This window comes from Pelecanus crispus, chromosome 23, assembly GCF_030463565.1.
Source record: "Pelecanus crispus isolate bPelCri1 chromosome 23, bPelCri1.pri, whole genome shotgun sequence".
NCBI classification, from domain to species: domain Eukaryota; kingdom Metazoa; phylum Chordata; class Aves; order Pelecaniformes; family Pelecanidae; genus Pelecanus; species Pelecanus crispus.
In genome coordinates, this window is record NC_134665.1 from 240,336 (window position 1) to 310,357 (window position 70,022).

Sequence of the window (70,022 nt, forward strand, 5' to 3'; positions counted from 1 at the left end):
GCCAGAGCAATGTTCTTGCAGGTAGGGTGAACTTCTTAGCCTGAGCTCTCAATTCTGAAATGTTCGTAATCTTACCAGCACAATGGAAAGAGTGAGTGAACTTCTCTCCCGTTCCATTGTCAAGGTGGGCTCTTGAGGAAGCAGGCTCAGAAGGAGAGGTATCCATCAGAGGTGCTTGTGAAGGGTCTAGAGCACAAGTCCTGTGAGGAGTGGCTGAGGGAAGCGGGGCTGTTTAGCGTGGAGAAAAGGAGGCTCAGGGGAGACCACAGCTCTCCACAGCTACCTGAAAGGAGGTTGTAGTGAGGTGGGTGTCGGTCTCCTTTCCCAAGTAACAAGTGATAGGAACCATTTCTTCACTGAAAGGCTTATGGAGCATTGGAGCAGGCTGCCCAGGGAAGTGGTTGAGTCACCAACCCTGGAGGTATTTAAAAGAGGTCTAGATGTGGCACTTAGGGACATGGCTTAGTGGTGGACGCGGCAGTGTTGGGTTTGCGGTTGGACTCAATGATCTTAAAGGTCTTTTCCAACCTAGATGATTCTATGATTCTATGGTCTTCAGCCCCAGAAAATTGATGTAGTTCCATTTGTGTTTTAGCACAACCCAACCAAACGGTGACAGATGTTAATGTTGCAGGGAGCTATGCAAACTTTCAATTTACACTGCAAGGAAAATTCCATTTAAAATCATCTTTTCATCCCTAATCAGCATGAGGAGTCAAAACAGCATTCTTTTTTCCTGAAATGAAAATTTCTGAGAAAAATGAATTTTAAAATGTGGACATGTTTCATTCCATCTTGGTCAGACAGTTTCTCCTCTTGGGCACGTCACAGTTAGAGCCCTTGGCATCCTAGTCTTCCGTATGGAACAGCTATTGTGAGTTTTTCTTCCATGTTGTTTTAACAAGAAGAGAGATGCAGCCAGCGCAGCTAAGACCATACCACACCTAGACCACAAAGGCCAACAGAAGCATGGGAACCCAGGCCCGCCTTCCACGAGGCATTTCATCAGGTCACGCAAAATGGATCATTGCAAACTGCCTAAGAAGCCACAGTGCCTTAACTCAGGCTGTTCTAATCCAGCATTAAATATCTTCTGGAGAGACAATTTAAAAATGGAAGAAAAATTAAAATGTTCCTTAAGGAAAGCCTCAATGGGTGAAAAGTGCCCTGCCCATTGAAAACAACAATGACAGGAAATTCCTAAAGACGTCAATTATAGAAGATGATTGTCACCAATATGCAGCTAACTGTACTTTACAAAGGCTGGGAGATGCTGTGAGCACCAGTGTTTAGGTTTATTTTAACAAACGTGCATGAATAATTCCTGTTCATACTGCTGTACTAACATAAAAGAAGAAACTGAGACACTATGGCATGCTGAGAGGAAAGGTTTAATCCACTTGGGTTTATAACATGTCCTTGGGTTTGAGGGAAAATTAGACTGGTAGGGCTTGTTCAAATGGCTTAAACTACCATTTTTATTTGCATCTAATCACGTTGGGTTTATGTGGTATGTTTAATGAAAGAATACCTGTTTGGGTAAGTCAGAAACGATACAGCATGCGATAGCTCAGTCAAGCCATAGCTCCCATGAATGGCTTACTGTTAAGTAGCACTAATGGAAGGATATCAGTATCCAATATTTCCAAGCACAATCAACAAACAACGTACTCTGCGAACACCATCCATCCAATCATGCAACAGACATCCCTTGGTCAACAACACAACTAGGTAAAAGCACACTTGGTAAGTTCTTGCATTTAGTTCCAGTTTCTTAGACATTCAGCACCCATTAGTAACTTGTCAATCATTGGCTCAACAAGTAGCTCCCCTTACCTAGAATCTCATCAAAGATTTTGTATAAGCCAGGCACAAAGGTCACAGCTCGGCAGTTCAGGCCCACGTCCTCATCAAAAACCCACACCTGCTAAAATAAGAAGGCAAGAAACACATCAGGTCCCCGGTACACCTCCTCTTCTGGGCCATCAGTTTGTAAAGCAGATGTTTGGTCCCTTATAAACAGACGTTAATGACTCCTCACCTGCACCCAGGAGTTCAGGCGGCTTAGCCCCACAACCCTCCCTTGCCCCGGGCCCCCCGCACCTGGGGCACCAGCTCCACGGAGCCGATGTAGGTGTCGGGATGGAGCAGGATGTGCTCCAGCTGCGTCTTCTTCTGGTACGTGTGCTCCACCGAGATCCGCTTCTGGGTGCCATCGCCCCTGGGCACCCGGGGGTTCCCGTCCGCGGGCTGCTCGGGGGGAGAGGCAGTGGCAGTGAGGGACAGCGGGATGCGGGAGGGGAATTGGGGGGGATCAGGTCGGGGGGGAGTTGGAGTGGGCCCAGATGGCGGGGGACCCCGACACGGTACCAGGGGAGAGGGGGAGGATGCCGGGAGGGGCCCGAGGAGAACGTGGATGGGGGAGATCTCAGAGGAATGGGGGATCTGAGGAGAGCGGGGGCACTGGGGGAAGAGGCTGTGAGGGGGGCCCGGCGGGAGCTGACGGAGGCCCTGGACACCCAGGGGACGGGGCGGCGGGGGAACCCCAAGCCCTGCGGGGACAGTGGGGCGGGAGAGAGTGGCGGGGGCCGCATGCCCTGGGAGGGGCGACAGGGACTGCTGGGGCTCCGCTCGGAAGGGACAGTGGAGGGACGGACAGCGGGATCCACCAAGAGAAGAGCGAGGGGAGGGCACTGTGCGGCAGGGCCCAGCGCCTGCACGCTTGCCCTTGGTGCTGGGATGCACTGGGACGCACTGGGCACCTTCTGGGGACGCGCAGGGACCTACTGGACAGGCCCTGGGCACCCACTGGGCTGGCCCTCGTGTCACACTGGGGCATACTGGGCAGGCACCGGCACTGTATTGGGCAGGCCTGGGCACACACTGGCACCCACCGGGCAGGTCCCGGGGACATACTGGGAGGCACTGGGCAGGCCCTGGGGGAACACTGGGGACACTGGGGCACAGGACTGGCTCTTCAACAGGCGCCGGGCCCCAGAGCGTGCCCCCCCGTGCCCACCCCACCGCCACCGACCGGGGGGCTGCCGCCACGTGCAGGCAGACACCCAAACCTCTCTGCTGCTGCCAAACCCCCCGCCCCAGCCCTGCCCGCGCACCCTTGCCTTCCTCCTCCTCTGCGGAGAGCCTGACGCTGCCTGCTTCTTGGCCATTCTGCCTCCTCCCGCTGCCCGCACTCCCGCAGAGGCAAAGCCTGCTGCCCGCACCCTGGCAGAGGCTGCTCTGCTCACGCAGCACCCAGCAACACCCACATTACTGCAAATGGAACCCTGTGACTTCACCAGCCCTCTGGCATCCCCTCCCTGCCCACACCCCCCATTTCTGCTCATCCCAACGGGGATGAAGCCCATGCGTGGCTCCAGACCCTCTCCCCATTCCCCGGGATGGCTGCAGTGTGGCCCCCCCATGCCCCTCGCCCATGCCCTTCACCCTTTGCCACAGGCTCTGGTGTCCCGGAGGAGAAAAAGGAGCAGCGCTGCTCGTCACTTAGGAGGAGCACAGTGAGTAGAGCCTTTCTGACCTCCAGTTCTCCCACGACCTCGTCCATGAAATCTCCTGAATTCTGGTTGGAAGCAACTGCCAGCTGGATAGCATCACTGAGGGGCTGATGAGAAGGAGAATGCTTGTCACCCCAAGTGAGGGGCACTGCCTTTCTGTAACACAAGGAAACGGTTCCCACATCCCAAGGAAAGAGAAAAAAACCCAAACCTCTGCAACTCCCTACAGCTACCAGAACCTCACAAGTAGCCCAACAGATGTCCTGGGCCATTTTCTGCTCTCTGTGCCTACAGCAGCCTCCATGTCCTTGCGCTGCAGAGGGGTCTCATGGATGCTGAGCCAAACAGCCAGGTTCTACCTTCACTACCTTGGTGCCATCTGCAGCAGACACAAAGTCAAAGGGCAAACTGAACTTCCAGGCAAAGTGGAAGCTTTTCTGGGTCCCTTCCATAGCCGCTGGGGGCAAAAATATAAGGAGAAAAAGAAAAAGGAGCAGCGGTCAGTAAGACACCACTGCAGGCAGAATGCCAACATATGCAGGAGTGGTGGAGCAGATGGAGACCAGAGCCTGATTTAGCTGGCAAGGCCTCCTCACTGGAGGGCAAGGCCAGGAGAGTCCTCCCCTAGGGTTTGAAAAGCAACAGCAGCAGCAAAGCGTTGACAAGAAGACACAAAAAGACAAGACTTCTTGTTGCTTTATCCACAGTGCTTGACTAAATTACAGAGGGATTCTGGTATGTTCTAAACGAATAATGCTTTGCGGCTTAGAACATGTCAGTTCACTTGCTGTGCGGCAACCAGGAATGTTTCCCAGGCACAGCCCTACGATTTTTGCTGTGTGTCCACGTGACCTGGACACCATTGCCAGTACAGCCATGCCTCTCCCTCCACTTTGGCCTTTTTAACCAGAACTCCCCACGGCCCTTATGCCATGGCACCTACCTGCCTGTGAGGCAAGGGCACGCTCACAGTCTACACAGGACTCAACTGCTGGATATCTTTAACAGGCAGTCGGGTCCAGCTACCCCAGCCTCAGCAGGCCAGAGGCTTCCTTTCAGCTTTGGAACAAATCTCCTGCATGCTTACAGGATGTGCTGACACAGCAGTGACGGCTCAGTTTTGATAGAGAGGCAGCCTGTGTGCCAGCACAGGAGGATGACTCCAGCTGATCCGCCTTTGCTCACAGAAGCCACAGCTGACGTCGTTCACACTCCAAACGCTCGCCAGCGAGCACTGCCCAGGCAGCCACTCCCCACCTCTTTGCAGGAAGCTGCAGCCACTCTTCTGCAGGCTGGGCCTGTGTTAAGAGCTGTGGGCTGATCATTTCCTACTCTGGGTGCAATACAACAAATGAAGGCAAGGCCCAGCACTCTCTCGGAGCAGCGTCTGCTCACACAAGAACACTAAGAGCAGCATTCATCTAGACAGAGCTTCTGTCGACAGTAGGGCTACCAACACCAAGTCCGTTTGCCTCGCACTTCCCATACAGCCCATGCAATCGGTGGATTCAAGGCGGGCTTGGCACATCCTGTAGGAAAGGCTTCTATTAGGTGAGATCAATCATGCCCTAAACCGAGACCCTAAGCGGGTTAGGAGTCAGGAAACAAGACTCATCTGAGCTAAGAAATGGGAAGCGCAAAGTATAGGAAAGCAGAAAGGGCAGAGGACCAGAGAAGAATGTCTCATGTAGCACCCCTGCAGAACATGTCAGAACAGGGTTGTACTACATCATGCAATAGTCACATCACAGAACAAGAAAGGAATGCCCTCTTCCCTCACATCACCTCTGACAGGACTGCTTCTAAATAACCACGTACAATTCCGCTGTACGTACCACCTTACTGGAAACACAGTGACAAAAGGAAGGCAATTTAGAAGACAGCAAAGCCGCGGAATATAGTAAGAGTGCTATCAGGAAAGACAGGAGAGAGCTAAACATACCCAACTACACTGGTTTTATCTGGCGAGGGAAGAAAGAACAGTGTAGCAAAGTTTTTTAAACCACGGGAAGAGACAAGAAATAGAAGGCGGCGTAACCATAAAAAGTAACATATGGGCCAAGTGTCTGCTGGGACTGTTATCAGTCAAAGTTCCACCAGATCACAGCTCAGACGCTACCCTTACCATAAGACAAGCAGGAGCCTGATGGTAATAGGATGCGTGCGTGCTCGGGAACCTCTCCTGTCCAGCTGTGTCCCACAAGGCTGTAAGACACAAAAAACCAAGCTGAGAATGACACAACTTTCCCAGTTCTCTTTTCCTCACAACTTAAACCCAGGATGCAAAGCCCAGTCCATCTACTCAGGGTCACAAATTAGGTTTCACCACACTAATCCAAAACATTCCAGGGCTAAGAGATTATGCAAAACTAGGGAGAACCTTCTCTTAGCTAGGCTTAGCTAGGAGTTGTGCTGACACTGAACTTGGCTGTAAATGCAGTAACAAAAGAGAAGTCAGATGTGATTATCACTACGGCGTCCAGATCCAGTGTTCTAACGCAGTTCAGCAATATCTTTCTTGTCTTCACTTGACCAACCTAATGATGTGATCCCCAGACAGATTATGCTATAGAAATAACTTAGGAACAATGAAAAACAGGCAGACATGAGAAACACCCAGAAAAGACTGAGCAAAAAATTACTGATCATGCCAGAAAGCTTGCTTACTTGCACTCCTTCTCTCAATGTTTATCTTTCAACTTCTTTTTCTTCTTGACCTTCTTGTATTTTTTTCATTCCTTGGACACCTATCTTGCAGCATTTCTTTTCTCTATTTCATTTCCGCTTCCTTCTGTGTGGGTGTCTTTTCTTTTGCCATTTCTTAGTTTTTCATTTTCCCAGGAAAGGTCCTCAAAATGTGAACGAGCTGACACAGGAGGAAGTGCATGCCTTTCACAAGAATATTTTTCAGATTGCTGCTGAGGTACTGAACAATGACGTAAGTTTGCTCTGTGCCTGCTGAAGTGATGCACATCTTCCTCTCTAGAGAGGCCACCTGCTTTCGCAATGCTAATCCTTATGCGACCTGTTGTTGTAAGCCTGACTCCATTTGTCAAAGCCGTTATCGCACTGAGAGGACTTTCTCTCTCTACCATCTCTATTCCATGAGAGGAATAATAATCATTGTAGTGTCTGCATTTGCCCCATCTCCGTGGTTCATCTTGATACTATCTTTCTCTGCTCCAAGTCCTCTCTCCTTTGCAATGATAATACCTATTCCTGTCTTGTTCTGTTCTTTCTCTGCTTCGGGATCTAGAATGAGAATATTTTCCCGAGCTTCTGACATTATTTGGACTGTTTCTTTCGTTATGGGAAGAGCTGTACTTGCTTTCCTTGCGACAGTCCTGCTTATGACAATTCTGCTTATTTCTTTCCACACTGCGAGAGTACCTCCTCTTGTGGGAATGATCATCTGCTCTGCTTCTGGTTTGCTTCTCCTTCTCCCTCTCTTCAGTGTCTGAGTTTTCTCTTTTCTTGCCGTCGTGGTTCTTGTCCATTTTTTGAGAGTTGTGTATTTTTTTCTTATCTTTTTTTCCTATGTTTATCTCCTTCCCATTTTTTATTACTCATATTACTCGCAGTCCCTCATTTTCTCTAGAAAATGGACTCACCAAAACGTTATCCAGCTTTGTAATAGAAGAGTCATTAACAGGTGGTACCTCTACATAGCTATTAGAAATGTCCTTTGCATCTTGGCATTTATCTCTAATATCTAGAGATGCAAGTTTGTTAGAAATACATTCACTGTCAGACTTTATGGAGGAAGTTTGCTCTGATTTCTCTTCGCTCTCAGGAGACCCTTGCATGTACAAAGGATTTTCTTTTGAAATTCGTTCAGGTTCTTTTGATCTTCTTTCTTTGTCTTTGTCTCTACTGTCTTCAGACTCACACCGCCCAAGGAATTCCCCTTCAGCGTCCAAGGATTTTTTTCCTGACTTTGTGCTGACCATTGATACTGGGATGCACATTATCAGCTTTTGTGATAATCCCTTCAGCAACTTCTTCTGTGGTAGAAATGGTTTCAGTAACGGTTTTGAGTAAGAAGATTCTCAACCTCACAGCTAAAGTTGAAAGGAATCTTCCTGGATTCTTCAGGGGCAAACAGTGCTTCCATCACTGCAGTTTCTAGAAGAGCGTCATTCTCAGAAGATTTCTGAGGCCCAGGGGCACTACGCAAGATAAAAACATGTTTTTCACCTGAAAAAGGCCATCTAAAAGATGAATGTTAGGAGTAAAATCCCCCTAGGTAAAAAAATTGGTGGCTACTGGAAAACTCTGAAAGACATTCCCTTTAGAAACCTAATGATGACACCTTCCTCAGCTCCAGGAGAAGGTGGGTTTTCTTCCTCTTGATTCTGCAAGTATTGCATTAAAAACCCCACACCCAACACATCTGTCTCCCTTCACTTGCTGCTCTGAATCACATCAACAGCCAAAGCCACTGGATTTGCTCTCCCCACAACTAGAAAAAAGTAAAGACATGGCTTTCCCTCTCTCTCCCAAATGGCAGAGCAGGTGGTGGGAACTTACATTCACACAGCCTAGGATGGAAAAAGGTGAGAGAGGAATAGAAAGAGTATTCCAGACAATGGGGAAAAAATGGAAGAACATTCTATGAAGAAACAAAAGTTTTCCAGGAGGCATCCGCCTGTATTTAAGATCAGCATGATAAATGCTCAGTGCTGAGGTTTGCAACACTAGATGTACAGCGTGGAATTCTCTGGGCTGATTTAAATCTTTCTATTCAATAGTATTAGGAGACAGGTAAAACAGTGATAATCCTGTGTGAAACCTTGTTTTAGTCAGAGTGTTCTCATTTTACCTTATTTCCTCTGACAAGCTCTTCAACTGGCTCTATGTGAGAGATTCTAAGATTATTACTTGAGGAGCCGGCAACAAAGCTATAGGCATCTACAATTAAAACATAGAAGTTAACAGACAGAAAAAAATACTCTCCTTAGTAGAAAACTACTGTTTGCAATGTTTCTACACTGGAAGTTAAACCAGGTCACCTTGAGTTATATGCGCTGTCCCCGTTTTACACATCACCCCACTCACCCCCCCAAATATACTTTATGAAACTTAGCAAGTATTATCTCAGAGGAACTTCTCTTAAGGTGACGTGTTCTCGTATGTCAGCTCAGCTCTGCAAATTCTAATGGGATAACAGCACAAGGTGTTGTGATGACATTTGCTGCTGCGTGTTTTCTCGGTATTTCACATCAATTAGGAACATTATAATGCTCCTGAACACCGAATACATCCCAGGGGAGAAATTCCAGATGCAACAAACATAACTCGCCGTTTCAAGCAATCCGTTTGTTCTAGAAAAGAAAATCTCAGAAGGTTTAACAGGTTGGACTTGGCAAGTGGAATCATCACGTCTCAGTCCATTTTCTTTAGATTCATGATCTAAACTTCTACTTAAATTGTCTCAAGAGCATAGTCTTCAGTGCTTTAGGAAGCTGAGTTGGAAGTATAAAGTAATGAAGAAGCACGGCTGCACAATTTAGGATTAGCCACTCTTTGAATAACTCTGGCTGTAGCATGAGGGCTGTGAAGAAAGCTGCAGTGCAGAAGGAAAAAAAACCCTCAGATACTAAAAAAACAACAAAAAAACCCCACATCAAAACCAACACCCACTATCAATTTGGTGCCATTATCTGCCCCCCTCAAATTACCTTAATCGTATGAGGAGAAAGGCGTGCTCCCAGAAATGCAGCCTGCTCACTATTAGCCCACGGCTGACCAAGCAATGAACAGGGGTAAGACGGAGCTGGTAAGTAAGAAGCACGTTCTCCGAGCGTCAAATCACAGTGCCTGGGGAAAAGAGCAGGGATCTTAGTTTAGAGTTTTTCTTTCAGCCTATTCTTGGACTAAACCCCATCCTATAATTTTATAGGAACAGTTCATATGACACACAAGACATATACGGAAGACTTAGCCAAAACTGAAAATTAGATAATGGTCTTCCTACAATGACTATCCTTTTCAGAGCCATAACTCACCCTTACACCATCTATGGCCTTCATTTCTCCTCTTTTCTAAATTAGCCACCTACAGAGAGCAAATCTATAGCAATGTACACAAGCGCAGCAGCTGAAGCCCAAGCAATGAAAGATAATAACGGCACGGGCAATTTCAGGTTTGACAGAACCGAATTATACAAGTAGTAATCTCCTCCTAGGACAGAAAGAAAAACACTTGAAAGGAAGAAAAAGATCAGTAACAGGAAAGTAAATATATTCTCAACACATTTAGTATTTGTTATTACCTGATATAAAAAAGTACAGAAGCCTGCTGATTGAGAACTGCTTTGATATCAGAAAGGTCTACCGAGGCATCGTTCATTCCATACCAAAGTCCGTTACTGGCCTGCAAATAGAGACAATGATTCCTTTAGATGAACTGCATGGCTTCCAAATGGCATCACAGTTAGAACACTACAGAACAAAACACAGCAAAACAAATCAGACAAAACATAGAATGCAACCTTTCCCCCTAAAAACAGTGGTTACCAGTAAGGTTTGAATTTCTTTGTCAGCACTAGAAATCAAGCTGATAGCTGCCTTTATGAAGCAGAGAGAGTGTCCTGTGGTACAGCTGAAACCCCTCTGTACAAGAACTGCATATCAAGCATAGATGAGTGGTTCTCCAGCTGATTGGGACATACACACATGCTTGAAGATCCAGGACATTTTACATTCTAAAGAGAGACCAAGAAGATTCAAAAATTATCCTGAAATACTCCATGGAATGGCCTGAGAAAAACACTTCTAAAAACACAGACTAGGATTATATGAATATATTTTTTGATTCATTTAAAAATACCTGTTCTCATAAGCAACATCTAATAACTTAAGTTGCAGAGAAATGTTTTCTGCAGAATTAGCTCTTTAAGAGTCAGGTATGTTCTTATGGCCACACAGGGACTTTATCATACCTTGTCGATCTTTCCACCTGTAAAATTTACAAATCTCCTCAGTGCTATTGGGAGAATCTTGGGAGAACGATGTATCGTATACCTCCTTGATACAGCAACCATCTTTTTACACTTTAAAAACAAGCACAGACAAATGTTTAAAAGCATATTTCCCCACCACCACCCCAAAGTCAAACAAGGTTTCATCTCTTCACACACGCTTATGCTATTTGAGTGATAGTTACCTGCATAATAGGTTTTTTCTTTTCAGAAATCCATACACTGCATTTCAGGTTTGTGAATCCAGAGAAGGTAGCAGGATATAAGAGGACAGCTCTACAGAACAAAGAAGAAAGGATTTAGAACATTATCTTTTCATAGCCAAACAAATGTCTGGACATGCATCTTTGTTACGCCAAAAAGGTCAGGCTTCCCAACAACTCGGCACGAAGCAGGACCAGGAATCTCTCACTACAGCACATCACCAGAACGTCAGGCAAGGGCACCATTTCTTGTTATACCAAAGCGGCGGCTATTTTAAACACATGTCCTGGATACACTCCTTCAGCTTTCTGCTAGAATGCAAATCTTAAAAGTGCAACAAGAGAGTCTGGGTCCTCAGGACTAGAAACTGCAAGTAATTTCCAAAATGGATCATAGATCAATGTAAAAAATATAGTGGAAGGAAACAGGCATTCTGCAGGAGGGAGACATTGGACAGTAATAAGTCTTCATGTACTGAGTTGCCTGGAAAGACACCGAAACCATCTGCACCCCTTCGTAACAAAATTGTTGCACTGCGCACTCAAAGGGAGGGCCTGCAGAGTGAGCTGTGAAATTCAACCGCTAGCACAGACAAAGACTGGAACACGTCAGTTCACACCATCAAGAAAAACACTGTTGAGAGTTAACAAATAGAAAGAATTAAATAGTCTCTTTCAAACTCTGATGTCAAAATGCAAGGCACATAATTCCAAACTGATGGGGAAGTAATACCAGCTTCCATACGAGCAATGGAAAAGATACTGTACATATGCTAAACCTTTCTCTTTAAACTCACAAAAAGACTGAAACTTCTGGGTTTATGTGAGACTCAACTGATCACAGCCCACATTAATGAAGGAACGCGCAATCCAGATGTGAGGTGCTTATCAGAGTTATCTTACTCTTCCTCCGCCAGAATCTGTAAACTATGAGAATCCTTCATACGTTACACGGTGCTTGCTAGGATACACAGGCTGAAATGAACCTGGGATTAAACTGTTGTAATAGCCTATTGGATGCTCTTTATGCAGCATCTGCATTCAAATGTACTAATTAACTTCTAGTTTTCCAACAACAAAAAGCAGGTATTCCTGTAGAATAAAGTGCCGGAAAATGAGAAGCAGTTCACTGATGGGTCCTGTCGTCTTGTGGGCAAGCATCGGAGGTGGAAAGCTGCTGCACGGAGTCCTATACGACAAGTCGCAGAAACTGCTGAAGGCATGGAGTCGAGTCAGTTTGCAGAGGTGAAAGCCATCCAGCTGGCTTCAGATATTGCTGAAGGAGAAATGTGGCCAGTGCTTTATCTCTGTACTGACCATGGGTGGTGGCAAATGCCCTGTGGGGTGCTTGCAGCAATGGAAGCAGAGCAACTGGCAGCGCAGGGGCAAACCCACCTGCAAAATCTGGTGCTGGAACAGCAGAGCATCCACAGCAGACAAGTTGTCTTCCCTAAGGTCGACCTCTGTCTGCTCTAAGCACATAGTGGGCATCACCTTCAGGTCCATTTTCAAAAACCAAAGCAGCCTTGAGTGCACTCTGCTCAGGTGCTGGAGCCTACAGAAGCTTTTCTAGGAAGGGGTCATGAGCCTGTATGGTCCGGCTCTCCCTCATCCCTGCACAGGGACCCTGGATGTGTGGAAGAGGGGTGTTCCAGGGTTGGGATCTGGACCCAGGGGCTGCCAAGAGCACTGGATGGGCTTTCTGGGCAATCATCTCACCATCCTAGAAAGCAGCAGCTTTATGATTTAATTACAAAGTGAGCCTTACCCTGCCACTAGATATTTACATACATATTATCCCTATTCACATAAACCACTGACCAAGCCTGAGACTAAGATTGGACCCAGCCGCACCTCGACTCCTCTCTGAAAAGGAGTTTAGAAAGCAAGGGGGTCTGTTCTGAACCTCGGGACTCAACGGGAGGGTCCCCCTTATCCCCTGCACACTCGATCTCTCTGTGAATCATTCCAGCTCAGTGTAACTCAATTTCCCTTTATGCACTTCTTCCATCTAGTAATAGAGTGAACCTTGCCATCTTCGAATCTGTAACTAAAGTCACTCTTTTGATCAGTTTTGTCTGATCACTTTGTTAATCACTGAGGACTGAGTGTTATTAAAATATCACAGTCAAATCCTGCCATTTGCCACAAGTAAATTCTCAACTGCTACTAAATCAAACTGTGTAAAGTCACTCATTCATAACAAGTTAACATAATCAGCAGGATTCACAAACCTGCGTTCGCGACAGTTTGGCGTAGTCGGCAGGATGGTAAGCAGTAGCTCTGATTACTTAAAAACAAAGGGAGTAAGTCCGAGTCCTAAATTCTCAGAAGAATGGGCTTGTGATAACTGGCATGATAGGGAAGCTGTGGAAGAACAGCTAAAAGTTACCAGGGGAAATATTAAAAATGGGAAAGGAAAGGGAGTCGTTTGCAAAATGCTAGGCACCTGCTTAGAAGCTGCCTGCAAAGACTGAGAAAGGTTTCATAGAAGGGAGCAGGATCTAAAGGACGAACTAGAAGGCAGGAAGGCAGCGGAATTAATACTGTCCCTACAAATTGAACAACTACAGAAACAGTTACAGAAAGAAAAGGAGGAAAACCAAAAATTGGCAGAGAAGGTTGAGATGATGCTTGTGCAAGCTCCCAATCCCCTTGACATTGTACAAATTAGGAAATTCATTGTATCCCCTGAAGAATGGGATGGAAACATCTGCGCTGACCCCGATGATAACGAAACGGTGTAAGATGATGATTCTTTATCTCCAAATGTCACTACATATGTAGCGAGGCCCATTATAAAAACAGAAGAAACTACTGGGCCTCGGGGTGGAGCAGGAAATAACCCCATGTGATCCAATCCAAATGGCTGACCTACAAGAACGCTATGGCCCTAAGCCAGGTGAAACTGAAACTGAGTATTTCTGGAGAGAACGTTTAACTGGCGGAGACAGAATTTTACTAAACGGCGAGGAAACCAATGGATTCTGGGGCCCTGGTGTCTTTTCAAATGCTGCCTCCAGGCCTCCAGGTGATCCCCACTCCATAACCAGCAGAGTGGCATACTGGGCCGATGGAATGGATATAGGGGAGAGAGGAGAACCTCTAGTAATGCCTATTAAATCCCTAAATGAACTTTCCACAGCTGTTACAAAAGCTGCCGGTATCCAGGCCATGCATGATCGCAGCCCTCTTGACGTTCCCATATCAGCAATCGTGGATCATGAGAGGCTAAAGCCCTTAATTAAGGGAGCCCCTGCTATGCTCAAACCCTACCTCGTTGCAAAACGAGATGAAATTAGGAGGGATGCAGAGTTCAGTGCCCTGTTAGACATGAGGGAGGTTGCCAACAAACAGGAAGGGGCCCTAGTGCGCAGACATCTCCCCACATGGGCAACACTGATGCACAACATCATCAATCATGGACGAGAAATGGGATGGGGTAATCCATCTGTTGAAACCCAAAATCCTAGTGATAACATCAGACAAATTAAACAAACACCCCAAAAGAGTTCCCAGGAACCAAAATCCATTAATCGTCAACCTAGGGGTCAGAGGTGGAGAGAACTACAGAATCAAGCACTGACATTAGGCATTCCGAGAGCTGTAATTCAGAAACAACCTGCCAGCATTATCCAAGATCTAATTCATGCAGTTCAAAGACACAATCGGAGAGAAAACATTTCCAACACTCAGATACCATCACCAGCTCCGAGAGGGGGTGATGACCCTTTCCTTCCCCAAAATCCAAGACCAAAAAACAAGTAGTGCCTGGATGACAATTGGGTCTCTCCATCTGGCAAGTGGACTCCTACCAATGGATAGATAATAATGGCCTATGTATTTTAATCCCAGTTGGTCCTCAAAAACAATTCATCAAATTCCTAATAGACACCAGTGCACAAAATTCAATATTGACACAACAAGATGCTGAGAAGCTGAGTATATGACCCAGATGGCAAAGAGTTAAAATTACTGGCGTGAACGGAGCAAGTGCTGTTTGTCAGACTGCAAAGGTTCATTTATGGCTCCCGGGTGACAAACGCATGCTGTCTACCCATTTGCAGTGAAAAATCTTAATGAAAAAATTTGGGGCTTTGATGTTTTGAATGGCCGAACCTGGCGCCTCCCAGACGGTGGGATGTGGTGCTTTGGTTCAAATATTAATCCTAACCTGATAAAGATCAGGAGCCTACAGTGCGTTTACTCCGTGCAGCCCCTGCACTCCCTAATTCAGAAGTTACTAACGTACCACAATACCCAGTTTCTGCTGAAGCTATTGATAACAGTGGTATAAAACACAGAATCACTACTAGGTGGATTTATCCTGTATCATTAAAGAGGGAACCCGCTTGGACTCTCCCTGCTGAAACAGGGGTTTTTTCTCTTCCCTCTCTTTTGCAGCACCCCGCAGGATGGCGAACGGAAACGCTGTGTTCATGTTACTATTCCAAACCCTAGCAACGCTGCTCCTCTTAGCCTGTGAGCAAAGATCTATCACCTACCCCCACCGGAACTGTTGAAGGCTAACTCTGAAAAAAAACCAAAACAAAATACAAAATAAAACAAAAGAAAACAAGGTCTACGTCACTTCGCATTTTGAACCGTTTTAAACTGGTACAAAACTGAACCTTTGTAAACGGAGCAGCATTTGTAGTGCTTCATATATAAAACAATGCCTATTTTTAAGATTCATTACATATCTACGTAGATAGGCTTGCTGGAAAAGCTGGGTCTGTTGTAGACCAAATGCTACAAATTAAAGATTTGTGGCTTACCCGTTTCATTTCTACATTTTCTTGGAAAATGGTTCTAGCAAGATTTTAAAGATAAAATGTAAATACTGTACAGATATGGACTGATAGAAGTATTACTCGGTGCACACAAGTGATTTGCATGACAAATACTCTGGATCAATCATTGGTAAAAATGGGATGTTCTATGTAAATCCACTGCAGTATTCATGTTTTCATTTGTCATGAAGACCTGTGGCTTAAATCTGGTGATTTTCTCAAAAATAGGGGGAAACTGTACTATTGCATAGCTCCTCATTTACCAAGAACACATGGGAGGCAATTGCTCTTCTTTTTTTTTTTCTTTAAAGTGATTAAATTTTACAACATGTGTTATAACTGCTCTTGTAAGTAAAAGGCCCCTGTTCCCTGCCTTTACACACACTAGTTTATATTATCAGGGTTAAATTTTCAGACAGAAAAAACCTTCAACTGCAACATAGATTGTTTCAGTGAAGTATGCTACAACTGTGAGTTTTATTCCAATAAGAGCTCGTTTCCCTCGAGAGTCACCCTAAATTAAGGAGGTATTTTGTTCCTGTTCCATGCAAGTCCCCTTCCATGAGTTTCAGTGAAATGTAAAGGGGGGGGGTTGCGGGTGAAAGCGGATCTCTGCTCCTCAGGTAGATTAATTAGACCTCCCCCAGTTAGAAACAGCTGACGCTGCTGCAGCTGCCCAGTCTGCTTCTCCACAGCTCTAATCTGAAGCTGTCACAAACTGCCCTCCCTCCATTTACTGCTTAGTAGCTACTTGGGGCAGTTGTTGCTTCTGCAGCTCTTCATCGGGGTGCAGCAGTCAACATCTAAACTCCTTTGATACTTTTAGGCCAGGGTTATTCATCAGACAAAAGACAAGACACCAAATCTTGGAGCCAAAGGACAAAAGAGGGAAAAAAGCCAGATACAGGAAAGCTATGTGGTTTCTTGGTCATGCTACTTTATGTCACCTCACATAACTGTTGCCATAGGAACATTAGGCAGGGGACACTTACCCTTTGGCCTTAGGGTGTTCTCCAGGTACCAAAATATTCCTTGCACTATTTAGTAAAACATTAACCTTGCTCCTTTTTGTCATGGTGTCACACACGGGAAAAAGCTACTGCTGAGCTTCCAACCTGCTGCTGGTTTTGGAAGCTTTTAACTTCAAAGGAGAAAGCCATCTGCGTTCTTGCCTAGGCAGCTGAAGTCCCCAGTTACTTATCTTCCCTGGGTCACACCGACAGCATCTTCTCACCCACCACTGAACGGAAGAGCTGATTTCAGGAGTATCAAACCCACTCTATACTATATAAATTTTACATGCTATATATTTACAGTGGGGCAAGTGCTTTTTATCCTTAAAAACAAAACCCAAAACTTTAGACATCTCTGAACAACACAGCTTGTATCAACCAGGCAGATTATTCAGATGAACTGTATTTAATACAGGTTCCCCACTCACCTCCTGATGCAGGACCAGTGAAGAAGTCGTCCATCACTGTTTGATAGCATTTAATAATAAAAATAGAAATCACAGCATGAACTTGTCTGTAACTAGACACTTTAGAGAGGCAAAACAGACAACCCAGACTTAAGACAAATGGCGGTATATTAAGACAATGTAATAAAAACATATGGAAGAGTAGACAAATAAACTTGAGAGAGACATTCAGAACTGCATATCCCGTGTTTCACAAGTATTCCCTGACCTGATCCTCTTCCACCAAGGGTACCTCTTCCTTGCTCCCGCCTTTCCACCTGCTCTCTGGGACCTGGCACTCCTGAAGGCTGCTCTTGCTAGTAAAGGCTGAGCCAGACAAGGCATTCAGTACCTCCGCTTTTTGCACGTCTGTGGAACCAGGTCCCCTGTCTCGTTGAGCAAGGGGCCCACAGTTTCCCTCGGCTGCTTTTTGTCTCCTGCATACTTAAGAAGCTCTCCTGGCTATCTTTGACATCCCTGCCCAGATTCAATTCCGTCTGGGCTTTGGCTTTCCTGACTTGGTCCCTGGACGCTCGGACAATGTTTCCATCTTTCTCCCAGGACTCCTGGCCTTGCTTCCACCCTCTGTAAGCTTCGTCTTGCATACAATCATGGAATCGGAATCATTTAGGTTGGCAAAGACCCTTAAGATCATTGAGTGCAACTGTTAACCTAGCACTGCCAAGGCACCACTAAAGCAGGTCCCTAAGCGCCACCTCTACATGGCTTTTAGATACCTCCAGCGATGGGAGGAGATGGATGAGGAGAAACTGGAGGAAAACATGAAGGAGGAGGAGGAGGAGAAGGAGGAACACAAGAAGGAAGATGAGGATAAGGAGGATGAAAAGATAGGACAAGGATGAAAAGGAACAATGAGGAGGAGAAAGATGAGAAATGAGCAAGAGGAGGAAGAAGAGGAGGTGGAGGAGGAACAGGAGGAGAAGAAATAGGAAAAGGAAGAGGCGTAAGAAGAGGAAGAGCAGGATGAGAAAAAGGAGAAGAAAGAAAGGAGGATGGCGACAGGAGGATAAGGGGGAAGAGGAAGAAGGAAAGGAAGAGGAGGAATAAGAGGAATAAAATTAAGAAGAGTAGGAGGAGAAGGAAGAAGAGGAAGAACAGGATGATGAAGAGGAGGAAGAAAAAGAGGAATATGAGGTAGGAGAAGAAGAGGAGGAGGAAGGAGGAAGGAGAAGGAAGAGGAGGAAGTAGAAGAAGAGGAGAAGCTGGAAAAAGAACAGAAGGAACAGCAGGAGGAGGGTAAGACCAGGAGAGTAAACAGAACAACAGAGAAAGAGGAAGCAGAGGAAGAAAAACAGAAGGGAATAGGAGGAGGATGAGTTGGAGGAGGAGGAGGAGAAGGAGGGGTATCAGGAGAAGGACTATGAAGAACAAGAAGACGAGGAAGACAATGAACATGCAGAGGATAAACATGCAGAGGCATATGAGGAGACAGAGGGGAAAGAGGAGAATGAGGAAGAGGAAGAAGAGGTGGAGGATGACAAGGAGGCTGAAGAACAGGAGTCAGAGGAAGAACAAGAGGAGAAGGAAGAACAGCAAGAAGAGGAAGAGGAGGAGGAGAAGGAAGAGAAGGAGGAGGAGGGAGGAGGAGGAAGAACGGGAGGAGGAACAGCAGTAGGAGGAACAACAGGAGGAGGAAGAAGAACAGCAGGAGGAGGACGACGACTATGACAAAAAACCAGACGAGGAGGAGCAGGAGGAGAAGGAAAAGGAGGAGGAAGAACAGGGAAGAGGAAGAGGAGGAGGAAACACCTCCAAATTCACTCTAGAGCGTCAGCACATCAAAGTTCTTGGATGGAGCACCTGCTGCATCCATTTGTCCATGGGGATCCACTAAATCCAAGCTTACTGGTGAAGCCACTACTCACAGGAGTTGCTCCACATCATGGCCATCACTCCTCTCGGGAACAGATGGGAAAGCTCTGCATGACAAAGGCTGTCAGGACGTGCTCCAGAAGCAGAAGACCACTGCAAGAAGATCCCCGTCACCTAATCGCACAGAAATAATTCCAGCTCAGTGAAACAATTATTGAAAATGAAACACACAGAACAGCATCCACCATCAAAACTCCTTCAGTGATAGTTTTAACTGCCACAGAGCTGCAGGCTGGCGACCTTACCATCACCGTCACAGGACCCCAAAAGAAATGCTAACTGGCAAACAGTAACTCTGCCCACAGCCCGTATCTCTCCAGCCTTCAGAGGCAGAATAGCTCAGCCCACAGCTCTGCAGGTACAGACCAGCCCAGGCTTACAGCCTGTGTCTGCCTACTCCATCATCTGCCCAGAAAGTCAAATCAGCGGCTCCCGTCACGCAGCTCCCCCTGCCCAGGGCTGGGGCTGGCAGCACAGACAGGCCTGCATTTTGGGAAAGCCTTGGGGCCCAGAGCAATTCCCGGGCAGCTCCCTCCCCGGGCAGGCCCAGCCCCCAGCAGAGCCCTGAGGGAGGGCAGGGCTGTGCACAGCCCTTGCGCTGCTGAGAGAACAGCCCCAGGGCCATGGCCCTTCTCGCAGGCCGTCTCTCCGCAGGCCCAGTGTCCCGGCGGGCTGAGGAGCCGCTGCGGGCTGGGGGGCAGCGGGCGCAGGGCAGCCCTGGGAGGAGAGGCGCGGGCTGCCTGTGCCCGCCTGGCAACAGCCACGCCATTGGCCACAGCTGAGCCAATGAGCGGAGCCGGAGGCGGCCTGTCAGTCCCAGGCAGCCTGGGGCGGGGCCGGAGGGGGCAGAGGCCGAGCAGCCTGAGGAGAAATGGGGGGGGGGGAGTGGGAGGAGGAGGAGAAAGAGGAGGAGGAGGAGGAGAAGGAGGAGAAGGAGGAGAAGGAGAAGGAGAAGGAGAAGGAGAAGGAGAAGGAGAAGGAGAAGGAGAAGGAGGAGCAGGAGCAGGAATCTCCGCGTGCGGGTGGGCCTGGGGACAGGGACCTGGAGCCCTCAGTGCCCTGGGCCCCAGCATGGCCCAGCTCCCCAGCCCAGCCCCGAGTGCTCAGCCCCAGGGCCAAGGCCACAGGCAGGGTCCGAGCGGCTCCTGCTGCTGCCCCGAGGGTCGCCAGCCCGCGCCCTGAGAGCTGGAGGTGGGTGTCTGATGTGCGCAGGGCAGGGGAAGGCGGAGTGGCCTCCTCTCCAAGAGAGGGCTGCAGGCTGTGGAGCGGGCGTGCTGTGGTGGGGACAGAGCAGGTGCCTTTGCTGTCCCCAGGCCTGCACGTGGGTCTCGTGCTCATGGTCGGCCCCACCTCTGTTGACAGCCTTTGATAAAGAAATGTGCTGCCTGCAAAAGGCCTGCCCTTGGGCCTAATCCTGCACCCTAATATTGGCATCACCTTGCAGGGTGGCCAGGAGTGGGGAGAAAAGCCCAGCTGGGAGGAAAACAACTGCCCAACTTAATTTTTTTTTCTTGGTTTGCTTGTTGGTTTTGCTTTCAAAATAATACTATTTAGGCTCTAAAGACAACCTGCAAGGAAGAAGGTAGCAGGCGTACCAGGCTGGCCACATTTCAAGCCTGAATGCATTCAACAGCCGCACAAACCACCGCTCGCTCCCGCTGTGCACACTCCACCGCCTGCCTGCAGGTACAGGCAGCTGCCCTGTTTCTTGAGCACTCTCCAGGAGCAGCAGCACCAGGCATCTCAAAAAACCCTCCTGCCTGCAAAACCTTGAGCAGGGGTTAATGGGGGACAATTTCTCCTCTCTTCAGGCCTGCTGGTTAAAGACTCGTCCATGGAGAGATGGCTCAGGACCACGGCAGGGCCAGCGGCGCTGCTTTCTGGATGCCATGGTGGCGATGGGCAGAGGGACCGGTTGTCAAATCCCAGGTCTGGGTACCCGTGTGGGGTGTGAGGGTCCCCCCTGCCTGGCTTTTCCCGGCAAAGTCGCAGCCGGTGCTGTCCCCGTGCTGCAGCCCCGGGGCCAAGGCTGAAGGAGCCGGGCATTTCTGTGGGCGCTGCACCCTGCCGGGCCCCAGCGCCGTCCGCCCTGGGCTTCCCCCGCTGTTCTCTCCATCTCTGCTTTCTGCCAGGGCCGGGGCACCGCAGAATGTCTTGCCTGCTCCCCACAGCCGTCCTGACCCATGCCTGCAGCTTGTATGCTGTGTCCACAGCACCCAGCGTGTGATTTGGGGGTGGCAGGTCTCTCTTATGGCACCCTGGGAATGGGGACAAAGCAAACGCCATCGCTCTCTTTTGCTCTTTGTCCCCAGGGTGAGCAAGCGGAGACGTCCCGTGTGCTGGAGAGCGTCCTGCAGGGAGGTGACAGCGGATTGCAGAGCAGCGCTGAGACCCGCCTGACAGCCAAGGCGCGCGGTGGCCGCAGAGCAGCCCAGGTGAGCTGGTTCTCTTGGAGGCCCCCAGAGCAGCCACGGCTGCCCCAAGGGGTCTTGCGGGGAGGACGGGGTCATCTGCCTGGTGGCTGTGGCACAGAAACGATGAGCTGAAGCCCCGTGGTCATGGCTGGCCAGGTCAAAGTCTCCGAGTGCCTCAGCCTTTCTCCCCAGGGGCGTTTAAGCTGGGCACTTTTCCAGGGTGTGAAGATGGATGGTGGTGATGTCCTGGTGGCTCTGTCTCACTCCCACTTCAAAGCTGTGATGTCCGAGATCCAGGGCCACGTGAAGGCCCTGGTGGAGATCTCCAGGGAGTTTGTGTTCCGTTTTCTGGTATTGTAGGGCTACAATGTGCTAGGGTTATGGGGTGACAGGGTTATGGTATGCCAGAGTTTAAGTGAGTTACAGATAAAGCATCTTACTGTTATGGAGAGAATCTGGGTTTGTTGGCCCTGGGCTCTTGGGGTTAGGTTGTTTTTGCCTTATCCTGTGTTCTGTGTGGTCTTTTTTTGTGGCGAGTCCTTTTTTTCAGCTTGTTTGCTTTTTTAGGGTTTGGAAAGGGGCGTTTGGTTTGTGTGCGATGTTTCTTCTGGTTGTTTTTTGCTGTTCTGGTGGATTGTGCTGTGTTTTCTGTCTTGAAAGCGTCATTTCTGGTGTAATATGTCTACTTCATGTCAGGCAGTGTCCCTTCTGGTGCGGTCTGCCTCATTTCTGGTGAGTCGGTAGCTGTGTTGGTAGGTAGGTAGGCAGGGAGGTCCATGTGGTCCATGGAGCATGACTGCCAGCGACTAACGGGCAGTTCTGGGGAGGGGTGAGAGGGCTTCTGGCCCATGGGTAATGACTGGCAGAGGACTAAGTGTGCTTCGAGCTTGTGTGGACTTCCAAATGCATGGTCATTTCTCGTGCCTTGAGGAAGAGCCCTGGGAAGACACCAGCCGCACAGAAGGACAAGGGTTTCCCCAAGGGTACGTGGCTTTCTGGTTTTTGCTTTTGAGTGAGCAACCTGCAAAGAGGCTGCTGTCATTAATTTTAGTGACATTTTGTCAAGTCCTAGGCTGAGTTTCGTGTGACTTGAAGCATTGCTGACAAAATGGTGGAGGTTTGTGTGGGTGTTGTGGATGCTTCAGGTTTGAACGCCTGCTCGTGGTGGTGACTGCATGCAGTCCTTAGCTCCTGTCTCAAGGCACAGCGTGTGCTTAGGGCGAGGTTCATCATCCATGCTAGTGGATGTGAATCTGTATTTCAGATAGATTTCTTGATCGTTTTGGATAGTGGGGGGTGAATTTCTTGTCAGATCTGATTCCAACATCCTTGGTTTTGCATCTTCACGTGGCTGGCGAAGAGCTGGTAGGAGGAGTGGGAGAAGGGTCAGTGCTGCCATTTCCCATTTCCACATTGACCGCTTGTACGGGAGTTATCAGGGTTCTCTTCCATCTGTGGTTTCTTTGCAGGCATCTCTTGAAGCCACTTGTCTGTTTTGTGAGGGGTAGTGGACTTAACAGGAGACCTGCTTTAACTTTTTTTGGTTGTTCTTGCATTCTTTGGCAATATCTACTTAAAAGTCTACTTCAGGAAAAGAAGAAGAACTCACTTTGGGTTTCTGTGTCTGCCTGAAAGGACTAAGCTGATGACAGAGAGAACTGATGTGAAGAGCCATTTTTTGGCGATATTGGGTGCCCCATCTGACTTGTCTGTCTTTCCCTGTGGGTAGGGTGGTGGTTTGCGCATGGCACTGCTCTGTGCTGCTGGGTCCACGTCCCTGTTGGTTGCCAGATGCAAGGCAAAGGGCTTATTCTCGTTAAAAATGACTTGTCTAATTTCAGAAATTGTCTGCATAGAGTTAAAGATGAAAGTCTTCCTCATCTCTTTGTGCACTAGTAGAGAAGCGGTGGGGGGTTTCAGGGCAGTGCCTGTGAGTGAGCCTTTAGGAGATGCTGTCCCTTGACCCTCAGATGGGGCGATGAAGAGTTTGAGAAAGTCATGCGTGTTTTGGTGTTCACCAAAGCAGGTTATTTTTTCTTTTGTAGCTTCTGTAGCTTATATTTCTTATGTAGGAGAGCTGTGAGGCTGGGAGGACAGGCTGTGGGTAGGAGGGAATGTGCTTAGTTACCTATCAAAGGAAGATAAAAGAAATATCTGAGTCAGTGTAGCCATTCAGAGTTCTGGCTGTTTACATGTGGACCTGAACTTTTACCAGAATGGATTTGCTTGCACTTCTCTTTCAGTTCATGTGTGGGTACAGGAAAGAAGGCAGCAGACGTATAGACTACCTGAAATCCCTTTTTATTGCTGGCCATAAAGGTGCCTCTCGGCTGGGAGCCCAGGAAGGACGCCATGTTACAGTTCTTGATTCCTTATATGCAGTCTTAAGGCTACTCACGTATTTGTTTTTACAGTCTAAAAAAGCTCTTGGCTTTGGCCATGAGGTGGCCTGTTAGCATTCACTTTTGAGTATTTGTTCACATGAAGCCCTGTGCAAGAACACTTAATGCATATTTCTTAGCTGAGTTGGCACTCTTTTGGTGCAACTTTGCTGCTTTCAGCTGGTTTCCGTCTGGTTTCTTCTAACAGTAGAGCCACTTGTATAGGCGAGGTCACGGTCGGTCAAGTTCTCTTGCGCATGTCTTTGAAGCCATCTTTACATAGGAGCTTTTCTTATGTACCGCAATGTGCTGGTCAGCTTTTTCACCCGAGCTAGTTCAAAGCCTGCGCAGCATGACGTAACCACTGCCTGACGAGCTTTCTTTATATCCCATGGGAGCTCGATGGCGATAATGCCATTTCTAGCTTTCCCTGGGAGACAGGGAGGAGTAGAGCTCCTGTATCACAGCTTGGCTTGGTCTGGGAAGGCAAACTGAAAAGCACGTGGCGGTCACAGACACTTCTGTCCTGGGCCGTGAGCTGTGCAGATGCCAGCAGAAAGCTCTGGGAACACTTTGCACACAGGCCAAGGCGTTCCTGCTGCTACCCCAAGTGTCGCCAGCCCGAGCCCTGACATCTGGAGACCGATGTTTGATGGCAGCAGGGCAGGGGAAGGCAGAGTTGCCTCCTCTGCGACAGGAGGCTGCCAGCTTTGGAGCAGGCATGCTGTGGTGGGGTCAGACCAGGTGCCTTTGCTGTCTTCTGTCCTTCCTGTGGGTCTCGTGCTCATGGACAGCCCCATCTCTGTTGACAGCCTTTGATAAATGGGGATTTGGAGGAGCGGAAGTTGTTTCTCCCTCCTGGGAGTGGGGAGCGTTCCTGCTTGGATGCAGCTCCCTTGGCAGATGCTTGTGCTCATCTCTCGTCCCCGAGGTCTGATTTGTGCCTTTCCCCCCACCCAGGCTGTGTTGCTGGCTCTTGTGAAATGGGGGTGCCGAGGGCGGATGGTTTTACCACAGCTGGGAAGTTCCAGTCAAGCTGTCAGGGAGGGTTTCTTCCTGGTTCTTGCGGTTACAGGTTTTCAAAGAACCCAGCAAAGAGGTTTTCCAAGGAAACGTGGCCAAGGCAAGTGCAGGGTTGAGCTCTGCTTGCTGTCAGTGTGGATTGTGTCTGTGCTCGGCCAGGCACGCAGGAGCTTTCAGATGAGGAATGGGACTATTCCAGGGTGAAGTGAGCAGTCAGGATCCAAAGTGTGTTCTGTGTAAGGCAATCGGGTGGCAATGTGCAGTTGGAGCCTTCTTGTTTGCTTACCCTTTGATTTCAGTGCTGTCCTCTAGTCCGAATCTTGCAGTGTTTTTGCTGAGGTGTAAAAATTAAAGGGATAAAGCAGATCATCCTCGCCCACGCACGCACCTTCCCCCCAGCTCCAGGTGAACAGCCAAAATCTCTGTGGGTACGTTGTTTTATGAAACGTGTATCCGATATCCAGCATCAGGGGAGTTGTGTACGGCGAATGGCTGCAGGTGCCTGGGGCTTGCTGGTGTCACCTGGAAGGGAAAAAGGGAGCAAAGGTGACCATGGGGACTTGTTACCAAGTACGTTTATTTGTAATCTCTCATTGTACGTTGCTGTATGTGTGCCTTGCAACATTCAGCTCGCAGTACTTCCTCCTCTCCTCCCCCTCTTCCTCCTCCCGATCGTCTTCCTCCACCTCCTGTTCCTACTCCTCTTCATTGTCATCCTTTTACCCTTCTTCTCCTCCTCCTCTCTGTCCTCCTGTTTGTCATTGCTGTAGTTGTCCTCATCCTCCTCCTCTTCCTCCCCCTTCCTCCCACTCCTCCTCCACAACTTCATCCTAATCCTCCTTCTCCTGTTAAATGTCCTTATTCTCTTTTTCATCCTCTTGCTCACCTTCTTCTTCTTGTTTCTCCTCCTTCTTCTTCTCTTTCTCCCCCACCTCCTCCACTGCCTCCTCTTTGTTCTGTTCGTCTGTTCATCCTGTATGTCATCCTCCTCTTCCTTCTCTTCATCTTCCTCCTCATCATCGTCCCATTCCTCTTCATTCTCCTTCTCCTTTTCCTTCCTCCTCCTCCTCTTCCTGCCCCTCTACCTCCTCCTTCTTGTCCTTCTCCTCTTCCTCCTCTTTTTTCCTCTTCTTTCTCATGTTTGTCCTCCTCCTCCTCCTGTTTTGTGTCTAGTTCCCCTATCTTCTGCTCCTCCTCCTGCTCCTCCTTCTTCTCTTCCTATTCTTCCTCCTGCTCCTGGTGCCACCTGTTCCTTTTCTGACTGTTCCTCGTGTTCCTCCTCCACCTCTTCTTTCTCCTCCTCTCGCTCCTCATGTTTGTCCTCCTCCTCCTGTTCAGTGTCTTGTTCCTCCTTGTTCTCATTCTCTTTCTGTGTTCCTTGTCCCCTTCATCCCCTTCCTCCTCCTCCTGCTGTCCATCAGTTCATCCTGTTTGTCTTCCTTCTTGTTCTCCTCCTCCTGTTTGTCCTCCTGTTAATTCTCTGTGATGGGGTCATCACAACGTGGTTGGTTGGGTGCCTGGGAGTCGGTGATAGATGAAGGGATTCCCCGTTTAGAAGCGGCTTTCCATATGCCCTTTTCTCCTGTCAACGTGAGAAAAACGACAGGCTGACAGTGGGGGTTTTAAAGGGTTTGTGGGTTGGAGAGAGCAGGGAAATGAGCTTATTCCACTGAGCACTCTGTCCTGTGCTGCTAAAAGGTGGTCTCGGGCTAATCGATTCTGTGTTACCATTTGTGGTGATAAGTTGATTTCTTCCTGTAGGGCTGTAATACTCTCTGCGGTTTCATTAATGGCTTTTTCTAATTCTCTTGACACATTTGCAATAGCTCGCTCTAGTTTTGCAACCCCTAAGCGTGGGATAAAAGCTGTTACAGACAGGGGGAACTTAGTGCCACATGCCATCAGAGGGCTGTAACACTTTTTCCCATAGCTATCAGTAGCTGGGAGCTCCAGAGGCAGAAGAGATGCTGGTTCTAACCTGTGTGGGCGGTATTATTGCACTTAGAATCCACTTTTCAGCTCAGGTGGAGGGTAAATCCTGGAATGCCCTTTCTTCACCTATCCAATATTGCCCTGGTAGTTGTGCAAATAGGGCAGTCTGATCTTCAAAGGAGTCTGAATGATGCAAATGATTTCCTGTGCAAGGGTTAGCATGTGCCGGATTGGGCTGTTCAGGTAAACCAGTGAGGTTGGGACCCAGAGGAGATGGCTCAGAGCATCAGGATCCTCTAGGCCCGTAGTGGCAGCCAAGTACCATTACCTTTAGTTTGATTGTGGCTTCCTGCAGAACAGCAAGTGAATCTCTCTGCGAACATCCACGTTGTCTGGCAGCGTGCAGGGCCGGATGAACTCCCTCCAGGAAGAAATGGCCAGCGTGATGGCTTATTCGAATGGGTTTCACGTAAGGGCTTCTGGAGAATCTCCCTTGCCCGCTCAGTGGATGTGGTAGATGGGAAGGTTTGGAGGAATGTGTGGAGGAATGGCGATTGCCTTTAGGGAGAGCTCGGGGTTAGGAGGAAGAGGGCGGGGCCGCCGTGCCCCCATGACGCGCGCCTTTTGTCATAATGCGCTGGGTGAGGTGAGGCGCTGGCGGCAGCCCGTGCACTTGTCGTCCAGGAAAGCCCTGGGCGGAACGCTGAGGCCGGGTGCCCGAGTGGCCGTAGCGAGCGGTCGGGCCTGGGAGCGCTGCGTGCGAGAGAGGGAGCGGAGGAGGAGCCGGGGCCGCGGGGGCCTCTCCCCATCGTGTGGCCGCCCGGCCGGGCTGCGAGGAGGAGCATGTCGTGCGTCCACTACAAGTTCTCCTCCAAGCTGAGCTATGATACGGTCACCTTCAGCGGCCTCCACATCCCCCTCTGCGACCTCAAGCGCCAGATCATGGGCCGTGAGAAGCTGAAGGCGGCCAACTGCGACCTGCAGATCAGCAACGCCCAGACCAACGAAGGTGCGTGGGGGCGGCGGGCGCAGGGCCTTGGGCACCTAAAGCTGCCTGTTTATCTGCAGATGTGTCCTGGTTTTGTCTGGGCCAGAGTTGGTTTTCTCCCTAGTAGCTGGTGTGGTGCTGTGGTTTGGATTTAGCATGAGAATAATGTTGATAGCACACTGATGTTGTAGTTGTTGCTCAGGAGTGTTTGTGGCAGTCAAGGACTTTTCTGCTTCCCATGCTCTGCCGGGTGCAGAAGAAGCTGTGAGGGGGCAGAGCCGGGAGAGCTGACCCAAACTGGCCGGAGGGCTGTTCCATACCATAGGGCGTCATGCTCAGTATAGAAAGTGGGGGGAGTTGGCTGGGGGGCAGCGATCGCTGCTCGGGGACGGGCTGGGCATCGGTCGTCGGGTGGTGAGCAACTGCGTTGTGCATCACTTTGTGCTTTGTATGTTCTTTTATCATTAGTAGAAGCGGTATTACTATTTCTCTTCCTCTGCTGTCCTATTAAACTGCTGTTATCTCAACCCATGGTTTTTACCTTTTTTCCCCCCCCAATTCTCTCCCCCATCCCCACGGGGTGTGGGGGGAGGGTGAGCAAGTGGCTGTGTGGTGCTTAGTTGCCGACTGGGGTTAAACCACGACAAGATATTTAAACTGTGTTCAGGAGAATGTCTGTGAAGAGACTTAAGAGCACACTGTTAGGGGTCCTAGGAATGCCATTGGATTGCATGGCACGCGTAGGTAGAGATCCATTTCAGGAGTCTTGTATTTTTCTACTACTGTTGAATGAAATTGTCAAGAGCTTTTGAAAAATGGTTACTTTGCCTGAAGGGCTTTGCTGCAGAAGGGTCTGTGAATGTTGTCTTGGGTTGCTAAGGTACTGTCAGCTTCACACATGCCAGCAGGCTGAGTGGCCAACTGGCTGGCGTCACTACTGGAATGGTTGGGTCTGTGTCAAACAGAGCCTTAAAACCAGACTGATGGATGGTCCTAAATGTGATGGAGCCCAATTCTTATCCCCAGGAGAAAAAATGTTTTGAGATAGGCCGAACATGTGGCTTTTCTTATAGCAGGTAAGGAACAGAAAGCAAAGTTTTAGAAGAAAAAGTGATGCTCATAAAGATGTTCCCCCGTAAAGTGTTACTCTAATGTACATCATACCAGTTTTACAAAGTGTGTTGCTTTGTTTCCATACGTAATCAGAATCCGGTGAAGAAAAAGTGTCTGCTTCCCTAGGTTCTGTTAAGCGTGGTGTTCCCTAAAGGTGAGGTTAAAGAAGGAGTATCTGTTATGCTTTAAAGAGCATCCCTCTTGTTCACCAGTGAGCAGATCCTCCTCTAGGTCGGTTGTGTTGCCCTTTGACAAGGAGTAAAAGGAGTCTAAAATTTTCAACTTGGTCTATTAGTGACACAGGTGCTTCCTGAAGCTTTCCTAAGGGTGTTTCCCATGTGAAAATGCAAAAATCCCCCCGTGGTTTTCAGAGCAAAGCTAGAGAATACATTTCAGTGTAATGTATACGAATGCCAAATTTTTGCTTGAAATGCATAACCATGAATTTCAGTTTTTATTCATCAGATGTAGATGCTTAAACTCACTAGAAGTAAAGAGGATTTTAAATATGACTGGAAAAAAATGATATGATGGACTGTTTTGAAGATCTGGGAAGGCAAACTGGATGGTTGAGACCTATTTTGAATGTCGGGGGGGCAGGGGTGTCCTCTTCCATGCTTCCTCTAGAGGCGTGTTCTATAAAGGCAGAATTCCCTTCAAAAAGCCTGCACTCAGGAACGATGCATTTCAGCTTGCCTCCCCCTCTTAATTTGATCTGAACTTCTTGACCTGTCTTTTAGAATGGATGTTCTCACAATGTTGTGGAAGAACTGTGAACTGCAGAGCTCAGGATTCCTGAGTGCTCTTTCCTGCCCTGTAACATTCTGACTCCAACCCCTTGGAGCATGTGCTATTCTGCTTCTCAGGCAAGAGACAACAAACCAACAACCAAACAACAAACCCAGCTGGGACCTGACCTGGTCTTAGTGCAGATGGCAGGCTGTCTTCTGTGTTCTGTCAGTCCTGAGTGACCTTGGAGACCAGTGTGCTGCTGGCATTCAAACTGTTTTAAATGAATGGAAAAGATTTTGCTGCTTGTGTGTGATTATCAAACCTGAAGACTTCTAGGAATGTCCCGTTAGTGTGTTGAGACGATAAAAGCGCAGTGTTACATAGAAAGCTTTGCTTTCATCCCTGTGAAGGGATTGCCTGAAGTGCTATGTCATTACGTAGTAATAGACATTCTTACAAACTGAATACTGTTTTGTTCTGTATTTGTGTTGTTTTCAGAATACACAGATGCTAATGCGCTGATTCCAAAGAACTCATCAGTGATCGTTCGAAGAATCCCTGCTGGAGGAGTCAAAGGCACCAGCAAAACCTATGTTGTGTAAGTATCCATACAGCATTGTACCCTTTGTTAGGGCTTTCAGTGTGTTAGCTGGTTTTGTGGATATTAGTTTACAGAGGCATTCCGATTGCATCTTTGTTGTTAAAGGTGCTGTTAATTTTGGTTGTCATGAGGTAGATTGTAATGTATCTGTCCCAAAGTCGACTGGGACATGGGGTTTGAACTGGAGCAATGGTAACTTTTAAGATGATTCTCTTGGGCTTCTTCTTGGGCTTGATTTTGCTGAGACCCAAGTTGTAGGTGCTGTTTCCTCTACCTGAGTGGTCATTATTAAATCTTCTTGCTTCTATTGCTTTTATAGTGAAGAGAGATAGGCATTGTAGTGTCAACTCGGAATTTGTTCCCATGTCAGAAGAGTCTGATTGTTGGGGTTTGAGTCTTTCTTGCCTTTGGGGGAGGGAGGGTGGGATATGGCAGGTATTCTTATGCCCCAGGTCTGGGGTTTTGCATCCTAGCTGTAGAGGAAAGAGCAAGGGTTGCCAGCTGGCGAACCATGCAAACAAGAAGTTCCATTCATAAGGGATTTGTATCAGTTTCCTAAAGACAGCGTCCGTTTCAGGCAAGAGAAAAAGAACACTGTCCCAAAGTGTATTGCCTTTTGAGCGAGTACAATGAAGGAATAGATAATCCTTTCCAAACCTGAAACGCAGGAAGCAGTTTAGCACATTGCCAACTGTTGCTAGTTCTCTTTCTACATCTGTTTTTACCCTAAGCTGACATCTGTGCTCCAGGTTTTAGTTCTGTATTCCCAAGATTTAAGGAGGGCAGATAACTGGGTGTATTGATTAAAATGACAGCCACTCAAATGCCATCCTGCCTACAGCATCATTGCTGTCATTTCTGTATTCACACAGTCCAGTTGTGTATCAGCTGCATTAGCACTGTTTGAATGGTCACGTTTTCCAGCCTTCTTAAAGATAGACCTCTCCACCACAGTTAGTAGGTGTTATTAGCTTGTGGTTTTGCCATGTCCTTCTGATGTGGGTTCCCCATAAATAAAGTATACTGATGAGTTACAGTGTGTCTCGAACAGACAGTACAGCAGCATCCTGGTGCCCATGAAGCACTTGCAAGCAAAAAAACCCTGAATTTGTGTGGCTCTGCATGTAAACTTTGGGCACATTACTGCAGCAGTTGTTGCAGTGCTTTCAGGCACTACTGAGTAATTCTGGACGCCACAGCGTTGTGCTTATAAACGTGGCCTTGTTTTGGGGGTTAATTGAAGGATGGATGCTCAGTGCTGCCTTGTGAATGCATCCTCCGTTTCTGGTTGGGTGGCACCCTCTCCTGGTATTGTAATGCTGCCCTAAAGTGAGAGGACAGATGCTGCTGGCATCAAAGCTCAACTAAATCCCTGTGTGTGGGGACAAGGAAAGAATGGCACTGCTGTTGTAACGTTGAAAATTAGCCGTGCAGATTAGCTTTTGATTCCTCCAGCTGGAAACATTGCAGAAACTGCTGGTAGAGTGGTTAATGTTTGGGAATGATGAATGCATGCTGTGATGGTGGAGAGGCCTTGAAAATGTGTTACTCGCCTTGCAGTTTGTTCTTGAAGGAGAATGTGCGAAGAAACCCCTGTGTGGTGATCTCAAGCATTTCCTTGTACTTCCTCATCTTCAGGAGGTACGGGCTCTATTTTAAGTTCTGATCACCTCCATTTCTCTTCCAGAAGGCGAACGGAGCCAGTGAGTGGACCATCAAAACCAGTACGTAAAAACACAATCTCACACTTTATTCTACACACTGCACTTAATTCTAAACAATGTAGCTTTGTATTAATTTTCCAGTAAGTCACTGAATACTTTACAAAGTACACTGAAAATAAGTTTCCTGTAGTGATGGTTCCTTCTCAAACAAAATTAAGTATTTTTTTAAATTTTGGCACAAGGCTAGAGCCTGGTGCATTTGTGGGTGAAATCCCTGTCATTTGTCCTAACCTCTGCCTGCAGTATGCTTTTGGAGCTGGGTGACTTCAGGGTTGGATGCTGCTTCAATTTCGCAGAGGTTAAGCCTGTCTTTAGTGTACCACCATATGATGCTAAACATATGGAGAAGGAATGATGAACTGGAGTGAGGAATCTTTTTCTGCATGTAGAGATCTTTTTTCCCAGAGTCTGCTAAAAACTGCTGCCTTGAATTCTTCCACTGCGTTAGGCACTAAAGGACAAGAGCGTTTTCCACGGAAGGCTTTTAATCTCTCTTCTGATCCAGTTAGTGACCCCTTGAGGAGAGCTGTTCAGTTTACATTGTGAAATGTTACTCTATGCTTTTGAACAACTTCAGGCATAATAAGCAGTGATTCGAGTGTCTTTCTGCTAAGGTTTTACTGGTGTGAGCTTCACTGCTGCTTGTGGCGTAACAGAATTGAGTATACTGGAAAAGGAGCAAGCGAAGAGTTCCCCTTTTTCCTTGTGGAAAAAGTGCCCTCCAGTCTTAGTTCTCAACAAACACAGCAGTCCATTACAAACCAGTGGCCTGAGGACTTCATTCCTGCAAGCCCTTCCGTAGGGAGCTGGGAGGGAGGAGTGTGGCTGCAATTTATTCTCAGAAATCCCTTTTTAGCTGCAAATTGGCAGCTTCCTTACCCCTGTGACTCTTAAGCAGTTGTGAGCATTTGACAAGGGTCCCTCTCTGAGATAGTCTGGAGCAGTAAGTTGATCTCAGGCGGGTTTGGTGAGTTTGGTTTCTTCTCATTAACCACAGAGGCACTCTGGAGCTGTCACAGGTTTGGACGCTTTTTTGAACAAATGCCGATTACACTGGGTTGGAAATGCCTCTTTCAGTGACACTCAGAGGATATGGTGCAGCCTTTCAGACTGCAGTAGAGGTGAACTATTGCTGTGTTTTGATTGTAGAACTTGAATATGTGTTTAATGTTTTGTGCACAGATCAATGACTCTTCTGGATCTATTTCTCTGGCCCAGCTCATTAAGGTATATCTAGATATATTCTTGTCAAATGCTTAAAACCAAAAGTGTTTGCTTTGTATTTTTAAATCTTATACGGTGATCTATAGCTGGATAACTCTTGTAATGTGAACAGAACTTTAATTTAGATTTTACTAATTTAAAAGTATTTATTTTAACTGTAAAATATGTGCGTATTTTGATACTGTCCTGTAAAGAGTAGTTGCCAGTCTGGGAAGATAGAAGGGGAGTACCTTATCAGCCTCAACGTAATGTTGCCATATTACTCACCTTCAAGACACAAAGAAGCAGCACTGCAGAAGCTGTTTACCGTTTTTCATACGTTTCATTCATGTTGTGTTGGAAACTAACACAACTTTCAGAGAAGAATTATATGGTCTGTAAGTTATGGACATTTCAGGGCGGGTTGCAACAGCCAAACGAGAAGCGTTTCTGGAACATGGACGATTGCGTGGCTATTTTTGAGTTTCTAGTCACGATAGTTACAGTTCCGTTCTGTGAATGCTGCAGAGTTTCATACATCGTAGTACATCTACAGTGGACAGCACAATCTAATTTGTTTGAGTGCAGGCTGCGTCAATTGTGTTAATGTACCTGACTGTTTATAGGAATATGCCAATGTGTACGTGTGGCATATTAGCAGATGTGACCTTCTGAAACTGTTGCAGTGCCGTGTTTTGCTGTGGAACTGCTTGCGTTCTGTGCTCAACAATGTGTAGCTTTGCCTGGTGGTTGCACTAGTGATTGCACGTTGTGCAAAGGCGTAGTGCTAGCCAATGGAATGAGTGGTCTTTCGAGTGACAAAGATGAGAGAAGGCCGGGCCTAGTGCAGAGGATCTGCTTCTTTCTTCTGAAAATAAAGGCTGGAGTTCATTTCCAAGAAAGAGAAATCTCTTCCCACTCGTAACTTCTTCCCTCACTCACTGCAGAAATTACACTGTGTACCTTTGGCCAAAAAAAAAAAAAAAAAAAAATTAGTTTGGAAGGTATCCACCAGAAGAAATTGGACTCCATTAGTGCTGTGCCTAAATGTGTCCTTGATTCTGTAAACTCATGTGAAGTTTTCCCCTGAAATGTGAAAAATTGTCCAAGTGGTGTAGACATTTCAGCTTTTGAGAACATTTAAAGAAAAATACAGGAAAATAACATAAAGCAGCTCAGAACTGTTACTTGCGCTGACCTCCTGAGTGCAGACTGGCTTAGCATGGAGGCAATGTGTTGTAAAAAGTTTTCCGGTTTGTTATTCCTATGTATTAAATGCCATATTTGAGTTTTGGTCTATTCCTAGGATGCGTTATTTTGTGTTTTGGAAGTGTTCTGTAAACCGTTTGGGTTCAAACAAACTAGTCAAGTATCTGTAAAGTTGTCTGTAAATGTTAATGGCAGTGACTTCATAGGTGTTGATCTGGATGATGTTACAGTTGAGAAAAAACTGTCTATATGAATGACTTGACAGATGTTGATGTGAATGATGTTACAGTTGAGAAAAAAACTGTCTATATGAAACAACCATTTAATAAAATACTGAAACTAGATGGTTGCTTTTGTGAATGAATGCATCTAAAAGCAAAAACATGCGCTGTTGATCTGAAAGATAGGTGCTTGAAGGTCCAAGTCATTTACAGTCCCTCCCTTTGTCCCTGCTTATGTCTGGACTAGCGTGCAATAAAAAAATCTGACCAAATACTGGTTAAACAAAAGCAGCTGGCTTCAAGAATTTGAAGACGTAGTTGTGCGTAAGGTTTATGAAGAAGTTAGTAGGGGGGAACATGCAGTTTGGACTGCCTACAGCACATGATGGTGACATTTCTACTGAAAAGAATCCTTTGTCTTGCTGAGGGATTCTAAAAAGCTTGATTCCTTTTCATGCTTCTGTGTCCGAAGCTCAGTTTCAGCAAGCAGAAACCAACTTCCCTGACTCCTAAGTTGAGTGTCCTTTTAATGCTGCAAAACGTAAATCATGATAGTGGCATACATCTTTCTCAATTAAATGTACAGCGGAGATCTTCTCCTTCACATAGTCTGGAGCTTAATATCAGTTCAAAAATACTGGACAGTGTAATTGTTTCTACGCGGAGCTTGAGTCCACGTGGAAGAAAATGGGGCTGGTTCCACAAGCCTTTATGTAAGGTGCAGACAGAGCCCAAGGTTTTGGGTGCCCAGGAATGCTCTTGTCAAGCAGGTTACCAGGCACCCAACCCCCACGTAAGGGCGTAAGGAGTCCCCAGAACATCTTCAGCACAACTCTGTTTTATATGAGTAGCTGTTTTGGTGCAGCCTCAGCTGGCACTGTGCTGCTCTTGACGGGACTGGGTGAGTGCTGTGGTCTTTGGCCGTGGGGGCTTCACTGTGTTTCTCATGCGTGTGTCAAATCCTGACCTGTTAAACAGACTGCCAATCTGGCTGAAGCCGATGCTTCCGAGGAAGATAAAATAACAGCGATGATGATACAGTCTTGCCAGGAATATGATCCATCCAAGTGAGTGTTGCTGATGTCGGATCTGTTCTTTGAAGATGATGGAAAAGCTGAAAGGATGCTTGTTGGAACAAGAGAGACACCTTTGCATACCTTTTTCTTTCTTTCCCCAAAATCTTTCAGTTACCTGAAGAAAGCCTTGGGTCCACCTCCACCATCTTACACTTGCTTCCGTTGTGGAAAACCTGGCCACTATAGGAAGAACTGCCCAACACATGGGGTAAGATTGTGGGGGACTGCTGGTGTTTGGTAGTTTGTCATTGTTTTTACCTTGGCAGTCACGTAACAATACAGAAACGCTCCTATTAAGAATTGTTTGTCTTGGGGTGAAACGCAGAGGTTACCTGGCAGTGTTGCAAAGCCCTTCAGACTTCCAGGGAAACCTGCAATTACAAATGTAAAATTGGCTTTTCTCAAGGTCATAGACATTAAATATGTCCATAGACCCTTCTCTGTGGACTTTCACGCACATTTTTGTATATTTCAATATCACTGGAAATGTTTCTGGTTTTAGCTCTTTTTAATGACTGGTTGTAGACAGCTTTCAGGATTCCATCTAAACCCAAGATGTTTCTGTTGACCCCATCTTGTGACTAAGTGCGTGTTTTAGGTACACAAGCCTCTGGTTGAGTATTCATGCCAGTGAACGTTCGTCACTGAATGCATATGCATGAGGTCTGAATTCAGCCTTCATCTAGAGATGGTGAACACAAGTTTCCCCAGCGAGTGATTCAGAGCAGCGAACTGAGCTCTCGCGCTGAATTGCGCTGGGGAGGAGGAGCGGGTTTGTGTCTCTTCTCCGAGTGGATGGCGAGCGCAGGGGTATTTCCCCCTTCAGGAACCTGAAGTTAAGCCAAAGAATGTCAAATGAGTTCAAAACACTGCTCAAGCCTTTTGAACGTCCTGGCTCTGTTCTTTTAGGAAAAGAAGTATTTTAGTTGAGCAACCCTTACGCTGGGTACAAGGAGAGCACTAAAGGCTTTTGCTGCTTCAAATAGTCCTTGAAATGTCATTTGAAGTGTGGGTCCTGAGATGAGATATGTCTGCATTTCTTTCCTTAACAGGACAAACAATTTCAGTCTGTTCCCAGAATTAAAAAGAGCACAGGAATTCCCAGGAGTTTCATGGTGGAGGTGGAAGATCCCAACACCAAGGGTGCTATGCTGACGAAAAGTGGAAAATACGCAATACCAGCTATTAATGCGTAAGTAGGGAATTAATTGGACTGACCACAAAGGTAATAAGAGAAACCATGGGTAAATGTTTGCATGGCAATGCAACCAAGTTGGCCAGCATCTGGAATTACGGGGGAGGAAGCATTGTCATTGTAGTTTACCCTTAAAATCTGTGATACTTTCTACCATTAAAATAGGGCGGTCCTTCTGTTCCAGCCCCTGCAAGTTGGTGAAACTTGCGGTATGCTAAGAATCTGTATTTCTGCAAAACGTTTCAGTAGTGTTTACAGCGGAGTCGGTCTCTGTGAACGCTCATTTTGCTTCTGGGTTATGCTTCAAAGGCTTCCTGCAAAATGTAACAAAGAGCTGTTGGACTGAGCTTTCCTGCCCCCCTGACTTTTATCCAATCCCATGTGTGAAACAGACTGAAGTTTTCCTGTGGCTATAAACTAAGAAAAGACTACTGTGTGCTGACAAGAGTGGCTGCTTTCAAATGCACTTGGTAGCACTTGTGTTTTTCTGTTGTGGATCTCCTTTTGTAGAAGCTGTAACACAGGCTTCCTCCATTAATCAAACGTAATTACTCAGAGACTAACTTTACCCTGAGCCTGCAATTTACACTTACCCTCTGGCAAAGGAGAGGTGGGATTCATTTCACCTTATTTCTGGGTGTCAAGGAATTATTTTTCCAGTCTGAGCTGGTTTCTGAGTTGATCCAATGAATGGGAGAGTTCTGCAGAAGGAAAATTCTTCCGCCCCTCCCTCTTTTAGTGCTGTGGCTACAGAAAAGTAGTTCAAACGAAATGCCTACATGTTAGAAGGCTAATGGGGAGTGAGAAGGATTCCATCTATTCTCTTCCTTTGGTAAAATGCAAAGCTTGGAAAAGTTTCCCTTTACCCATCTTTAACTCTTTCCTTTTTCCTTCCCCACCCCGCCTCCAGGGAAGCTTATGCTAGAGGCAAGAAGGAAAAGCCTCCCTTCCTACCAGCGGAGCCGTCCTCCTCCTCCTCCTCAGCTGATCCTGTTCCAGAGGAGTTGTTGTGTCTCATCTGTAAAGATCTAATGACAGATGCAGCTGTTATTCCCTGCTGTGGGAACAGTTACTGTGACGAATGTAAGTGTTACTGCCCTGTCTGTTCATGCAAAACATCACATCTGATCTTCGGAAAGCAGAAATAGGAGATAACAAAATTACTTTCTTACGTAGATGCTGAACAGGAAAGAATGCTTCCCGTATAATGGGGAAAAAAAAGGCAGAAAGCTTTTTTCCCTTTTTACCTATCTAGTTAAGTCCTCTTTACATGGGAAAGGATGAGTATGAGAAGAGTGCATCACTGTGCAGGTGATTACAGTATTGGATATGGAATGCATTTGGTTTGTCCACAGCCCTTTCCCTCATACAAAATTATACAGCCAGCTCTGGTGCCTGACTGTGCTCTGCAACAAAGGGACAGTTAGGCATTTAATCCACGTTCCTCTCCATGGGAGAGCTGGTTAAAACCTTCAGAACTCAAACATACAAATGGTTTTTTGAGACATGTTTTATTCATTAACCTGGAGGTTGGTGACTTCTCGCTGTACTAGAGAGTGGAAAAAAGACTCGTGGGAACATCAGGACACAGCCTACTCTACATCTTCAGGTGTGACAGTAGTGAAATATCAAAGCTGTACGGTTGTGTGCTGCATACGAGACATTTGTGACACTATTGAACTTTTATAGCTTCATGCTCTCAATTCCAGACCACATTCACCCATTAATCATAGACGTGTTTTGAGAATTGATTAGAAGCCAACTAATGTCCTCACTTTGGCTAAAACCTGTTTTGATGGTTCTAATTATTCACAGGCATTAGAACAGCGTTGCTGGAATCTGAGGAGCATACCTGCCCAACGTGCCACCAGACAGACGTTTCGCCTGATTCTTTAATTGCCAACAAGTTCCTACGCCAGGTGCCATGATGCCTTTTACGTAAACTGTTTGTAAGACAAGTCTGTTTGTGAAAAGGTGAAAGGGAAGCAAATACTAATTTACATCTCCTTTAAGCAAGGCTAAATGGAACAAGGCCAAATTTACTTCTGAAATCCATGATCTGTTGTTACAGAAGCTTACAGCCTGGCACATTCAGGTCACACTTTTGTTTAAGATGATTGCCTCGCTTTCAGATTTGGTGTTAACACTGAAGGACTTTAAATACAGATACTCTGAGTCACCAGTCATTAATATCAGTGTCTAATGGGATGTGTTCATCTATCTGTATGGCGATTTATTTTACGGTTGATAGCATTTATAAGAACACAAAAGCAATTTTACTCTGTGGAGGCTTTTGTTCATTTATCTCCTGAAGTTCCGTATTACCTTTTTGTCAATGTTTTTCTGCCTCTAGGCTGTGAACAACTTCAAAAATGGAACTGGCTACACAAAAAGGCTCCATACCCAGATTCGGCAGCAACAGCCACCACCACCACCACCACCACCACCACCACACCTGCCCGTCACCCCTCCTGCTGCTCTGGTGAGTGCCGCTCAACTGTCTAAACCTTCCCCTCTGTCAATCAGCAGTCTGTTGGAAGAGAAGGTAAGTTTTATTTCAACATATGCGCTGATTCCTGTATTTTCATAGAGCTTATTTTCCAACTGTTTGCATTTATTCACAAGGGCTACCAGGTTCCTGTTCAAAGGCAGCCCGCAGTAGCAAGTGTTCTGGGCCCCCAAGGACAACCAATACCCACAGCTGGTAAGTAACTAGAACTTCAGGATTTCCTGAAAAGAATTATCTTCAGACCAACTGAATGGATTTTTTTCTTTTTTGTCTCCCCACTCCACAAGATCTTCCAATGAGAGCCAAAACAATTTGCTCAGCAGGTGGCAGAGCAGGTTGGGAACTGTGAGTATTTTACAGAAATTCAGTAGATGACCACTTGTAACCTGTTAAACGAGGCCGTAACACATGACTTGTACAGCAGCTGGTTTATAATGAACTGAGTATGCACAGATCGCTGTTTACACGTGCTTTTGCTAAGGAACTGATGAACTATAAAAAGATTCAAGAAGAGCATAGGCATTCGTTTTCCAGGTAACTGCTTTCCATGTCCGTAAAGGAGAAGCAGATTGTCTGGAAGAACCAGGAGGAGTTCCACTCCACCTCTCTCGTTAGGTGGATTGGGTGACTCAAGGGATCAGCAGTGATAGGAGTTGCACATGTAGGTTGCTAGCTCAGCTCTGGCAGAGATTCAGGTTGACCGATAGTTGTCCTTTGGCAGCCGTTGTTAAGGAACAGGCGTCTCTTTTCCTAAAGCTTCTCTGCAGTGACATCCTTCACCTCCTGACAGCCGTGAGAGGCTGGAAACTGAGTAGTGTAGTTGCTGGATTTTCTGTGTCTCCCTATTCTGAGTGTAACCATGACCTCAAAGCACTTTGGAGGAGATACGTGAGAGAAATTGTCTTCATTTCCTCTTTTGTTTATTTCTGGAGGATACATGGAGAGATTTTAACCTGGACTGCAAACTGGTGGCTTTCGCTAGTATTCTGTTGACATTGTTGAACTTTTCGTAGGAATTAAAAGATCAGGCTTGTTTAAGGAAGTCTTAAATTGGTGAAGGACTTTGAGAGGAGGAATGATGCTAATGGACATAGGCGGAATAATGTGAAATAATGTTTCTTTAAAAAAAATAATAAAAGAAAAACTTGTGAAGAAAAAACTCAGGGTAGCTGATGTTTTCTATTCCTCAAAATCACTTGGGCAGGAGTCTGAATAACTCTGTTGTTCATGCTCTCAGGACCTTTCCTGGAGTAATGGCATTGAGTCACATGAAACCAATCAACAGCTGTGGTAGTTCATGTGATAGAAGTGAGTGGAAATAGCCTTACCCTTCCTGGATGTTCTTACACTAACAAAGCAGCAGCTGTTGTGTCTTGTAAGCAGAAACTCTTACATGTTAGCAAGTTCTTCGCTTTGCAGTAGCATCATGTCAGCAACTGAAAGAAGCTTTGACGTAAGCATATGGAGAGGAAAAAGTAACCCAAACCAAACTTGGGAGGAAAAAACCTGGGAAGAATGACTGTTTTGACTTACCTTCAGTATTCTTTTCTGTGTTGTGGTTTTTTTAAGGTCCATGTCTCCTTGCAGTACTTCATCTTACTCTAGAAGTTCATATACCGACTCCAAATCAAGATCTGGTTCTTCCTGCACTCGCTCCTCCTCTCGATCATATAGACGTTCCTGTTCTCATTCCTACTCAAGATCACCACCATATACAAGAAGACGCAGAGAGAAGAGTGGCAACTCTCATTCTAGGTCAAGGGTACATGGTTCTCACAGGTCAAGGTCAAGGTCACCCCCATCCAGAAGATCCCGTTCACGGTCAAGATCACCAGTATTTAGAGGCCGGTCTCCCACTAAACGGACAACACCTCAAGGGCAAGGAGAAAGGGGGTATTCTAACAGACACAGAGAAGTTCCACCATACGATAAGAAAGCTCCCCATGGCAGATCTGCTGCCTTCCGACATCCATCTGAAAAGGAAAGATACAGCGCGTGGGAGAGAAAGGTCGACACCAATCATGAAAAATCTGCTCACATGGAACCTCCTGTGAAAAAAGTGAAGAAGGAGTAGCCAGACACAGACAGTGTTAGAACATCTTCCTTTTAAAAGGATGAGAATACTTTGATACTACCTGTAAAGAGTAGTTCCCACTTGGGAAGCTAGAAGGGGAGTACTTTTTGGGGAGGGGGGCGTTGCAGAAGCCATTCTGGAACATGGACAGTTGCATGGCTATTTTTCTCTTTGTTTGCTAGCTATACTTTACTAGTTATACTTTGTGTATAAACACAAATCACACGCTCATAAATAAAGTTAAGATTCTTTTAGCCTCGTCTATTCCCTGGCATGTCTGTATTACATTTCTAAGTAGCATCTTACCATAAGGGAACAGAGAAGTCTCAAAAAAAAATCAAACCAAAGGAAAAATCCTGGAGTGGGAGGGAAGACTTAGAGTTAGTTAGAAGGAATTCAAGTAAATGAAAGAGAAAGCAAACCCATTCCCTTCTTGTTTGCTCTGACTGTCCCTGATTTGGGCTGTGGGTGGCTGTCGGCAGGGTGGAAGCCTTGCATCTCTCTTTACAAGTCCTGTAAAGCTCTGCAGCCTCAGGTGCTTCTGGGCTTGGAGGCACAATGAGCTGCATTCTTAAAGCTATTCTAAAGGTCTTGGTCTACAGAGAGGGGGTTTGGTCTTGGTTTTGGTTTGGTTTCTTTTTTTTCATACACTTATCCCTGTATGAACTTCGAAGCAGAACCTGGATCTGTGAGTGGCAGGAATAAATCACTGGAGAGCCTGCCAATTCTTGTTGAACAGCAAAGCAGCAAAACTAACATGAGTGAAGATTTTTTTTAAAAAAAAAAGACGCACAAAAGCTTATGCTTTGCGTTTTTCTTCATTGTGTTGCTTTTATGTTCACTGTCATTCTGCACTTGCAAATTTGTGCTGCCGTCCTGCTGTTCCTGCAGCCAAAGCAAGCAAGTGGATCCTTTTTGGTTTAGTATGACTATTTCAGTAAGTGCAGGGATCTCTGGTTGGTGTTTGTCCTTAGAGGCTGCAGAAATGCAGAGTCATGCCTGTTGTTTTAGCGCGATCAAGCACAGCTGTGATCCTTCCTGGCTGAACTTTGAGTTTAGCCAAGCCATTGGGTTTTAGGAAACCACTGGAATTTATATGCAGCACTGCAGCAGTGAGATTAGCCTTTTCCTGCTATTTTCTGTCCCCTTTCCCACTTGCTCTGTGTTCGTTTCTGTTTAGTCTTCTGTTGGAAGTGGGAGTTAATACATTGACTGTCAGTTCTGGGTTTGGGGTTTGTCTTTTCTTCTTCTGGTTTTTTTTCCCCAATTCTTCTGCAGTATTATCTTCGGGTTGTATCCAAGTTGCATACATCGCCTGAGGATGGAAACATTTACCCTGCTGCTGGGAGCAGGGAGGGCTCAGGAGCATATCTGAAATGCTTGTACCCCAGGGCAGGCAGTGTGAGAAACAACCAAGCTGAACTGGAAGCCTGGGTCCGTTCCCAGAGCTAGGATATCATTGGTATCAGTGAGACTTGGTGGGGCAGCTGGGTGTCAGCTACAGCTGCTCACATGCTGGAGTGCAGGGCAGTCCCGGGAGAAAAGCGGGAGCCAGGCACGTGCGTTGCATTTGCTGAGCAGGGCTGGGTCCCTGGAGGGCAGAGAGCAGTGGCTTGAAGAATGGCAGCCTCAAAGGGCGTGCAAGGTGCGGGAGCTTCCTGCTGCCACCCTGGCTTGTGGGGATAGAGCTGAGGCACCCAGCCGAGTGCAGCCTGGTCCCTAGGATGGCAGGGCAGGCTCTGCCTGAAAGTGGAAGAGCTGCTCTCAGGGCCCTTGAGGCGTAGCATGGCTTCATGGGCACCAGAGCTGGGCCCCAAACCAACTGGCTCAAGGCTGCTTTGGATTTTGGAATGGACCTGAAGGTGGTGCCCAGTATCTGCTCAGAGCAGACAGAAGGTGGCCTTAGAGCAGACAGCTTGTCTCCTGTGGATACTCTGCTGTTGCAGCCCCAGATTTTGCAGGTGGTTAAGGGGGATGGATGTGAGAGGTGGCCACGCTGGACAGCAAATTGAAGGAGGAGTTGGGGTCTTTTTGGGGAGAGGAATCTGGCAGGGACAGCAGTACCCAGGAAACCCCATCAGTAATGGCATGGAAGTCCAAGAAGACCTAGCTAACAGCACCTGAAACACCACATCTGTTCCCAGGTGTGGCAAACGTGGGAGGAAGGGGGAAAAATAAGCAGGGGTAGGTGCCTTGTTTGGGAGGGGGCATGGGCGCAGAAAGGCAGGAGCCAAGGAAGCTGAGGGGGATGTACAAGCATGGAAAGTGGAGAGGAGTGGGGATCAAGGATCCAGCTGCTGCTTGGTTTGCTGGTTTGACTGAGCCCTGCACCTAATCCCCACAGCCCGTCCGACCTTCTTTTGGAGGGCGATTCCAAATCCTTTTGTGCGTGGCCCCACTCTGTGTACCCGGTGCGGGGGTGGGTGCAGAGGCCTGGCTGCTGCAGTGGCAGAAGGGAGCACAGGGCATGGGGACCCAGCAGCTGGAAACACCGAGTGTCCAGGGCCAGGTACTGCTGGAGCGCTGTGTGTGTGCAATTCGCGAGTGAACTTGAAGCTGGACGAGCTGGCGAGCAAAGAGGAGAGACCCTTTCAGTCATGTGGATGGCATGTGGCTGCAGCCCGGGTACACGGGGTCATATGTTGTTATTATTATTAATACTACTACGACTATTTTACTTAATTTATTTCAATTATTAAACTGTTCATATCTCAACGCACGAGTCTTCTCACTTTTAACCTTCCGAATCTCTCCCCATCCCACCGGGCATGGGGAGTGAGCGAGCGGCTGTGTGGTGATTAGTTGCTGCCCAGGGTTAAACCACCACACTCTGTGAGCTGCTCCCTTAGAGCCTGCAGTCACCTGCACGTGTCTGGGGCCACCTCCTGAAGCCCAAATGTCGCCAGGTGTTTGTGCCTGAACAGCTCCCTCCTGGCCTCCATCTCCATTATCGCCATGGGAGCTGAGACAAGGAGCTCCCATGCAGGTGCCCATGTTGTGCCCACCTGAAGTGAGGCAGGAGGAATCCCCCCTCCTGTGGGTTTGTGGCAGGCATGGGAGGGAGCTGAGAGCCCTTGCAGCCCCAGGACTCCAGGCCCAGGATGAGATGGCTCCATTGACTCTGCTGAACCCGTCCCTCAGCAGGGCTAAAGGAGATCCCTGCCTGTCACTGCCTGGGTGTCCTGTCTAAGGTGGAGACAAGGAAAAGTGATTACAGGTCATAAATCGGACTCAGGTGAGAGAAATTACACTGCTGGAAGTAAGAGTCTCTCCCCAGCTGCAGGAGGGAGCATCAGTGATGGCTTCAGGCTGTGTCACAGCAGGTTCCCCTGCAGCCCCAGGGACAACACAAGGCAGCCCAGAGGGGCAGAGCAAGGGCTGCCTTGGGCTGGTGCTGTGCTGCTGAGCTGGGCCGGGCTCCTGGGACGCAGGCAGCTCCTGGCAAGCGGGCAGCGCTGCAGAGAGACAGCTCTGCCCAGGAGCAGCTCCTGTGCCAAGCGCAGCAGGGCTGAGGGCAGTGCCTGCAGGCAGGGAGGGGAGAGGAGGGAGGCAGACAGGGGTTAAAGGCAGTGTGGGGTGGGAGGGTGCTGAGAGCTCACTGCGGGAGAGATCTTCACAGCCCTTGACACAGTAAGTCTGTGACTGCAGGGCTATGCAGCTGCATTTCCTTGAGGGGTCTCCTAAAGCTGGCACATGCCACAGATGACAGGATCTGTAAGTACAACTCTGAGAGTTTCTCTGTTGTAGAGAAGAACATGCTCCAGAGCAGGGCTGCCCTACTGCACCATGAGAGACTGGGACAAGGCATGACGGCTGCCTTCTCCAAGGGATGGCTGCAGGGGTGTGAGGGTGGGTGTGCAGCCAGGGGTGCCCAGGGCTGTCCTTGTGAGCAGGGTCCCTGCACCCCAGGGTGCTGTGTGCCGGGGCAGGGACTCTGCCGCCTGCCAGGGTCAGCTCTCAGCCTGCCCAGGGAACTCCCCACGGTTGTGCAAGGAGAAGCTGTGGGTGGACAGAGTGACCCCAGCAAGGCAGGGTCCTTCTGCTGGTGAGAGGGTGCTGCGTGGGTCAGGGCTGCTCAGAGCTTCAGCCTCATCTCCAGAGTATTTCCAATAGGAGGTTTCAAGGGGAAGATCAAGACAAGGATTACTATAAAGAGAAGGAATTTCCCTGTGCCTTCAATTCCCTTCTCTTGGGGAACAGCAGGTGAGAAATGATAAAGGAGTTCTTAATATTGACAGATCACTGAGACTGCTGAACTGTAACTCTGAGTGATCAGCAGGTTTTCCAGGAGTCTCCCAATGAGTTTTCAGCCACTCCTCTGCCCGTGGACAGAAACAGGATCACCTTTGATGGACCCATCAGGCTTAATCTGACCTGTGATTTTTTCTACCTGCAAACCGGACCATGCGCCCAGCCAGTGCCCTGCAAACATGCCGGTTTCTGGAGGGCTAAGGAGAGGGCACAGAGGTTGGGATGGGGTCTGTGAGTGCTGGCAGGGAAAGACATGGCACAGGGAAACAGCTCCCATGAGGAAAATCTCCTGGCAGCAGGGATATCATCAGGGAATGAGAGGAAACAAAAACCACAAATGTTGTGAGAGGGAGAGTTCAGAAACCTCCGTCTCATCCCCTGCCATGCAGAGCCCTTCCCCTGAGCAAGCCCCCTTGCCTCCTCTCCCAGCCAGCAAAGCCTCTGCCCCAAGGGCTGGGGGCTCCAAGGCGCGAACCAGCTCCTCTGCAGCCAGAGCTCCAGCAGAGCCGTGCTGCAGCTCTCCAGCCCCGCGCCCAGGGCCCTCTGCAGAGCACAGGGGCTGAGAGCAGCTGCCCGGCAATGCTGGTGCCTGGGAGGTGGCGGGCACAGCTGGGGAAGGGCAACGCTGGCCTGAGGGCCCGCCTGCCTCTGCCCTGGCCTCTCTCACCCACACCCGCACTCCAGCTCTGCTTCTCGCTCCACTTGTCCCTGTTAGTGCTGGGGTTATTTCCTTCTTGCTGTCAGGCTCCCTGGGCAGATGGAGTTTCAGCTGCAGAGTCACACACTGGTCTTGTGGGTCCCCCCATGCCCGTGTGTCCATGGGAACAAGTGTCCCAGCTTTCCTCTAAGCTGTGGGGCAGTGGGCAATGCAGTCAGTGCATGGAGGCAATGAGCTCAATCTCCCTTACTCAAATGCCATCACTAAGACACTTGGCTATCTCCTTGAGGTGTCCTTCCAAGCTGTGAGCTTCCCTCCAGCATGCAAACCTGTCCCATAGCATCTTTGTGTTATCTGAAACTGCAAGGGAGAAGCACAGAGATGCTAAGACAGAAAAAATGCTGTTGGGTTTGTGCAATGAGCCATGCGTGTCCTTGGCTAGAAGTGGGGTGCTGAGACCTTGAGAAAGGCTGAGACATTTAGTGGTCTGTGGAAGATCCATCTGCTCTCAGCAGTGCCTGGTGGCTTTTCAGGGTAACATGGGAGTGTGATCAGCCTCCATCTCAGAAAGCTGCAAGCCCGGAGAAACTGGGACCCAGACAGAGAGACAGAGCAGCTGCCCTCACTCTGCACGGAGCCACAGGCAATCCTCTTGCCTCACAGAACTCGCTCTGTTCTCCCTTTGTGCAGCAGAAATGCTGGGGGTTTCTGACATCCAAGAATACTCCCCAGGGTGGCAGGGGAGGGGGAGCTGTAGAAAACCTAAACCTTTCAAGTCGCCTTCTGTCTTCCTGGGTCCTTAGCCCTGGGAGTGCAGATGCTGACAGGCCCTTCTGCGTTAGCAGTGGTTCCATCTGACACAGTTGAACACCAGGACTGGTCCCTGTCCCTGCCCACTGCTGCAGAGCAGGGCTGACTTCTCAAGAGCCCGTGGGCAGATGCCCTGCTCCTCATGGCACACACGGCCAGCACCAACCAGGGCTCCAGGCACATTGCTCAGGGAAGGGCTGCTAGAAAAACAAAAGGCTGGGTGTGTGTTTCAAGGGGAGGTCGTATGGGAAATTGCTTTGATTTTGCTCAGAGAAGTCTCTACTACCTTGTCACTGTCTTCTTCTCCAATGACAGTCACTGACTCCCAGAGGCAGCAGATGTCCAACGACAGCTCCATCACTGAGTTCCTCCTCCTGGCATTTGCAGACAGGCGGCAGCTGCAGCTCCTGCACTTCTGGCTCTTCCTGGGCATCTACCTGGCTGCCCTCCTGGCCAACGGCCTCATCGTCACCGCCATAGCCTGTGACCACCACCTCCACACCCCCATGTACGTCTTCCTCCTCAACCTCGCCCTCCTCAACCTGGGATCCATCTCCACCATTGTCCCCAAGTCCATGGCCAATTCCCTGTGGGACACCAGGGCCATCTCCTACTCAGGATGTGCTGCACAGGTCTTTTTCTTTCTCTTCTTGGTTGGAGCAGAGGTTTCTCTTCTAACCATCATGGCCTAAGACCGCTACGTTGCCATCTGCAAACCCCTGCACTACGGGACCCTGCTGGGCAGCAGAGCTTGTGTCCACATGGCAGCAGCTGCCTGGGGCACTGGGTTTCTCTATGCTTTGCTGCACACGGCCAATACATTCTCACTACCCCGACGCCACGGCAATGCTGTGGGCCAGTTCTTCTGTGAAATCCCCCACATCCTCAAGCTCTCCTGCTCACACTCCTACCTCAGGAAAGTTGGCCTTATTGTGGTTAGTGACTGCTTAGGATTGGGATGTTTTGTTTTCATTGTGGTGTCCTATGTGCAGATCTTCAGGGCCGTGCTGAGGATGCCCTCTGAGCAGGGACGCCACAAAGCCTTCTCCACGTGCCTCCCTCACCTGGCTGTGGTCTCCCTGTTTCTCTGTACTGGCAGTTTTGCCTACCTGAAGCCCCCCTCCCTCTCCTCCCCAACCCTGGACCTGGTGCTGGCAGTTCTGTACTCGGTGGTGCCTCCAGCAGTGAACCCCCTCCTCTACAGCATGAGGAACCAGGAGCTCAAGGATGCAGTGGGGAAACTGATCACTCGATGTTTTCCTGAAGCAATAAACTTCTGCTGCAGAACATTTATATTGTAAAATTATCACAGGCACAGCCTGTCACCTGTATTTTTTGTTTTTGTGGTGCTTTTTCCTTGTGATAATGTTGTCATCTCCTTTCTAAATCACTCTCTGTCTTTCTTTTTCTGACTGAGTGGCTGTGTAAATGAGGAGCCCTGCTCTGTCTGTATGTTTCAGTGCAGTAGAGCACACTTCAGTCACCTTTTTTTGTCTTCTGTTCCTTCCTCCAAGGCCTTTAAACACAATAAAGTGCACTTCAGTGAATTTTCTTGTCCTGGGTTCCTTCCTCCAAGGCATATTTGGAGCTGCAGGAACAGTTCCTGTGTGCACCGGTGGAGGGGAAAGGAGTGCCAGCATGGCAGCACTGCCAGGGAGCACCAGCCCTTGCTCTTCCAGGGCTCTTCTCTTTCCACTCGCACACTCTGGTTCTGATCCCTTGCGTTGCTGTAAGGCCTGAGTGCTCTGGCAGCTTGGTCACAGGCGTGCTGCATGGTAGTGCTGTGACCGCAGGCAGGGACAGGCCATGGGCACTTCTGTGACAGAGCTGGCCTCCATACCAGCGTTTCCATAAAGAAAGGTGATCTCCTCAGGGCAGTGCCTGAAGCCTTAGCTCTGCTTTCAGAGTTGCTCTCAAGGAGACACTCAAGCAAGTGCTGTGTTGAGGGCAACACCAGTGAAGAGCTCAAGTGTGTGAGTGTGCAGGATGGGGGCACACAGCAGTGTCCCTTGCACAGCCAGGCCTCCAGGGATCGCCTTGAAGGACCAGCAGAGCAGGGTCTGCTCTGTGTCCTTGTTTGCTGGACACCGCGGGCAAGGTGCCCCAGGGCAATGGTCACAGAGCAGCCCCTTGCAACCACCCTTCCCAGCACTGGCCTCTCACTGCAGCAGAGACCTTGTTTGTCCCTCCACACAGGCACACCAAACAACAAGTTCAAAAGTCCATGTTTGCATTGTCCAGAGGAGACTTAAGCATGCCCATGGTGTGCGTGTGGAGAGATGAACCCGAGTGAGCACAAATGGCATCAGCTATTGCCAGAGGTGCCATGAAGGCCAGTGGGACAGACAGTGCCTCCAGGTCACTGCACCTGGAGAGTAACATCCCCGGGGAAACCACCTGAATGCAGCACTGGGATGTGCTCCCTTGACCCGAGGTGCCTGTGTCCATTCCTCCTGCCGTGGGGCATCTCAGATGGGTGCAGAGCAGGGCAACCCACCGCAGGGCTGAGGTGCCTCCCAGCCTCTGGCAGTGGCAGCAGGAGGCCAGAGGGTCATGATGCCTGCTGCAGTGCAGGGCCTGCGCGTGTGCAAGGGCAGGACTCGTGCCTCTGCGCAGCCCTGTGTGTGTGAGGAGTGCAGGAGGCCAGCTCCGATGGGGACACCTCAGGGGGCCCTGCCCTTCCTGGGTGTGACTCCAGGAAGAAACCCCACTGTGCCAGTGAGATTCATCTCACTCGCCTGGGACAGGCTCATGGCAAATGCTGCTGTCTGCTCACGTCACCCTTTCTGCATTGTGCCCTCCAATGTGTCAGAGCAATCAGAGAGGTGCTGGGCTCCTTGCAAAAGGCAGACATCAAACCTTTCTTCCAGAAGTGCAAGAAGGAGCATTGCAAGAATTAGAGGCTGGTCACCCTCAGCTCAGTCCCTCGGAAGGTGATGGGCAAAGTACTCCTGCAGGCATTTCCAGGTCCTTGTAGCACAAGAAAGGGATTGCCGAACCTGGATGGGTAGGGGAAAGCAGGGGGTGTTTTGTACCTGGACCTTAGCAAGGGTGTTGCCAAGGTTTCCCACAGCCTCTTTATAGCCAGATTGGTGATGTCCGGACAGAAGAAATACGTGATGTAATGGGTGGGAGTTGGACTGGTGCCTCAAGCCCCACTGTCACCAGTGGTAGAGTCCTCCTGGTGGCCACTTCCTAGTGGCATCCCTCAGTGCAAGCACTTGCGCCAACACTCTTGAGTGTCTTTATTAACTCCCTGCATAATGTGATGCAGCCTTTTCAGCTCCTTTGTGGGTGATGCGAATCAGGGCAGAGTCCTTGGGAGATCTCATCTGCTTAAGCCTGCCTTGAGCAGCACAGCTGGACAAGGTGATGTTCAGCGGTCTCTTCCAACCTGAGTTATTCTATGATTCAATGAATCTTTCCCTTGGAGAGCTTTCTGATGGCAGTCCAGAGAGAGTCAGAAGTAGAGATATAAAATGCACCAACAGAAATACAGCAGTTCCTCTGAGGAACATTTCTCCACTCAAACCATTGGGAGGAAATCTATGAGATCAATTTGGTGAAACAAGCTTACTGTTGTCTGCTCACGTAGTCAGCCACAAGGAGGGTGATGGCTGGATACAGTACCATGTGGTCACTTGTGTCTCAGGAGCTCGTAATCCAGCCAATGGCTGTGAAGGGGGCTGTGAGGTCACTTCTGCCTCTGGAGGTGACAGGCCAACAGCAGGACTGTGTCTGGGAAAGGGACTTCATTCTGAAACAGCTGATAGGTCAGCCCTTGACTCACGGCTGGGATCTGTGCTTTGAAGCGCACATCTGCCAGCGTCTCTGACAGGCCAGCAGAAGGCACCTGGTTGGCACATTGACTGGGAGATGCCTTCTGCCCAAGGACTGAGGCTCACTGCAGGAAGGGGGCTTCTCTTTTGGTTGTCATGTCTCTTCTGCCTGAGGACATGATGGGACAGCAGCAGGCACGCAGCTTGCTCAAGTCTAGCCAAGAAGCTGAAAGGGCGGCAGCTTTGGAAGATGATGGTGAAGTTCCTTCTGTGTGGTGAGGTGAAAGGCCACAAGAAGGCTGATGGGTTGGGATGCCTGCTTGAAGGGTTGTTTCACAGATGCTGCAGCTTTCCTTGGAGGTTGGAAAGAGCAGGAGAGAGAGACACTGCCACACAGTGCAGCTGGGAAGGTGGAGAATGGACATGAGGAGGAAGAAATGTCACTCAGAGGGTAGTGCTGTGGGACATGAAGTCCTCCAGAAGGAGTATGACATCAGTCCATCTCTCCGTGTTTCAAGGAACAGAGAGTGAGGGTGGACAGACGTCAGTGAATGCATGGAAATGCCAGGGTGAGAGCAAGGTGGGGAAGCGAGGTGGGTGCCTACAGCCTGCAGGGAAAAAGAAGCAGCTGTGGCACAGCGCAGGACAACCTGTGTTAGAGATGGCAAAGAGCACTGGCAAGGCTGGAAGTCACCAAGAGAACCCAAGCCTTTGTGCCCCTGGGTACGGCAATCATCTCTGCCACCAAGGCCCATGAGCAGACATGTTGTGCTAAGGCACTGGGGGGGCCTCATGGCCTCCTTGCACACCCCCAGGAAGCCTGGGAGCTGTCACACCGTTGGCCTTCACTCAGCATCACACCCCCCACAGCCCAGTGCCCCAGGAAGGGCCCAGAGCAAGGTGTGAAGGACAGGATCTGCCTTCCATGGGGCTGGGGGTCAGGCCTTGGCCTTTCTGCTTCATCAAACAAAGCCAGGGCTTTCTCAGCAGCTGAGCTGCCTGCACATTACCTTTGCCTCCCTGCAATCACAGCCTCCAGTTCTCTGCTCTAACGAGTCCCTTGGGAGGCTTTGTCAGTAATGGCCCTCAGTGGGACTCATTAATGCTTCAAGGCACTTTGGGTTTTGCTTTTGACATTGAGTCTTGGAGAGGTTTGTGCAATCTCCTCTCAGTACCTGAGCATCAAGGACTCAGGATCGAATACACCATAGCACTCATTAACACCAAGCAAGCCCTAACAAGCTGTGTCTCTTCCTGTAATTGTCTTCTACTCTTGTACAGTTCATTAGAGAGGTTTCCTAGTGCACTTGTGGAGAAAGATTTCAAAGAACTTCTAATAAAAATGAATTTCTTTTTAAAGGGTGTAGTTTGTTAAGTTTCAGTTTAGAGAAGAGAGGATAGCAGCCTTCTTGGGGTGCTATTGACCCAGGGTCTCTCCTAAGGAGGTCAGGGCTGGTAGGAGAAGCTGTCTCATAAGCTCTGACACAGCATGGACACCCTTGCTCCTCACCTCCCCAAGCCCGTCATGGCTCTCATCACCCATCTGGCACTTGCATCCCTTGTCCTTACATCAGACTTCTCCTCTGCACTCTGCAGCTGGATGGTACAGCTCCTTTGTGCCAGCTCCCACCTGCTTGCCTTTGAGCCCTGGCTGCATAAAGGCAAAGGGGGATTGCTCTCATTTTTGAACAAGCAAATTAAGACTGCTAAGATTCACCATTGCAATCAAACACACTCCTCAACAGTATGCCAATTACAAGCTGCCACCAATGAGGTTCACCTTCCTTCATAAGGCATAATCATGCCACAAATGTTTGAGACAGAAGGGAAGTGGTAAAATAAAGACAACTAAAGAGCTGTCTAAAGACGGAATTAGACAGACTACTGAAAGATAGGCAAGCTTTTGACTCCATGGAGCTCAAGGCTGCTATGGGATTGTTGAGAGGTGTCTGAATGATCAAAGGGTAAGGGGAAAGTAAGTCTAAGGACCAACTGCAAGTGTTTCTGTGCAGATGGGCTGCTGGCAAGGGGACTACAGACATGGTCAGTTTAGTTAGGACAGGTGGAAATAGGATGAGGTGTTGACCACTCTTGCCTGATGCAGGATAGCAGGGTACAAAGCTTCAGTGAAACGCTGTCTTCTTGGATGGCCAAATTTGCACTCTTCTCATCAAATCTGTGCTATCTGTCTTTCTATGTGAGCATATGGAAAAATCTGAATGTATAGAAAAATGTATAGGTGTGTCCAGTTACTCAGCAAACTACATTTCCTAGCAGCACTCTCAAGGGACAATCTTTGCTCTGAGGAATTACTGTATTTCTGTGGCTTTGTCGCTCCGTCCCCTGCCCCACTGGGCATGGGGAGCAGGGTTCCCTCAGCTGCCTGCCTTGTGCTCACAACACACTCAGAGAAGCCCCTCTGGGTGCCCTCCCCATGCACGGCCATTTCCAGCCACCGCTGAGCTTGGCCTTTGCTGGCTCCATCCCTGCACCCACAGGCCAGGGGTCCATCTGCCTCCTGGGCAGCCTCTTCCCCCTCCAGCCTCCCGGACCTTCCTTCTGCAAGGTCACCTCCTAAGTCGTGGGGGTCCCTCTTCATCCACGCTGACCTCTTGCCAGGCCCTGCTCGACTCCCTGCACATCTGACTGCCTTCTTCATGGGCTTTGAGGACATTGTCCCTGAAGATCTGCCGCCCGGACCCATCCCACAGGGAAGTCTGCTGCCTCCCTGGGGCCCGGGTTAGGGACATTATGAGGAAACTCCCCGACCTCGTGAGGCCCTCCGATTATTACCCGTTGCTGGTTATACAGGTGGGTAGTGATGAGATTACAGAGAGAAGTCCTAAGGCAATGAAGAGGGACTTCAGGGCACTGGGGCGATTGGTCGCAGGATTGGGAGCGCAGGTAGTGTTTTCCTCAGTCCCGTCAGTGGCAGCAAGGAATGCTGAAAGGAATGGGAAAACTCCCCTGATTAACTGGTGGCTCAGAGGCTGGTGCCATCGGTGGAATTTTGGGTTTTTTGATCATGGGGAGGTCTACACGGCACCGGGCCTGCTGGCAGCTGATGGAGATCGGCTGTCTCCAAGGGGGAAAAGGATTCTCACCCATGAGTTGGCGGGACTCATTGAGAAGGCTTTAAACTAGGTTTGAAGGGGGAAGGGGATATACACGGGCCCGCTAATGAGGAGCCCAGGGGCAGCACGACAACGTTGGGGGCGAAATCGATAGCCCAGCTTAAGTGCATCTACACCAATGCACATAGCATGGGCAACAAACAGGAGGAGCTGGAGGCCCTTGTGCAGCAGGATGGCTATGACATAGTCGCCATCACGGAAACATGGTGGGACGACTCTCATGACTGGAGTGCTGCACTGGAGGGCTATAAGCTCTTCAGAAGGGATAGGCAGGGAAGGAGAGGTGGTGGGGTGGCTCTGTATGTTAGGGAGTGTTTCGACTGCATAGAGCTTGACAGTGGTGATGACAAGGTGGAATGCTTATGGGTAAGGATGAGGGGGAAGGCCGGAAAGGCGGATGTCCTGTTGGGAGTCTGCTACAGACCACCCAACCAGGATGTAGAGGTAGATGAGGCATTCTATAAACGGCTGGCAGAAGTCCCGCAATCGCTAGCCCTTGTTCTTGTGGGGGACTTCAACTTGCCGGACATCTGCTGGAAATACCACACAGCAGAGAGGCAGCAGTCTTGGAAGTTCCTAGAGTGTGTGGAGGATAACTTTCTAATGCAGCTGGTAAGCGAGCCTACCAGGGGAGGTGCCCCGCTTGACCTGCTGTTTACCAACAGAGAAGGGCTTGTGGGAAATATCGAGGTCGGAGGCCGTCTCGGGCTTAGCGACCATGACATGATAAAGTTCTCAATTTTGGGTGATGCTAAGCGGAGGGGCAGCAAAACTATTACCGTGGACTTCCGGAGGGCAGACTTTGGCCTCTTCAGGACCCTGGTTGGGAAAGTCCCTTGGGAGGCAGTCCTGAAAGGCAAAGGGGTCCAGGAAGGCTGGGCCCTCTTCAAGAAGGAAGTCTTAAGGGCGCAGGAGCGGGCTGTCCCCGTGTGTCGTAAGACCAACCGGCGGGGAAATCGACCGGCCTGGCTGAATAGGGAGCTTTTGCGGGGACTCAGGGAAAAAAGGAGAGTCTACCGCCTTTGGAAGAAGGGGCGGGCAACTCAGGAGGTGTACAGGGATCTTGTTAGGTCCTGCAGGGAGGAAATTAGAAAAGCAAAAGCCCAGCTAGAACTCAATCTGGCCAGTGCTGTAAAAGACAATAAAAAATGCTTTTATAAGTACATCAGCAATAAAAGGAGAGCCAAGGAGGATCTCCATTCTTTGCTGGATGTGGGGGGGAACATTGTCACCGAGGACAAGGAAAAGGCTGAAGTACTTAACGCCTTCTTTGCCTCTGTGTTTAACAGCCAGACCGGTCATCCCCAGGGTACACAGGCCCCTGAGGTAGAGGATAGGGATGGGGACCAGAATGGAGCCCACATAGTCCAGGAGGAAGCAGTTAATGACCTGCTACGCCACCTGGACGCTCACAAGTCTATGGGGCCGGATGGGATCCACCCGAGAGTACTGAGGGAGCTGGCGGAGGAGCTCGCCAAGCCACTCTCCATCATCTATCAGCAGTCCTGGTTAACAGGGGAGGTCCCTGATGACTGGAGGCTTGCCAATGTGACGCCCATCTACAAGAAGGGCCGGAAGGAGGACCCAGGGAACTACAGGCCTGTCAGCCTGACCTCGGTGCCGGGGAAGATTATGGAGAGGTTCATCTTGAGCGAACTCCACAGGCAAGTACAGGTCAACCAGGGGATCAGACCCAGCCAGCATGGGTTCACAAAAGGCAGGTCCTGCTTGACCAACCTGATCTCCTTCTATGACCTGGTGACCCGCCTGGTAGATGATGGAAAGGCTGTGGATGTCATCTACCTGGACTTTAGCAAAGCTTTTGACATCATCTCACATAATATCCTCCTCGGGAAGCTGGCAGCTCACGGCTTGGACAGGCATACTCTTCGCTGGGTAAAGAACTGGTTGGGTGGCCGAGCCCAGAGAGTTGTGGTAAATGGTGTTAAGTCCAGTTGGCAGCCGGTCACGAGCGGTGTTCCCCAGGGCTCTGTTTTAGGGCCAGCCTTGTTCAATATCTTTATCAATGATCTGGATGAGGGGATCGAGTGTGCCCTCAGTAAGTTTGCAGACGACACCAAATTGGGTGGGAGTGTCGATCTGCTGGAGGGTAGGATGGCCCTGCAGAGGGACCTGGACAGGCTGGATTGATGGGCCGTGGCCAACTGTATGAGGTTCAACAAGGCCAAGTGCCGGGTCCTGCACTTCAGTCACAACAACCCCATGCAACGCTACAGGCTTGGGGAAGAGTGGCTGGAAAGCTGCCTGGCCGAAAAGGATCTGGGGGTGTTGGTTGATAGCCGGCTGAACATGAGCCAGCAGTGTGCCCAGGTGGCCAAGAAGGCCAACAGCATCCTGGCTTGTATCAGGAATGCTGTGGCCAGCGGGAGCAGGGAGGTGATTGTGCCCCTGTACTCGGCGCTGGTGAGGCCGCACCTGGAATACTGTGTCCCGTTTTGGGCCCCTCAGTACAAGAAAGACATTGAGGTGCTGGAGTGTGTTCAGAGACGGGCAACAAGGCTGGTGAAGGGTCTGGAGAACAAGTCTTATGAGGAGCGGCTGAGGGAACTGGGGTTGTTTAGCCTGGAGAAGAGGAGGCTGAGGGGAGACCTTATCACCCTCTACAACTACCTGAAAGGAGGTAGTAGTGAGGTGGGTGTTGGTCTCTTCTCCCAAGTAGCTAGCGATAGGATGAGAGGAAATGGGCTCAAGCTGCGCCAGGGGAGGTTTAGGCTGGAAATTAGGAAAAATTTCTTTACGGAAAGGGTGGTCAAGCATTGGAACAGGCTGCCCAGAGAGGTGGTGGAGTCACCATCCCTGGAAGTGTTCAAAAAACGGGTAGATGTGGCACTTCGGGATATGGTTTAGTCTAGTCTACCCTTGATTGGTTTAGGTGGGCTTGGTAGTGTAGGTTAATGGTTGGACTGGATGATCTTAAAGGTCTTTTCCAACCTAGACGATTCTATGATTCTATGATTCTATTCTAAGATCCAGGAGGGACTCACAGCCCCTGTGTCCTCCAGGACAGGCCAAGCACATCCTCAGCTAACTGCAATCAGCTCTCCTGCACTCCGCCACTGTCATTCTGCTACTTGTCCTCCTTCTCCACCACCTCATGGTCACTGCAGCCATGGCTGCCCTCATCCTTCACACCCCCAGACAGATCCAGCTGTCAGTAACTGAGACCAGCCCTGGTGAGCTCATCATCGAGTGCCTGTGTCAAAATGTTGTCTTCCACTCCCTCCAGGAATCTCCTGGCTTGCTTGTGCCCAGCCCTGCTGCCCTCCCAGCAGACTGTGCAGTGGCTGAAGCTGCCATGTCCCTGAGGAGCTGGGACCATGAGGCTTCCTCCAAGGCAAGGCTCTGTGCACGCCAGCCTCCCCTTTGCACAGAGCTCACCTCCACCTCCTCACGCGCCCACCTGCCCTCCTGAGGAGCCCTTGGCGTCCATGGCTGCCCTGCCACCACTCGAGCTGTGCCAGCAGGGCTCTGCAGTGCCCGTGGGGGAGCACGTTGGTGCCTGCCCAGCAGAAAGGAGAGCGCTGGGGAAGGGAGAGGAGAGGCAGGGAAAGGGGAAGGGTTGTGGGAGGTTGGCTGGGAGGTTCCTGCTGTTGCCAGAAGAGGACGATGCAAGGAGAGGCCTGGTAGCTGGGAGGTGGATTTTGAAGTCCCTTCTTTGCAAACAACCCAATTGGCCCCGTGCTGAGGCAGGCCCCAAACTGTCAAATTTGGGTACAAATGGAGAAAAGCTGAGACTGTTGAGGAAAAAGTATCATCTGAGGGTGTCAATGAACTGGGGAGGAGAGCGGGGCAGAGAAAGGGAGGGATGGAGGTGCAAGGTGGAAGCAGCAGCCCGTGGAAGAGGGGTCAGGAGGGGGATTGAAGGGGCCAGGTGCCCGTGGGGAGGGGCTGGGCAGTGCTGGCATGGCCAAACCCTGTGCCTGATCACCGTGCTCTGTCCTGCTTATGGTACTGGTTTCAGCTGGGGTAGAGTTATCTTCATAGCAGTTTGTATGGGGCTGTGTTTTGGATTTGTGCTGAGAACAGTGTTGATAACAGGGATGTTTTTGTTATTGCTGAGCAGCGCTTGCACAGCGCCAAGGCCTTTTCTGCTCCTCACACTGCCCTGCCAGCGATTTGGCTGGGGGTGCACAAGAAGTTGGGAGGGGACCCATCTGGGACAGGTGACTGCAAGTGACCAGAGGGGCATTGCAGACCACAGGACATCGTGCTCAGCAATAGGTGCTGGGGGAAGAAGGAGGAAGCGGGGGTGTTTGGAGTGATGGCATTTGTCTTCCCAAGTAACTGTTATGAGTGATGAAGCCCTGCTTTCCTTTAAATGTCTAAATACCTGCCTGCTGGTGGGAGGCAGTGAATGAATTCCTCATTTTGCTTTACTTGTGTGCACAGCTTTTGCTTTACCTATTAAAATATCTTTGTTTCAATCCGTGAGTTGTCTCACTTTTACGTTTCCTGCTGTCACTAGTGTGTATGTGTGTGTGTGTGGGCGTACCTGCTTTGCTGGTCAAGTGGGGCTAGTGAGGAGGAAGAGGAGGCCACCAGGATCTGGAGAGACCCAGGGTTGGAACTACCAAGTGGGTGATATCTCTGAGTGGGGGCAGACCCAAAGGCCAGGCCCACAGTGGGAGATCTGATTTTCTTACAGAGATGCTAGGAGAGTGTCTGCTCTGCCCCAGAAACACACACTTTTCTATCAGGTCCAGGTGAGACAGAGCAGGTTCATTCCTCAGTAAGAATAAGAGAAATGCCAACATTTATGTAGAAACTTAATAAACACTCAGAACCATACAGATAATGATAACAGAAATGCTACACCACCAGCCCCTCCCCGCAAAAGACAGGCCTGCAATGCTACACCCTGAGAATCATTTGTGAACAGCAATGGAAAATTTATAGTGTTGAATATCATCCATGAAATCACTTTCTTAAAGGCCTCCTTGAGCTCCTGGTTCCTCATGCTGTAGAGGAGGGGGTTCACTGCTGGAGGCACCACCGAGTACAGAACTGCCAGCACCAGGTCCAGGGTTGGGGAGGAGAGGGAGGGGGGCTTCAGGTAGGCAAAACTGCCAGTACAGAGAAACAGGGAGACCACAGCCAGGTGAGGGAGGCACGTGGAGAAGGCTTTGTGGCGTCCCTGCTCAGAGGGCATCCTCAGCACGGCCCTGAAGATCTGCACATAGGACACCACAATGAAAACAAAACATCCCAATCCTAAGCAGTCACTAACCACAATAAGGCCAACTTTCCTGAGGTAGGAGTGTGAGCAGGAGAGCTTGAGGATGTGGGGGATTTCACAGAAGAACTGGCCCACAGCATTGCCGTGGCGTCGGGGTAGTGAGAATGTATTGGCCGTGTGCAGCAAAGCATAGAGAAACCCAGTGCCCCAGGCAGCTGCTGCCATGTGGACACAAGCTCTGCTGCCCAGCAGGGTCCCGTAGTGCAGGGGTTTGCAGATGGCAACGTAGCGGTCTTAGGCCATGATGGTTAGAAGAGAAACCTCTGCTCCAACCAAGAAGAGAAAGAAAAAGACCTGTGCAGCACATCCTGAGTAGGAGATGGCCCTGGTGTCCCACAGGGAATTGGCCATGGACTTGGGGACAATGGTGGAGATGGATCCCAGGTTGAGGAGGGCGAGGTTGAGGAGGAAGACGTACATGGGGGTGTGGAGGTGGTGGTCACAGGCTATGGCGGTGACGATGAGGCCGTTGGCCAGGAGGGCAGCCAGGTAGATGCCCAGGAAGAGCCAGAAGTGCAGGAGCTGCAGCTGCCGCCTGTCTGCAAATGCCAGGAGGAGGAACTCAGTGATGGAGCTGTCGTTGGACATCTGCTGCCTCTGGGAGTCAGTGACTGTCATTGGAGAAGAAGACAGTGACAAGGTAGTAGAGACTTCTCTGAGCAAAATCAAAGCAATTTCCCATACGACCTCCCCTTGAAACACACACCCAGCCTTTTGTTTTTCTAGCAGCCCTTCCCTGAGCAATGTGCCTGGAGCCCTGGTTGGTGCTGGCCGTGTGTGCCATGAGGAGCAGGGCATCTGCCCACGGGCTCTTGAGAAGTCAGCCCTGCTCTGCAGCAGTGGGCAGGGACAGGGACCAGTCCTGGTGTTCAACTGTGTCAGATGGAACCACTGCTAACGCAGAAGGGCCTGTCAGCATCTGCACTCCCAGGGCTAAGGACCCAGGAAGACAGAAGGCGACTTGAAAGGTTTAGGTTTTCTACAGCTCCCCCTCCCCTGCCACCCTGGGGAGTATTCTTGGATGTCAGAAACCCCCAGCATTTCTGCTGCACAAAGGGAGAACAGAGCGAGTTCTGTGAGGCAAGAGGATTGCCTGTGGCTCCGTGCAGAGTGAGGGCAGCTGCTCTGTCTCTCTGTCTGGGTCCCAGTTTCTCCGGGCTTGCAGCTTTCTGAGATGGAGGCTGATCACACTCCCATGTTACCCTGAAAAGCCACCAGGCACTGCTGAGAGCAGATGGATCTTCCACAGACCACTAAATGTCTCAGCCTTTCTCAAGGTCTCAGCACCCCACTTCTAGCCAAGGACACGCATGGCTCATTGCACAAACCCAACAGCATTTTTTCTGTCTTAGCATCTCTGTGCTTCTCCCTTGCAGTTTCAGATAACACAAAGATGCTATGGGACAGGTTTGCATGCTGGAGGGAAGCTCACAGCTTGGAAGGACACCTCAAGGAGATAGCCAAGTGTCTTAGTGATGGCATTTGAGTAAGGGAGATTGAGCTCATTGCCTCCATGCACTGACTGCATTGCCCACTGCCCCACAGCTTAGAGGAAAGCTGGGACACTTGTTCCCATGGACACACGGGCATGGGGGGACCCACAAGACCAGTGTGTGACTCTGCAGCTGAAACTCCATCTGCCCAGGGAGCCTGACAGCAAGAAGGAAATAACCCCAGCACTAACAGGGACAAGTGGAGCGAGAAGCAGAGCTGGAGTGCGGGTGTGGGTGAGAGAGGCCAGGGCAGAGGCAGGCGGGCCCTCAGGCCAGCGTTGCCCTTCCCCAGCTGTGCCCGCCACCTCCCAGGCACCAGCATTGCCGGGCAGCTGCTCTCAGCCCCTGTGCTCTGCAGAGGGCCCTGGGCGCGGGGCTGGAGAGCTGCAGCACGGCTCTGCTGGAGCTCTGGCTGCAGAGGAGCTGGTTCGCGCCTTGGAGCCCCCAGCCCTTGGGGCAGAGGCTTTGCTGGCTGGGAGAGGAGGCAAGGGGGCTTGCTCAGGGGAAGGGCTCTGCATGGCAGGGGATGAGACGGAGGTTTCTGAACTCTCCCTCTCACAACATTTGTGGTTTTTGTTTCCTCTCATTCCCTGATGATATCCCTGCTGCCAGGAGATTTTCCTCATGGGAGCTGTTTCCCTGTGCCATGTCTTTCCCTGCCAGCACTCACAGACCCCATCCCAACCTCTGTGCCCTCTCCTTAGCCCTCCAGAAACCGGCATGTTTGCAGGGCACTGGCTGGGCGCATGGTCCGGTTTGCAGGTAGAAAAAATCACAGGTCAGATTAAGCCTGATGGGTCCATCAAAGGTGATCCTGTTTCTGTCCACGGGCAGAGGAGTGGCTGAAAACTCATTGGGAGACTCCTGGAAAACCTGCTGATCACTCAGAGTTACAGTTCAGCAGTCTCAGTGATCTGTCAATATTAAGAACTCCTTTATCATTTCTCACCTGCTGTTCCCCAAGAGAAGGGAATTGAAGGCACAGGGAAATTCCTTCTCTTTATAGTAATCCTTGTCTTGATCTTCCCCTTGAAACCTCCTATTGGAAATACTCTGGAGATGAGGCTGAAGCTCTGAGCAGCCCTGACCCACGCAGCACCCTCTCACCAGCAGAAGGACCCTGCCTTGCTGGGGTCACTCTGTCCACCCACAGCTTCTCCTTGCACAACCGTGGGGAGTTCCCTGGGCAGGCTGAGAGCTGACCCTGGCAGGCGGCAGAGTCCCTGCCCCGGCACACAGCACCCTGGGGTGCAGGGACCCTGCTCACAAGGACAGCCCTGGGCACCCCTGGCTGCACACCCACCCTCACACCCCTGCAGCCATCCCTTGGAGAAGGCAGCCGTCATGCCTTGTCCCAGTCTCTCATGGTGCAGTAGGGCAGCCCTGCTCTGGAGCATGTTCTTCTCTACAACAGAGAAACTCTCAGAGTTGTACTTACAGATCCTGTCATCTGTGGCATGTGCCAGCTTTAGGAGACCCCTCAAGGAAATGCAGCTGCATAGCCCTGCAGTCACAGACTTACTGTGTCAAGGGCTGTGAAGATCTCTCCCGCAGTGAGCTCTCAGCACCCTCCCACCCCACACTGCCTTTAACCCCTGTCTGCCTCCCTCCTCTCCCCTCCCTGCCTGCAGGCACTGCCCTCAGCCCTGCTGCGCTTGGCACAGGAGCTGCTCCTGGGCAGAGCTGTCTCTCTGCAGCGCTGCCCGCTTGCCAGGAGCTGCCTGCGTCCCAGGAGCCCGGCCCAGCTCAGCAGCACAGCACCAGCCCAAGGCAGCCCTTGCTCTGCCCCTCTGGGCTGCCTTGTGTTGTCCCTGGGGCTGCAGGGGAACCTGCTGTGACACAGCCTGAAGCCATCACTGATGCTCCCTCCTGCAGCTGGGGAGAGACTCTTACTTCCAGCAGTGTAATTTCTCTCACCTGAGTCCGATTTATGACCTGTAATCACTTTTCCTTGTCTCCACCTTAGACAGGACACCCAGGCAGTGACAGGCAGGGATCTCCTTTAGCCCTGCTGAGGGACGGGTTCAGCAGAGTCAATGGAGCCATCTCATCCTGGGCCTGGAGTCCTGGGGCTGCAAGGGCTCTCAGCTCCCTCCCATGCCTGCCACAAACCCACAGGAGGGGGGATTCCTCCTGCCTCACTTCAGGTGGGCACAACATGGGCACCTGCATGGGAGCTCCTTGTCTCAGCTCCCATGGCGATAATGGAGATGGAGGCCAGGAGGGAGCTGTTCAGGCACAAACACCTGGCGACATTTGGGCTTCAGGAGGTGGCCCCAGACACGTGCAGGTGACTGCAGGCTCTAAGGGAGCAGCTCACAGAGTGTGGTGGTTTAACCCTGGGCAGCAACTAATCACCACACAGCCGCTCGCTCACTCCCCATGCCCGGTGGGATGGGGAGAGATTCGGAAGGTTAAAAGTGAGAAGACTCGTGCGTTGAGATATGAACAGTTTAATAATTGAAATAAATTAAGTAAAATAGTCGTAGTAGTATTAATAATAATAACAACATATGACCCCGTGTACCCGGGCTGCAGCCACATGCCATCCACATGACTGAAAGGGTCTCTCCTCTTTGCTCGCCAGCTCGTCCAGCTTCAAGTTCACTCGCGAATTGCACACACACAGCGCTCCAGCAGTACCTGGCCCTGGACACTCGGTGTTTCCAGCTGCTGGGTCCCCATGCCCTGTGCTCCCTTCTGCCACTGCAGCAGCCAGGCCTCTGCACCCACCCCCGCACCGGGTACACAGAGTGGGGCCACGCACAAAAGGATTTGGAATCGCCCTCCAAAAGAAGGTCGGACGGGCTGTGGGGATTAGGTGCAGGGCTCAGTCAAACCAGCAAACCAAGCAGCAGCTGGATCCTTGATCCCCACTCCTCTCCACTTTCCATGCTTGTACATCCCCCTCAGCTTCCTTGGCTCCTGCCTTTCTGCGCCCATGCCCCCTCCCAAACAAGGCACCTACCCCTGCTTATTTTTCCCCCTTCCTCCCACGTTTGCCACACCTGGGAACAGATGTGGTGTTTCAGGTGCTGTTAGCTAGGTCTTCTTGGACTTCCATGCCATTACTGATGGGGTTTCCTGGGTACTGCTGTCCCTGCCAGATTCCTCTCCCCAAAAAGACCCCAACTCCTCCTTCAATTTGCTGTCCAGCGTGGCCACCTCTCACATCCATCCCCCTTAACCACCTGCAAAATCTGGGGCTGCAACAGCAGAGTATCCACAGGAGACAAGCTGTCTGCTCTAAGGCCACCTTCTGTCTGCTCTGAGCAGATACTGGGCACCACCTTCAGGTCCATTCCAAAATCCAAAGCAGCCTTGAGCCAGTTGGTTTGGGGCCCAGCTCTGGTGCCCATGAAGCCATGCTACGCCTCAAGGGCCCTGAGAGCAGCTCTTCCACTTTCAGGCAGAGCCTGCCCTGCCATCCTAGGGACCAGGCTGCACTCGGCTGGGTGCCTCAGCTCTATCCCCACAAGCCAGGGTGGCAGCAGGAAGCTCCCGCACCTTGCACGCCCTTTGAGGCTGCCATTCTTCAAGCCACTGCTCTCTGCCCTCCAGGGACCCAGCCCTGCTCAGCAAATGCAACGCACGTGCCTGGCTCCCGCTTTTCTCCCGGGACTGCCCTGCACTCCAGCATGTGAGCAGCTGTAGCTGACACCCAGCTGCCCCACCAAGTCTCACTGATACCAATGATATCCTAGCTCTGGGAACGGACCCAGGCTTCCAGTTCAGCTTGGTTGTTTCTCACACTGCCTGCCCTGGGGTACAAGCATTTCAGATATGCTCCTGAGCCCTCCCTGCTCCCAGCAGCAGGGTAAATGTTTCCATCCTCAGGCGATGTATGCAACTTGGATACAACCCGAAGATAATACTGCAGAAGAATTGGGGAAAAAAAACCAGAAGAAGAAAAGACAAACCCCAAACCCAGAACTGACAGTCAATGTATTAACTCCCACTTCCAACAGAAGACTAAACAGAAACGAACACAGAGCAAGTGGGAAAGGGGACAGAAAATAGCAGGAAAAGGCTAATCTCACTGCTGCAGTGCTGCATATAAATTCCAGTGGTTTCCTAAAACCCAATGGCTTGGCTAAACTCAAAGTTCAGCCAGGAAGGATCACAGCTGTGCTTGATCGCGCTAAAACAACAGGCATGACTCTGCATTTCTGCAGCCTCTAAGGACAAACACCAACCAGAGATCCCTGCACTTACTGAAATAGTCATACTAAACCAAAAAGGATCCACTTGCTTGCTTTGGCTGCAGGAACAGCAGGACGGCAGCACAAATTTGCAAGTGCAGAATGACAGTGAACATAAAAGCAACACAATGAAGAAAAACGCAAAGCATAAGCTTTTGTGCGTCTTTTTTTTTTAAAAAAAATCTTCACTCATGTTAGTTTTGCTGCTTTGCTGTTCAACAAGAATTGGCAGGCTCTCCAGTGATTTATTCCTGCCACTCACAGATCCAGGTTCTGCTTCGAAGTTCATACAGGGATAAGTGTATGAAAAAAAAGAAACCAAACCAAAACCAAGACCAAACCCCCTCTCTGTAGACCAAGACCTTTAGAATAGCTTTAAGAATGCAGCTCATTGTGCCTCCAAGCCCAGAAGCACCTGAGGCTGCAGAGCTTTACAGGACTTGTAAAGAGAGATGCAAGGCTTCCACCCTGCCGACAGCCACCCACAGCCCAAATCAGGGACAGTCAGAGCAAACAAGAAGGGAATGGGTTTGCTTTCTCTTTCATTTACTTGAATTCCTTCTAACTAACTCTAAGTCTTCCCTCCCACTCCAGGATTTTTCCTTTGGTTTGATTTTTTTTTGAGACTTCTCTGTTCCCTTATGGTAAGATGCTACTTAGAAATGTAATACAGACATGCCAGGGAATAGACGAGGCTAAAAGAATCTTAACTTTATTTATGAGCGTGTGATTTGTGTTTATACACAAAGTATAACTAGTAAAGTATAGCTAGCAAACAAAGAGAAAAATAGCCATGCAACTGTCCATGTTCCAGAATGGCTTCTGCAACGCCCCCCTCCCCAAAAAGTACTCCCCTTCTAGCTTCCCAAGTGGGAACTACTCTTTACAGGTAGTATCAAAGTATTCTCATCCTTTTAAAAGGAAGATGTTCTAACACTGTCTGTGTCTGGCTACTCCTTCTTCACTTTTTTCACAGGAGGTTCCATGTGAGCAGATTTTTCATGATTGGTGTCGACCTTTCTCTCCCACGCGCTGTATCTTTCCTTTTCAGATGGATGTCGGAAGGCAGCAGATCTGCCATGGGGAGCTTTCTTATCGTATGGTGGAACTTCTCTGTGTCTGTTAGAATACCCCCTTTCTCCTTGCCCTTGAGGTGTTGTCCGTTTAGTGGGAGACCGGCCTCTAAATACTGGTGATCTTGACCGTGAACGGGATCTTCTGGATGGGGGTGACCTTGACCTTGACCTGTGAGAACCATGTACCCTTGACCTAGAATGAGAGTTGCCACTCTTCTCTCTGCGTCTTCTTGTATATGGTGGTGATCTTGAGTAGGAATGAGAACAGGAACGTCTATATGATCGAGAGGAGGAGCGAGTGCAGGAAGAACCAGATCTTGATTTGGAGTCGGTATATGAACTTCTAGAGTAAGATGAAGTACTGCAAGGAGACATGGACCTTAAAAAAACCACAACACAGAAAAGAATACTGAAGGTAAGTCAAAACAGTCATTCTTCCCAGGTTTTTTCCTCCCAAGTTTGGTTTGGGTTACTTTTTCCTCTCCATATGCTTACGTCAAAGCTTCTTTCAGTTGCTGACATGATGCTACTGCAAAGCGAAGAACTTGCTAACATGTAAGAGTTTCTGCTTACAAGACACAACAGCTGCTGCTTTGTTAGTGTAAGAACATCCAGGAAGGGTAAGGCTATTTCCACTCACTTCTATCACATGAACTACCACAGCTGTTGATTGGTTTCATGTGACTCAATGCCATTACTCCAGGAAAGGTCCTGAGAGCATGAACAACAGAGTTATTCAGACTCCTGCCCAAGTGATTTTGAGGAATAGAAAACATCAGCTACCCTGAGTTTTTTCTTCACAAGTTTTTCTTTTATTATTTTTTTTAAAGAAACATTATTTCACATTATTCCGCCTATGTCCATTAGCATCATTCCTCCTCTCAAAGTCCTTCACCAATTTAAGACTTCCTTAAACAAGCCTGATCTTTTAATTCCTACGAAAAGTTCAACAATGTCAACAGAATACTAGCGAAAGCCACCAGTTTGCAGTCCAGGTTAAAATCTCTCCATGTATCCTCCAGAAATAAACAAAAGAGGAAATGAAGACAATTTCTCTCACGTATCTCCTCCAAAGTGCTTTGAGGTCATGGTTACACTCAGAATAGGGAGACACAGAAAATCCAGCAACTACACTACTCAGTTTCCAGCCTCTCACGGCTGTCAGGAGGTGAAGGATGTCACTGCAGAGAAGCTTTAGGAAAAGAGACGCCTGTTCCTTAACAACGGCTGCCAAAGGACAACTATCGGTCAACCTGAATCTCTGCCAGAGCTGAGCTAGCAACCTACATGTGCAACTCCTATCACTGCTGATCCCTTGAGTCACCCAATCCACCTAACGAGAGAGGTGGAGTGGAACTCCTCCTGGTTCTTCCAGACAATCTGCTTCTCCTTTACGGACATGGAAAGCAGTTACCTGGAAAACGAATGCCTATGCTCTTCTTGAATCTTTTTATAGTTCATCAGTTCCTTAGCAAAAGCACGTGTAAACAGCGATCTGTGCATACTCAGTTCATTATAAACCAGCTGCTGTACAAGTCATGTGTTACGGCCTCGTTTAACAGGTTACAAGTGGTCATCTACTGAATTTCTGTAAAATACTCACAGTTCCCAACCTGCTCTGCCACCTGCTGAGCAAATTGTTTTGGCTCTCATTGGAAGATCTTGTGGAGTGGGGAGACAAAAAAGAAAAAAATCCATTCAGTTGGTCTGAAGATAATTCTTTTCAGGAAATCCTGAAGTTCTAGTTACTTACCAGCTGTGGGTATTGGTTGTCCTTGGGGGCCCAGAACACTTGCTACTGCGGGCTGCCTTTGAACAGGAACCTGGTAGCCCTTGTGAATAAATGCAAACAGTTGGAAAATAAGCTCTATGAAAATACAGGAATCAGCGCATATGTTGAAATAAAACTTACCTTCTCTTCCAACAGACTGCTGATTGACAGAGGGGAAGGTTTAGACAGTTGAGCGGCACTCACCAGAGCAGCAGGAGGGGTGACGGGCAGGTGTGGTGGTGGTGGTGGTGGTGGTGGTGGTGGTGGCTGTTGCTGCCGAATCTGGGTATGGAGCCTTTTTGTGTAGCCAGTTCCATTTTTGAAGTTGTTCACAGCCTAGAGGCAGAAAAACATTGACAAAAAGGTAATACGGAACTTCAGGAGATAAATGAACAAAAGCCTCCACAGAGTAAAATTGCTTTTGTGTTCTTATAAATGCTATCAACCGTAAAATAAATCGCCATACAGATAGATGAACACATCCCATTAGACACTGATATTAATGACTGGTGACTCAGAGTATCTGTATTTAAAGTACTTCAGTGTTAACACCAAATCTGAAAGCGAGGCAATCATCTTAAACAAAAGTGTGACCTGAATGTGCCAGGCTGTAAGCTTCTGTAACAACAGATCATGGATTTCAGAAGTAAATTTGGCCTTGTTCCATTTAGCCTTGCTTAAAGGAGATGTAAATTAGTATTTGCTTCCCTTTCACCTTTTCACAAACAGACTTGTCTTACAAACAGTTTACGTAAAAGGCATCATGGCACCTGGCGTAGGAACTTGTTGGCAATTAAAGAATCAGGCGAAACGTCTGTCTGGTGGCACGTTGGGCAGGTATGCTCCTCAGATTCCAGCAACGCTGTTCTAATGCCTGTGAATAATTAGAACCATCAAAACAGGTTTTAGCCAAAGTGAGGACATTAGTTGGCTTCTAATCAATTCTCAAAACACGTCTATGATTAATGGGTGAATGTGGTCTGGAATTGAGAGCATGAAGCTATAAAAGTTCAATAGTGTCACAAATGTCTCGTATGCAGCACACAACCGTACAGCTTTGATATTTCACTACTGTCACACCTGAAGATGTAGAGTAGGCTGTGTCCTGATGTTCCCACGAGTCTTTTTTCCACTCTCTAGTACAGCGAGAAGTCACCAACCTCCAGGTTAATGAATAAAACATGTCTCAAAAAACCATTTGTATGTTTGAGTTCTGAAGGTTTTAACCAGCTCTCCCATGGAGAAGAACGTGGATTAAATGCCTAACTGTCCCTTTGTTGCAGAGCACAGTCAGGCACCAGAGCTGGCTGTATAATTTTGTATGAGGGAAAGGGCTGTGGACAAACCAAATGCATTCCATATCCAATACTGTAATCACCTGCACAGTGATGCACTCTTCTCATACTCATCCTTTCCCATGTAAAGAGGACTTAACTAGATAGGTAAAAAGGGAAAAAAGCTTTCTGCCTTTTTTTTCCCCATTATACGGGAAGCATTCTTTCCTGTTCAGCATCTACGTAAGAAAGTAATTTTGTTATCTCCTATTTCTGCTTTCCGAAGATCAGATGTGATGTTTTGCATGAACAGACAGGGCAGTAACACTTACATTCGTCACAGTAACTGTTCCCACAGCAGGGAATAACAGCTGCATCTGTCATTAGATCTTTACAGATGAGACACAACAACTCCTCTGGAACAGGATCAGCTGAGGAGGAGGAGGAGGACGGCTCCGCTGGTAGGAAGGGAGGCTTTTCCTTCTTGCCTCTAGCATAAGCTTCCCTGGAGGCGGGGTGGGGAAGGAAAAAGGAAAGAGTTAAAGATGGGTAAAGGGAAACTTTTCCAAGCTTTGCATTTTACCAAAGGAAGAGAATAGATGGAATCCTTCTCACTCCCCATTAGCCTTCTAACATGTAGGCATTTCGTTTGAACTACTTTTCTGTAGCCACAGCACTAAAAGAGGGAGGGGCGGAAGAATTTTCCTTCTGCAGAACTCTCCCATTCATTGGATCAACTCAGAAACCAGCTCAGACTGGAAAAATAATTCCTTGACACCCAGAAATAAGGTGAAATGAATCCCACCTCTCCTTTGCCAGAGGGTAAGTGTAAATTGCAGGCTCAGGGTAAAGTTAGTCTCTGAGTAATTACGTTTGATTAATGGAGGAAGCCTGTGTTACAGCTTCTACAAAAGGAGATCCACAACAGAAAAACACAAGTGCTACCAAGTGCATTTGAAAGCAGCCACTCTTGTCAGCACACAGTAGTCTTTTCTTAGTTTATAGCCACAGGAAAACTTCAGTCTGTTTCACACATGGGATTGGATAAAAGTCAGGGGGGCAGGAAAGCTCAGTCCA

General features: G+C 49.1%; 2 protein-coding genes and 2 pseudogenes across 2 annotated transcripts in view; 2 read left to right on the forward strand and 2 right to left on the reverse strand.

The window, feature by feature from the left end:
• The first annotated feature begins 27,438 nt into the window (after nt 1–27,438).
• On the forward strand, nt 27,439–41,240 carry LOC142595798 (E3 ubiquitin-protein ligase RBBP6-like). Its single transcript, XM_075724651.1, has 13 exons — nt 27,439–27,604; nt 29,927–30,026; nt 31,717–31,819; nt 32,936–32,980; nt 35,365–35,453; nt 35,574–35,670; nt 36,515–36,654; nt 37,568–37,740; nt 38,473–38,576; nt 39,011–39,202; nt 39,283–39,361; nt 39,454–39,511; nt 40,736–41,240. The coding sequence occupies exons 1-13, from the start codon at nt 27,439–27,441 to the stop codon at nt 41,238–41,240; spliced, it is 1,851 nt and encodes a 616-aa protein (XP_075580766.1).
• A 5,963-nt stretch (nt 41,241–47,203) lies between these two features.
• LOC142595799 (olfactory receptor 14C36-like) lies at nt 47,204–48,260 on the forward strand (annotated as a pseudogene).
• Nucleotides 48,261–49,173: 913 nt separating this feature from the next.
• Nucleotides 49,174–59,811, reverse strand: LOC142595800 (olfactory receptor 14C36-like; annotated as a pseudogene).
• Nucleotides 59,812–65,774: 5,963 nt separating this feature from the next.
• The window catches only part of LOC142595801 (E3 ubiquitin-protein ligase RBBP6-like), a 13,804-nt gene continuing 9,556 nt past the window's right edge, over nt 65,775–70,022 (reverse strand). The window contains exons 9-14 of the mRNA XM_075724652.1: nt 69,278–69,450; nt 68,442–68,545; nt 67,813–68,007; nt 67,654–67,732; nt 67,504–67,561; nt 65,775–66,279 (exon numbers count right to left, since the gene is read on the reverse strand). Coding sequence (XP_075580767.1) covers nt 65,775–66,279; nt 67,504–67,561; nt 67,654–67,732; nt 67,813–68,007; nt 68,442–68,545; nt 69,278–69,450 — 1,114 coding nt within the window. The remainder of the gene's footprint in view (nt 66,280–67,503; nt 67,562–67,653; nt 67,733–67,812; nt 68,008–68,441; nt 68,546–69,277; nt 69,451–70,022) is intronic.

Excerpts from the sequence above, each read along its gene's own strand:
- LOC142595798 (XM_075724651.1), top strand. The coding sequence starts at position 27,439 with ATGTCGTGCGTCCACTACAAGTTCTCCTCCAAGCTGAGCTATGATACG. Across the intron at positions 39,203-39,282 it reads GCAGTCTGTTGGAAGAGAAG|GGCTACCAGGTTCCTGTTCA; the intron begins GTAAGTTTTATT and ends TTTATTCACAAG. Across the intron at positions 39,362-39,453 it reads ACAACCAATACCCACAGCTG|ATCTTCCAATGAGAGCCAAA; the intron begins GTAAGTAACTAG and ends CCACTCCACAAG.